At 35.7% G+C, this 72089-nt stretch overlaps 1 protein-coding gene and 2 non-coding genes across 3 annotated transcripts; 2 read left to right on the plus strand and 1 right to left on the minus strand.

Moving 5' to 3' along the window:
• Window positions 1-8808: 8808 nt before the first annotated feature.
• LOC128295846 (small nucleolar RNA R71) lies at window positions 8809-8915 on the plus strand. Its single transcript, XR_008286395.1, has one exon. It is a non-coding gene; the product is annotated as a small nucleolar RNA R71 (small nucleolar RNA).
• A 14027-nt stretch (window positions 8916-22942) lies between these two features.
• On the minus strand, window positions 22943-24487 carry LOC108483273 (protein CURVATURE THYLAKOID 1A, chloroplastic-like). Its single transcript, XM_017786563.2, has 5 exons — window positions 24215-24487; window positions 23844-23932; window positions 23650-23757; window positions 23454-23525; window positions 22943-23238 (listed from the first exon to the last, which is right to left on the minus strand). Exons 1-5 carry the CDS (start codon window positions 24366-24368, stop codon window positions 23173-23175), a joined length of 489 nt encoding a protein of 162 aa, XP_017642052.1. The 5' UTR covers window positions 24369-24487; the 3' UTR covers window positions 22943-23172.
• A 27490-nt stretch (window positions 24488-51977) lies between these two features.
• Window positions 51978-52083, plus strand: LOC128296125 (small nucleolar RNA R71). The gene has a single exon (XR_008286674.1). It is a non-coding gene; the product is annotated as a small nucleolar RNA R71 (small nucleolar RNA).
• The last annotated feature ends 20006 nt before the right edge of the window (window positions 52084-72089 follow it).

A 72089-nucleotide genomic window follows, 5' to 3' on the forward strand; every position in this document is an offset into this window, starting at 1 on the left:
TTTAAACCTAGACAAACATGACACGTAACAAAATAATTAAACCTACTATACATGCCATAATTCAAAACGTTTAATTCAAATACCCTAAAGTATGATAGTGCGGGTAGATCTTCACGATCCTTAACTCCTGAGCAAGCCGAAGGACACTTGGTACAAAATGTGGAAATTTTGCAATTTAGTCCAAAACTTTTTCCTTCCCCCGTTCGAGATCAATTCCGCGTCTTTCTTGATTATGGAGCTTGAAAATTGAAGAAACCCTAGCTATGGAGAGAGGGAGAATTCGGCAGCAACTAAGGAGGATGATGATCAATTTTGTGTTATTTTTCCCATTTTATTTCATTTAATATCCAAATGACCAAAATGCCCTCCTTACTAAACTTTCAAAATTCCTTCCATGTCCTAATTTTGTCTATGAACTTAAAATTGGTCAAATTGCTATTTAAGACCTCTAATTAATATTCCAAAACAATTTCATACTAAAACTTAGGGATGCAAATTTTGTAACTTATTCGATTTAGTCCTTACTTTCAATTTAAGCACTTTAGGCATAGAATTTCATCACGAAATTTTCACACAATCATGCAATCATATCATAAACCCCAAAATAATTATAAAACAATTATTTCTATCTCGGATTTGTGGTCACGAAACCACTATTCCGATTAGGCCCTAATTCGGGTTGTCACATGGAGTCTTTTTCTTAATGGTAAGAGATGAATATGGGTTGATCAAAAAACATGCAGTAAAGGCTGCTTCTGCCCAAAACGACTTCTGTAAGTTGCCATTTGACAACATACATCGAACCTTCTCCATGATCGTTCATTCATTCATTACATAGCGCCATTTTGTTGTAGAGTATGACGAATCAAGTGTCTCCGATCCTTCGACTTGCAGTCTATTAAACTCATCGAGCAGAACTCTAAGCCATTATGCATGCGGAGATATTTTATTTGTTTTTCTATCTGTTTTTCAATCATAATTTTCCAAGACTTAAATGCAGAAAACACATCGCTTTTCTACTTCAGGAAGAACGCCCAAACTTTTCTAGAAAAATCATCAATAAAAGTTAACATATAATTAGCTCCACCTCTCGAAGGCACTCTGGATGGCCTCCACAGATCAAAATGAATATAATCCAACGTTCCCTTCATGTTATGGATTCCTGATGGTCACTAAACTCACTAAAAATTCGACTAAGGCAAGCGCACCTATCGAACAGTAGTATAGTTATGGTGAGACCGGAAATATCATATCCATAAGGACTAAAAGTACTAGTAATTACTATCTTTTTATTATCTAGCCTAAGAATTAAATGGGTGGTTTTAAACTAGAATTAAATATTCAATTAACTAAGATACGACAGAGAAAAAAGTTGGAAAATACTTTTGGAGAATTGATGGAGAAGACAATACCCAAGAAAGAATCCACTTAGACTTCACTTATTACTTCTGAATTAGATGATTTATTTACTTGACTTAATCCGTAGAAATCCCTAGCTTATGTTAATATCTCTCTTGAGACTAAAAACAACTGACTCTAGGTTGATTAATTGAAATCTTTTTCTGATTAAAACCCCTATTGTCGCATTAACTCGATCTATGGATTCCATTATTAGATTTGACTCTAATCCGTCAAATTTATGTCATCCTATCTCTAGGATTGCATGCAACTCCGCTTAATTTTGAAAGATCTATTCTTAAATAGGGACTTTTTCTCCACTGAATAAGCACATCAAAACCTAAATTAATATCCTGGAATATTAAAGCAAGGATGAAAACTCATAATTAAGAATAAGAACAAGTATTTATCATATAATTCAAATGATAATACGATTCGTCTTAAGTTTCATCTTCCCTAGGTATTTAGGGAATTTAGTTCATAATAATGGTGGAAAACATCTCAAAATTGGGAAAACAACAAAATATAAAGAAACCCAAAAAACTTTGGTAGAAATTGAATGGAGATCTTCAGTCTTAAAGTAAATCCTGCTTCCGAGTTAATTCCAATGGCTCTCTTTGAGTATTTTCTTCCTTCTATATGCTTCAGTGTCCCCTTTGATCCTCTTTTAGGGTGTTTATATAGACTTTGGAATGCCCAAAATATCTCAAAATTAGCCTTTTCCGAATAGAATTAGACTTGGGCTCGACAGGGACACGGCCGTGTGCCACGCTCGTATGAAGGTACTGGGCCGTGTACAATTTCGACATGTTTTAATGTCGACATGGCCATGACGCACGGGAGTTTGGCCAGCATGGGTGTGTGGATTACCCGTGTGAGAGTGCCTAGGCCGTGTGAAACACTGAATTTGGCCTATTTTGTCCGTTTTTTCTTGCTCTTTTCGCTTTCCTAAGCTCTCCTGAGTATAAAACATGAAATTAAAGGATTAGGAGCGTCAAATTCATTAAATCTTATGAAAAATCATCCAAAAATATGACAAGCATGGGGTAAAAATATGTATATATTATGGTTTATCAAATATCCCCACACTTAAGCATTTGCTTGTCCTCAAGCAAAATCCTCACTCACAACTAAAATTCATTCTTCTTAACTTATAATTCTTATAAAAAATGTTTCAAAATAATCCAAAGATAATCATACATTGAGAATTCAACTAAAAGAACATTAAAGTTTCTAACAATCCAAGTTGAGCATTTTAATCATAAAATCATAGGTATCCCCATTTATCTAAGTAATTACCTTTAACTCCAAATCGGCTAGGGTTGACATCCTCACTAAAGATTCACTCAACTCACTTAAAGTGTTTATGGTTCAATAATTAAGTACCCAATAATGAAACATGAAAAATTATTACCATAGGCTTGCATGAAAATCAAATCTCAACCACTATAAATGAGATGATACACAAATCAAAAGGTCTTTAACAGGGTTGTAATAGGGCTTGGGTTAAAGGTGTGGATAAAGGCTGAAAAAAAGGGTTAGAATCGTGATTAATTTAATAAATTACCAAACTTAGAAAAATAAAGATAATTACTGAATTACAAATAAGTGCCAGAATTAAAACTATCCAAAACTAATGAAGTGAGCTTTTTCTCAATATAATAACTTTAACTTATCCAAGCTCTTTATAACAATATGTAATTATATGAATATAAATATCTGATTTTTTTAAGAATAAGAACAAGTACAATAATGGAAAGTACATAATAAGAAATAATTCAGCAACTGAAATGAACAAACATAGTTAGGTAACTAATCAAATCAAATCGAGATAAAAATAGAGTTAATAAAAAGAGAGAAATTCTTAGCGAATCAAAAAGGGTTAAGTTGTAGGCTAATATTAAGGGGAAAATCAAGAAACAATAGTTAAGGCTTAAAGGGGTTCACTAAGGGTCAATTATGTGGGTAGGCTTTTTATGGGGTAAATGGGTTAAAACCTAAGTGTCTTTATCATTTCAGTATAACAAATCAAAGATGTGGCCTTGACATGCATAATCGAAGCAAGTTCTAGAATAACAAATCAATGTTGACACACTTATAACCAATAAAATAAGTGAGCAAGAAAGATATATGCTATTAAAGGCTCAAAATCTCACGAAAATTATGGGTATTTGATGTCAATCCTGTAAATTCAAAACTTCATGATAATACCTCAATTCAGGGAAACAACCTAGCAATTTTAATTCTCAAAAATCAACTTATCATGCTTGATTCTCTAATGTCGTAAAGTTTAAACAATCAATGCACAATTATCTATGATTTAATTCAAAACATATCAATAAGAATTATAAATCAATCAGATTTCACTCTAATAATAATATGAGAAAATTATTTGAGAACGAGATAAAAATTCAGGGATTTTCGATATTCATATAAATAACCTCCCCACATTTAAAATGTACATTATCCTCAATGTACGAACAAATATAAATCATAATAAAAACAAGATATCATAAGATAGGGAGATAATTGAAACTGTCCTGAATGGTGGATGAATTTACCCGAATAGTGAAAAGCGGAATTGTAAAGAAATGTAGGTGTAGTGCAAAATTCTGAGCAACTGACAAGAAAATAAACATAATGCTGAAGAAGATTAAAAGGTTACTCGTTAAGAAACAACCATAATAATTAATAAAAAGCTCAAAATAGGAAAACGAAATAGACATAACAAGAAGAATAAAAATAAAAATAAAAATAAAAGATAAAAATAAATAAAAATATAAACATAAAAATAATTGGACTCAATGGTCCTCATCATCAGACTGATCAGTGTCACGAGTCGGTGGTGCTGGAGGAGTGATGTGAAGGTACTGGCAGACCTGCTGTAAAATTACATCAATACTGTCGGACCTCTGTGTACAGTACTGTCGAAAACTAGCGAACTCCTCTGAGGATACTCCTAGGGAACTAGCAGCAGAGGGAGCATGTTGATGACTCGATGGTGGAAGCTGTGGTGGGTCCTTGTGATAGGGAGGAACATCATCAGTGAAGTCCTCTAGGTCATGCTGAATGTCAGACTGGACTAGTCTATAATTAAGGGGTCCACTCCACGTCACCGTTCGATCATCCTCAAATGGATCATGCTCAAGATGCCTTGAGGGGACATCTGACCTACTGAGGTAAGGGTCGAGAACTACTCCGGTGTGTCGAGTAACCCGAAATGTCGAGCGAGGCGAGTCACATAAGGGCCTAGACAAATGGAGCCCTTCCTGTAGTGATCTGTCTGATAGCGAAAGGCGAGAGCAATGAAATAAGCTAAGTCGAATATATGGCCGGTCGCCTTACTCTAAAGATAGTATGCTCCAGTAGTACTTACAACTCTTGTGCTCTCTCTCCTGCCAGTCAAAGTGTGAGCTCATAAGCATGGATGTATCGTAGAGCCGGAGAAAGAGATGTTGCCTTCAAGCTACTCCCGTCATAATGGATCTGACTGGCTGTGAGATCAGTCCAACAGCACGAAGGTGGGTAATGGATGTGACGGTAGATGTGAAGAAAGTTACCGGCACCCATAAACTTATCGGTGTAGATGCCCAAAGCTGCGCCAAACTCAGGGACGCTCATATATCGCACCAAGCCATCAAGTGGGAATATAATTGTACTGTGCTCGTCATGCGATGACATCACTCGTTGAAGGTAAAACGTTGAGCAAAACTCCAAAGTAAGCTCCATATATGTGAGCTCGACGATATCAAAGAAACGGTCTCGTGGTGCCGTGGTAATGAAAGCATGGACCTCATCAGCTAGTTTGACCTGCTCCAATGCAGCCCAGTCAATGCATCGACCCAAACCTAGTGGTCACACGCGTAGAAGCTGGAATAAGTCCTCAAGTGGGTCTGCAGAGAACCGGAGGTAAGGATAACGAACCTCGGCAGAGGCACTCGAGGAGGTCGCCCCAGGACCCTTCCGCTTTTTTAAAGCGGGGACGACTACTTTAGTTTTGCCTCGAGTGTTCGCCAAAATGTACCTGACGGAGAGCGATCAAAAATAAATAAAATAAACAAACCAAAAGAATAAGTAGATAATAACAATAATAATAATAATAATAATAATAATAATAATAATAATAATAATAATAATAATAATAATAATAATAATAATAATAATAATAATAATAATAATAATGGAATGAGGACAATAAGAAAACTAAGAAACAGTATGCTAAAACCTAAGAAATACTAATAATGAGTGAAAAAATTTAAAAGGAGCATAGTAAAAAGAAAAGTTAATATAAAACTAGCATCAATAATCCACTAGACCCAATAAAATAAAATCAATAACGAAATAAGGATGAAAACAATAGCTCTAACAAATAGAATATAATTTCATCAAATAAAAACAAGAATACTAAAATGGAAACTAATTAATATAAACTAGAAATATCATGAAAAGAAAGTAAATAACAAGTAAATAATTAAATAATAATAATAAAGAAATAAATAAGGATTATATAAAATAAAATAACAATGGGAAAAGATGAGACCAACAAATGGTAGGGTTGGGTGGTCTTGGGCGGTTCGGACCTGCGATCGTGGGTGGGGATCGTACGACGAGGGAAGCTACTGCTGGGGCAAGGGAGACGGGCTGGTGGCCGTACGGGTAGGAGGAAAGTGAGGGAGGAAAAAGGGAAAGAAAAAGAAATTAAGGGTGAGGGAAGGAAGAAAAAAAAGGAAAGAGAAAGGGGAAGGAAAAAGGAAAAGGGGAGAGGGAGCTAGGTGGTATCCGGACGGTGGGAGTGGGGGTGGTTAGGGCGGCTAGGGATAGGGAAGAAGAAAAAAGTGAGAGAGAAATAAGGATTGGGGGGTTTAAAAGGGGACACGGTCATATAATAGTTCGTGTAAGGCCACACAACCGTGTCACATACCCGTGTGGCTCGAATTACAGCCCATGTTCGTCGAGGAACGTTATAGCCCATTTGTCACACGGTCGTATCGCACGACCGTGTGCTATGTTGTTCACTTCTCTCACACCCGTGTTGTCTCCCACACCCCCGTATGTACGTACACACGGCCGTGTGCTTCACCCGTAGAGCCCTTTGACTTGTTTAAAATTTAAAAATTTAGCTTTAGTTTTTACACGGCCTTTGACACGCCCGTGTGGTCTCTGTTAGGCCGTGTCTCTGTTGATATTTGGGAAAATTGAGTTTCAGGATCAACACGGCCAAGGACACACCCGTGTGTCCAGGCCGTGTAGTACCCTGTTCATTCCCTGTTAGAGCACACGGCCTGGGACACTCCCGTGTGTCCAGGCCGTGTGAGTCAAAAACCTACATTTAAACATGAAAAATAGACAAAAATAAACTAGTTAGTGGTGTTAGTGCTCGGGTTGCCTCCCAAGAAGCGCTTATTTAGAGTCTAAGCTTGACTTACCTCATATTCACATGGTCGCGGTGGATTACGGATTCAAAATTCCTCTTTCCTGCTATCAATTTTATCAAAATAAGGTTTGAGTCAAGTACTGTTTACCTTGAAAGTGTCGAAATCGGTATGTGTTACCTCGACTGTACCGTATGGGAAGACATTTAGTATCTTGAAGGGAATTGTTCTATTAAGCTTAGAATTGGTAATATGAGGGTCTGCATCATCCAACAGTACCTTGTCCCCAACCTTAAATTGATTCGTTTCATCTGTAGGCTTGTCATGGATTAGCTTTGGCTCCCTTTGTACTCTCGATTTCTTCTTAACTTGTGTCAGCCATTTATCTAGTTCCTCAATCTGTAATCTTCGTTCTTCAAGAGATGTCCTATTGGTATTGAATGAGTTTGACTATGGCTCCATCACGTATTTGCGAGGAATTTCCTACACAAAGAGTTGAGTTGTAATGTTACTCACATCAAAATGACTTGTAATATCATATCTATCACTAGACATTTTAATAGAATCACGAGTTTGGAGAATAATTGTGTCATCTCCTACACGAAGTGTGAGTTTCACCTTTTCCAACATCAATGATAGATCTAGCAGTTGCTAAATTTGTCATTGTCCTCATCTATGTCTAAGACAACGAAATCGACTAGGAATATAAATTTGTCAATTTTAACAAGCACATCTTCAACGATACCCTTAGGAAATCTAATAGTTTTATTAGCTAATTGTATGCTTATCCTAGTTTGTTTGGGTTTCCCTAGTCCTAGCTGCTTAAAATCTTGTAGGACGTGACGTTAATACTTTCCCCTAAATCAGCTAAAGCATTATTAACATTCAAACTACCAATTAAACAAGGAATTGTAAAACTCCCTAGATCTTTCAGTTTGTTGGGTAGCTTGTTTTGCAAAATATCTGAGCAAACTACATTTAACTCCACATGCGATGACTCATCTAACTTCTGTTTGTTTGTTAAAAGCTCATTTAAAAATTTAACTGCGTTTGGCATCTGCGAAAGAGATCCAATAAATGATAAGTTAATATGTAATTTTTTAAGTAGTTTAAGAAATTTACTGAACTGTTCGTCTGTATGGTCTTTCCTTGTCGCATTGGGGTATGGAACACGAGGTCTATATTCTTTGCTTACCGATTTTTATGTACCATGACTCACCTCAACCTTACCATTGCTTACCACAGCTTCTTACCTCGTTTCAGATTTAGGTTCAGTTAACCTTTCTTTGTCACGTACAATGATGGCATAGAGTTGCTCCCTTGGGTTAGTTTCTGTATTACTGGGCAAGCTTCCTTGCGGTCGTTCAAAGATCAACTTCGAAAGCTGACCTATTTGAGTTTCGAGCCCTTGAATCGACGCTTGCTAATTTTTAAGTGCTGTCTCGGTATTCTAAAAACGAGTTTCTGACACCGAGATAAATTTTGTAAGCATCTCCTCAGGGTTCGGCCTTTTCTCCTGTTGGTAAGGTAGTTGTTGAAAACCTTGAGGGTGTTGTGGTCTTTGATTCCCTTGACCGCTCCACGAGAATTTGGGATGGTTCTTCCAGCCTGCATTGTAAGTTTACTATAAGGGTTATTCTGAGGTCTAGAATTGTTACCTATATAGTGGACTTGTTCTCCCTCAGTGCTGGGGTTGAAGGATGGATAATCTGTGTTATGCATCCCTCCTCTATTTGAATCACACCTCATCACTGGATGTACCTGAGTAGAATTATACAAACCATCAATCTTTTTATTCAATAGTTCTACTGGGTTAGATAGCAGAGTGACCGTGTCGAGGTTGAAAATACTGACTACTTTTGTCAGCTTCGTTCTCATGATTCACCACTGATAGTTTTTTAGTGACATCTTTTCAATAAATTCATAAGCCTCATCAGGTGTTTTGTTGTTCAAAGTTCCATCGGCAGCTGTATCAATCAGTTGCCTTGTTGAGGGGTTCACACCATTATAAAAGGTCTGAACCTGTAACCATAAAGGTAACCCATGGTGAGGGCACCTTCTCAATAAATCCTTGTATCTCTGCCATGCATCATAAAGTGTTTTTAAATCCATCTGCACAAAAGAAGAGATATCATTCCTTAATTTAGCCGTTTTAGCTGGAAAAAATATTTAAGCAAAAACTTTTCGGTCATTTGTTCCCAAGTAGTGATTAACCCCTGTGGTAACGAGTTTAACCACTGTTTAGCCTTATTCCATAATGAAAAGGGAAATAACCGAAGACGAATGGCATCATCAGAAACGCCATTTATTTTGAAGGTATCACAGAACTCTAAGAAGTTGGCCAAATGAGTATTTGGATCTTTATCTTGCAAACCATCAAACTGAACAAACTGTTGAATCATTTGTATAGCGTTAGGTTTTAGTTCAAAATTATTTGCAGCAATTGCAGGTCTAACAATACTCAACTCAGCCCTTGCTAAATTAGGCTTAGCATAGTCATACATAGTACGAGGAGCAAGATTTTGATTCACTGGATTTGCGGCAACTACAGAAGGTAGCGGGTTATTATGATTTTCAGCCATCTCCTCGGTAATGTTGGTGTCGTCCTCGTGCTCTTCCTCTATATACTGTAAACTTTACCTTATTTCTCTATGATTTCTACAAGCTATGCTTTCAATTTCGCTGTCAAAAAGTAAGGGTCCTGACTGGTTTCTTCTAGTCATAAACTATAAGAACCTGCCAGAAGCAAATAAAAGAAAAATTAGTAAATTAAAATAAAAACAAAAAAAATTGCAATAAAAATAAAAATGGCTAAAGTAATAAAAATCAAGCGTTCCTAATATCTTAGTCCCTAACAACGGCGCCAAAAATTTGATGGTCACTAAACTGACTAAAAATTCGATTAAGGCAAGCGCACCTATCGAACAGTAGTATAGTTATGGTGAGACCGGAAATATCGTATCCACAAGGACTAAAAGTACCAGTAATTACTATCTTTTTATTATCTAGCCTAAGAATTAAAGGGGTGTTTTTAAGCTAGAATTAACTATTTAATTAACTAAAAATACGATAGAGATAAAAGTTGGAAAATACTTTTGGAGAACTGATGGAGAAGACAATACCCAAGGAAGAATCCACCTAAACTTCACTTATTACTTCTAAATTAGATGATTTATTTACTTGACTTAATCTATAGAAATCCCTAGCTTATGTTAATATCTCTCTCGAGATTAAAAACAACTGACTCTAGGTTGGTTAATTGAAATCTCTTTCTAATTAAAACCCCTATTGTCGTATTAACTCGATCTATGGATTCTCTTATTAGATTTGACTCTAATCCGGTAGATTTATGTCATCCTATCTCTAGGATTGCATGCAACTCCGCTTAATTATGGAAGATCTACTCTTAAACAGAGACTTTTGCTCCACTGGATAAGCACATCAAAACCTAAATTAATATCCTGGAATATTAAAGCAAGGATGAAAACTCATAATTAAGAATAAGAACAAATATATATCATATAATTCAAAAGATAATAGATTCGTCTTAAGTTTCATCTTCCCTAGGTATTTAGGGAATTTAGTTCATAATGATGGTGGAAAACATCTCAAAATTGGGAAAACAGCAAAACATAAAGAAACCCAAAAAACTTCGGTAGAAATTGAATGGAGATCTTCAGCCTTGAAGTAAATCCTGCTTCCGAGCTGATTCCAATGGCTATCTTCGAGTATTTTCTGCCTTCTATATGCCCCAGTGTCCCCTTTGATCCTCTTCTAGGGTGTTTATATAGACTTTTGAATGCCCAAAATTGTCCAAAATTAACCTTTTTCGAATAGAATTAGACTTGGGCTCGACAGAGACACAACCGTGTGCCACGCCCATGTAAAGGTACTCTGGCCGTGTGCAATTCTGGCGTGTTTTAATGTGCACACGGCATGTGGCCAGCCCGTGTGTCACACATGAACATGTGGATTACTTGTGTGGGAGTGCCTAGGTTGTGTGAAACACTGAATTAGGCCAATTTTTTCTGTTGTTTCTTGCTCTTTTCGCTTTCCTAAGCTCTCCTGAGTATAAAACATGAAATTAAATATTTAGGAGCGTCAAATTCATTAAATCTTATGATAAATCATCCAAAAATATGCCAAGCGTGGGGTAAAAATATGTATATATTATGGTTTATCAAATATCCCCACACTTAATCATTTGCTTGTCCTCAAGCAAAATCCTCACTCACAACTAAAATTCATTCTTCTCAACTTATAATTCTTATCAAAAATGTTTTGAAATAATCCACAGATAATCATACATTGAGAATTATTAACAATACAATTAAAAAAATTATTAACACACTCAACTTATGTACATATATTCAAAGCAATACAGAGGTATCAAATTGAACAAAAAAATTAGATACCAAGTGAGAAAATATGTTTATTAACCCGATAAATACTATTAATCTAAAATTTTAAATCGAAACTAAATTACTTTCGAATTCCTTAATACAATTAAAATATCTAAAAATTCAACTATTTAAAAAGAAAAATATTTTAATATTGTCATTTAATATTTTTGTACAATGTCTTTAATATTTTTGTATCATGTCTTTTAAAATACTTGAAACAATATATTTTAATAGATTTATTGTTCGGGATTGACCAATATAAACAATGAGAAAGAAGGAATAAAAAAATTTAAGCACATAAATTTACATAGAAAAAGTCCTCCAATCAATAAGATAAAAAACCACGGGCAAATGAGACTTCAGTAATGAGCAAACAATCAAAGAGTACAAGATGGAGAAATACAAAACAAACCCTAACTCTGGAGACAAAGCTTTCTCTGGCTAAAAACAAAAAATTCCCTTAAAGCTCTTTAAAACTCTCTCTTGATTTTCTCTCTAATGTCGTCTTATGTCCTCTATTAGAATTATAATGGCTCTATTTATAGGCTAAAAATAAACTTCTTTCGAGTAATCAGAGTTTGAGTGAAAGAAAGAGTCCTACTTGGCTGTAAAAACACGACTGCATTGCTTGAAAAATACGTTGCGTCATAGTGACGTCCTATGCTTCCTCGTCAGGACATCACCGTTGTGTCGTAGTGACGTCCCATGCTTCTTCATCGGGATGTCGCCTCTGCCTCGATTCTAGTTGCGTCAAGCTCCTGTAAAATGTCCTGAAATGTAAGGCACACTCAAAAAATCTCCACCTTAACTTGTATTTAACATGGCTTCTTTGTCAGGCCCCATTACAGCCGTAACTTGACCTTTGCAGGATACTAACCATGTCCAAATGTTGATTGGACCTAGAAAGTGAAAGACCCTTTTTCAAAACAGTCATACCTTTCTCGCTCATATGACCAAGTCATATACGCCACAACCAAGTTTACTCCAACTCCGTAATAGACGAGGAAATTATTGTTGCACTAGTTACTATTGAACTCTACAGAATATATAGATTGTTGATTTTCTGGCTTTTCAACAAAATGAGAGCTCCACGAGATACCTTAATGTCGTTTGACTCAATGGTGATTTTACAATCATTCGAGTCTAACATACCTAAGGAGATGAGGTTTTTCTTTATATCAAGCACATGTCTGGCACCTGACAGTGTTATGATGATCCTGTCGTGCATCCTATTCTAAATGGTACCAATACCGATTATCTTACAAGGTGAATTATTCCCTATTAGCACAACTCCACCTTCAACTAGAGTATATGTGGAGAACTAGTCCTTGTTGGGACACATATGGTAAGAACACCCTGAATCCAAGATCCACTTGGACGTAAGCGTAGCCCTTTTAGTTGTAGACACCAACAACCAACCATCACCCATGTCCTCGGCTACACTAGCATCAACTACCTCGGCTTTCTGTTTTCTTTCTCGTTACTCTTAGCAACCTTTCTGTTCTTATTTTGCAGCTTATAACATTTTGCCTTAATATGACCTAACTTCTTATAGTAGTCACATGTCTTGTCTTGATTCCTCAACTTCGATCTGTTCTCGCAACCAAAATCGAGACTTGCCTATTTGACTTACTATTCGAACCTAACTCATTGTCAATTTTGTCTTTGATAAACAAGTTTTCCTTCACATCCTGGAACGAAAGTTTATTTCTACCATAAATCAGGGTCTCCTTGATAGTCTTATATGAATGGGGTACATAGCACAATAATATTATAGTCTGATCTTCATTATCTATATTAGCCTTGACAGTCTTCAGGTCATTCAAGATAGTAACAAATTCACTGATGTGAGCCCTAATGGACACACCTTCGACCATATGAAACATGTATAGGTGTTGTTTCAACTCCAACCGATTTGTTAGAGACTTTTTCATGTAAATGGCTTCTAACTTCTTCAATTAGGTGGATGTTGTTTTCTCCATAAGCAGCTCCTGCAACATATTGTTTGTGATGCACAATTGAATACAGAAAAAGCCTTCTCATCAAGCTTATCCTATTTCGACTGATCAGTATCTGCAAGTTTTTGCCCTGTAATGACCTTTTTTTAAGCCATTATGAACCAGTATTGCAGTCATCCGTAGTTTCCATAAAATGAAATTGGTGATCCTGTCGAACTTCTCGATATCGAGTCTCATTTTTGTCATCTCTGGATGGGTTGATTACAGAATCCTTACCAAGCTCTAATCCCAGTTTGTTGGGAATCAACCCGTATAAACAACGAGAAAAAAAGGAATAGAGAAAATTGGGTACAAAAATTTACGTGGAAAAACTCCTCCAATCAAGAGGATAAAAAACCACAAGCAAAAAATACTTCACTAATGAGCAAATAATTAAAGAGTACAATATGGAGATATTTAAAACAAGCCCTAACTCCGAAGACAAGGCTTTCTCTGGCTACAAATATAAAATTCCCTTAAAACTTTCTAAAACTCTCTCTTGATTTTCTCTCTAATGTTATGTTCTATTCCCCTCTATTAGAATTATAATAGCTCTATTTATAGGTTAAAAATATATGATTAATTTGACTAAAACTTATCAGGAGTAATCAAAGTTCGAGTTGAAGAAAAAGTCTTGCTTGGTTGTAAAAATGCAGTTGCGTTGGTTGGAAAATACGTCATGTCGTCGTGACTTCCTATGCTTCCTCATCAGGACATCCTTGTCGCATTGTAGTGATGTCTCATGCTTCCTTGTCAGGACATCGCCTGTGCTTCAATTCTAGTTACGGCAAGTTCCTACAAAATGTCCAGATATGCGAGACACACTCTACATTTATAGATACAATAAAAAAAAACCAATTTGGATATAAAAGCGTTATACAACTAAAAATATATCATATGTAATTGGTACAAACAATCAAATTGACGACATAGTTTAATTAGCACACTATTAAAATATTACACAATTAAATATAAAAATTTAAAATATATACAATTAAATACACTATAATTTTATAAATATCAAAACTTGTGTACCTTACAGGTAAAAAAACTAGTTATTTTATACATAAAATAATTAATTAATATTTTTTAAATAAAAGTATTAGTATTTATTTATAAGTCCTCAATTTTTTTTATTAAATGATGATGTCTCATGTTGTCATTCACTGACGATGCATGAGGCTTATAAATCAATGGTGCACCAAATATTCTTAAATAAATGGGATAAAGTAACATTTTGTCCATTGACTTGCCAACTTTACCCAAATTGGTAATTGAACCTTTGTTTTTGTCCATGTTATTCTTGAAACTCAACAATTTTTTTAAATTTGGTCCATGAATATGGATTTTGTTTGAGGTATGATGATGTCATGTTTTGATATTGTGTCATGTAACGACTTGAATTTAAAAAAATATTTTTTTTAAACTCCTTTAATTTTTTTAAATTTTTTTTCACTTTTTTAGATGATATATATTTGAATTTGCATGGAATCCAAGTTTAGGGATGAAATTAAGAAAAATTATCAAGTTCTAGGACCAATGTGGACAAAAAAAGTTTAGAGACGAAGTTGGAAAAAATACAAAATTTATGGACTAAAAATGGTTTTATACCAAAATAAATCTATAATATTGATGATGACCCATACGTGGAATGCGAAATTTATAATTATAGTTTCTTTCCAAAAAAAGGAAAATGTGCAACGTTTCGAAATAACTTGCAACGTTTCAACAACACTGATAAAAGTGACCTCTAAAAAGTCTTACCCTTGTCACCGAATCCTCTTCTTAAGAATCTAGGGTTCAACAATATGCAAACGAACCCAGATATGCATAAACTTATTCAAATAACCAGGTGCCCTAATGCATCATAATCCGGAAACATCTCCATAGTATTCCTTAAACTCTTAGCCAGACCTTTAAAAGCTAATCCAAGGGGTAAATCGTGCACTTACACCCAAAAATCGACAAAAGAAAAATTAATCTCCTCAGGATCCTTACCTTTTTTAAGTTGATGAACAACCAGAATACAATTATTAAATGTCCAGGGCCCCAAAAAAATCATCTTATTCAAATAAATGGTATGATAAAATTGAATCAAATACAAGCCACTCTCCCCATTAGTTTAATAGTGGCCCCTTTCAACGAGCCCCATAGCTCAAGGAGATTATGTTCCATGGCATTTAATTTAACCACCCTTTCTCCCAGAAACTTACCCACAAAGTAAAGATCATAGTTGATTTTTTTTTTTTTTGCTCAGTCAATTGATTACAAGAAAAAGGCGTTGGGAACACCCAACCCATACCAAATCAACAAAAAACCTACATCATCCAAATAATGCCAAAATAAAGCATAACAACAAACATCAAATTAAGATACCTATATACTCAAAAAAAAGTATACCTCGACAAAACTTGCTAAAACCAAGACACCTGCTATTCCATTCATACCACGACATGTGACTTCAAATCGAACTTCAGCCATTTGTTATAAACATCCTTTCAAAATCACGAACAATTGCCTAAACAACCACGACCGAAGACGCCAATATTCAATCAATCCAAAAATAGTAGTTGAATTGCATACCCAAAAATAAAAAGACCAGCTCCTTCCAAAACACCACAAAAACCAACACAGCAACCTCTTAACTACCAAAAGAACAACCCTTTCCAACTCCTCCATAGTAAATCAGCCAGAAAATAAAGCCGAAAATCAACCCATTATTGTCCCAAAGCACTCCACCATAAACCATAATCACATTCAAATCAACCCCTACAACATTAAATTGGATCCAACCCATAGGATAAGGCTCCCAAACTAAAACAAAGCCCTCCTCCACCCACACAACAATTCATCGACCAACTCCACCATTCAATCCAACTCAAACCACGAATGCAAACCCTCACACAAACATAAAACAGACATGAGTAGAAGGCTAACAAAAGAGAAGCCTAAAAAAAATCTCCTGTTCAAACAAATTCAACAAAAAAATCTCCAACTAGTAAAACAACATCATAACAAACATTTTACTTATAAATAATCCTACTTTACTTAACAACAACCCCCAATTCTTGTATACAAAACATACTTCCAATTCAATTATTGCCAATAAAAAAAACCATGTGGAACCAAGTACAAAATAACGATAACCATACCTTGAAAATTCCAAACCAATCTCAAAAGCTCTAAATCATTCAAAAAAGCTGATCAATCATCCATAACATTTTCCAATAATTTTTCTCCAAACATCGACATTTCTTAGAAGTTAACAGTTTTGAATCTCCTTTGTTGCACAAATTTCCAAACATCTCCTGAATCGCCTTCCTTCACCTACACCAAATACTGGTTAAAATATTCATCTCCCTAAATTTATCTCTGAAACCTAATCACTTCTCTCACTAAGACTTCGACATTTAGTTATTGCATCTCTGCTCTCATAATTTCTTTGATTACATCTTCTTCATTACCATGAACACTGAACCCCAATTTCTTTTCGATTGCCTGAGTGTTATTTGCTTCCCTAAGAATCACCCTCATTCTGTTGCTGATATCTGAATCAGAAAGGGATACGTTTACAATCCTCTCATCTTCCTTACGAGACTCCTTTGCTTTTTCCTTATGCAAAGCTCTGTCCCTCTTCTTTCTCTCCTTTGACGTTTGGATTTCATACATAGACTGAATTTTCTTGTTTAGTCCTTTTTTTTCTTGCAAAAAAAACCCGTTTCAATTCTTCGTCAACTTCCAGAGTTGATTCCCAACAGTCACCTCTAACTAAATCAGATTCCTGACTTCTAATATTGCCTTCCACTAGACAAATCATTTCTTTTGAGTTAGATATACCTGTACTCCTACAACCTACGTCCATGCCCGAACCAATATCAACTACCCCAACTTTTGGATCATCTAAAAGGACCTCAACAACATCCAAGCCCATATCCCTAACATCCTTCATTGCCCTTTCCTTACCTTTGTTTGTATCATCTGCAACTCCAAAAGTTGATTTCATCCTCCACTTTGAATATCCTCATCAAGCACCAGTTCAACATCCTCTTTCTCGTGCAAAGACAAACCTTGCAATGTGTCATCCATCCCCAATAAAACTGAGAACGATAGAACCAATCAGACAAAACAATACCTTTTGCTAGCAACTTTATAAAGCAATACAAAACCTTACACATCAGCAAGACGAGCTTCCACTGTAACGCCCCATACTCGAGACCGTCACTGGAGTCGAACACGAGGTGTTAACAGGCTTAATTCATTACTTAAATAGCTCAAACAATTTATTTTTAAAATTTCCAGTCAAGCTGGCAATCTACGTCATAGTCTCTTAAAAATTCATATCTCGAGTTCCAAAACTTGAAATTAAGATCCGTAAATTTTTCCTGAAACTAGACTCATATATCTATTTACTAATTTTTTTTATATAATTTTTGGTCAAGCCAATTAGTACAATTTATTAGTTAAAATCTCCCCTATTTCAGGGTTCGACTACTCTGACTTCTGTGTATTACGAATCAGATATCTCCCTGTACAGAGTTTCAATGACTATGCTGTTTGTTCCTCATAAAACTAGACTCAATAAGGATTTCATACATGTAAGGCACAACTCCTAATTGTTTTTTTACAATTGATGGTGAATTTTTAAAATAAGAATAGGGGATTCAAAGATCGCTCTGAACCTATTCCACCAAAACTTAAATATCTCATAAAATATAACTCATTCAGCTGTTTCGATTCTTCCATATGAAAATATACTCATCAAGCTTCGATTCCATAACTTATTCATTATTTAATTCCATTTCTACTATTTTTAGTGATTTTTCAAGTTCACGTCACTACTGCTATCTGAATCTATTTTATGGTAAATTTTATCTATTTCATGGTTTCCATGGATTAGCTAGCAATTTGACATACATAACACCAAATATGATCATGATTAGCCATTCCAATGGCTAGTCATTACCAAGCATTTCCATACCACTCAATAACCATATCATAAGACCATATATACAAAATGACTATAATGCTATACATGCCATACTCAAAATATACAAGCCATTATGCCAAGATGGTATACGGATAGTGTGAGCAAGCCTCCGACCGCTCCCGATTTTCGAGCTGGCTTGTCAAAACTACAAGGAATGAAAAGGAGGGAGCAAGCATAAATTCTTAGTAAATTCACATGCAAATAGCAGGTAACATAACCATATAAGCAAACATAAAACATCATTTGCATAATCATCACCAAGGCATTCATATCATATTTTCATTTATCATCTTACCATATTGTTGTTATATTGAGTTTTCAACCCGAGGGTTAAGGACATACCTGTTCAAAGTATCCATTTCACAACACTTACCAATACGTCCCTTTCATCTCGAGTATTCCTCCATTTGAGTAGAACTTTACCCGTTGAACACATCGGAATATAATTCGGATACATGGAAAGTTTGCACATAAGTGCCACATATGTAGCCAAGCTACCATGTAACCTGCCCATAAGCGAACTCGGACTCAACTCAACGAGCTCAGGTGTTCGCATCCATAAGTGAACTTGGACTCAACTCAACGAGTTCGGATGCCTAGTTACATCTCACGAACTCGGACTCAACTCAATGAGTTCAGACCTTCGCATCCATAAGTGAACTCGGACTCAACTCAACGAGTTCGGATGCCCAAATATCCCAGTGACATGTCACTTGTATCCTAATCCATTCCTAAGGTTCAACGGACCTTTTCCCAATCATGTGTCTCAACCATCTTCTACGGAATGCCGATATCTGATACTCGGTAGTATTTCACATTTTCCAAGTATATCACATAATTTGACATATTATCAAACAATTATCACAAGTATAATATTTCATAATAATTATCATATCATTTAAATAACATTAAAACATTTAAAATAATAACTATGTTACCAACATTTACATATGAACATACCTCGTATGCGAAAATGGCTACTTTTACCATTTCGTCCACAACTTGGTATTTTCCCCATTTTAGCCCGAATTTTAGTTTTCCTTGCTCTATCATTTAAAATATAGTCTAATTAGGACTTACATTATTCAAATTGACCCAAAATCATATTTTATAAAAATTACAATTTTACCCCTAAACTTTTGCATATTTACACTTTTTCCCCAAAGCTCGTAAATTAAACTTCAGCCTATTTTCTTATGTTTTATGACATGCTGACCATTTTTCCCTTCTATAGCAACATCAAATTCTCACTCTAACATGTACTTATGGACATTAGGTATTTTTACCGATTATGTCGTTTTACTCGTTTTTACATAAAATCACTTAGCAAAAATTGTTTAATACAATTTCAAGCTTTATATTCTACCATAAAACATTAAAATAAACACATTTAACCTATGGGTATTTTTCCAAATATGAACCCTAGCATGAATTATTGCTAGAATAAGCTAAATCAAGTTACCGGGACTCCAAAAACGTAAAGAACATTAAAAACGAGGCTAGAAAGGACTTACAATCGAGATTGGAAGCTTGAAAAACCCTAGCCATGGTTTCTCCTTGCTATATTCGGCGATGGGGTTGAAGATGGACACATTTGGGTTTTAAAATTTGTCTTTTAATTCATTTTACCGCTAAATGACCAAAATGCCCTTTTTACTATTCTTTAAATTTTTACCCTTCCTAGCCCATTTTTGTCCAAATTTTTTTAGAAATTGGTCAAATTACTCTTTAAGGACCTCTAATTAATAATCTAATTCAATTTTGTGCAAAATGCTTCTAGAACACAAGTTTTGCAATTTATTCAATTTAGTCCCTAATTTCAAATTAAGCACTTTATGCATAGAATTTCTTTACGAAATTTTCACACAATCATGCAATCATATCATAGACCTCAAAATAATTATAAAATAATTATTTCTATCTCGAATTTGTGGTCTCGAAACCACCATTCCGACAAGGCCCAAAATCAAGATATTACATCCACTCACAACCCTAGCCGTAAACCACAAGAGGTAAGACTTTAAAGATAAATTACTTCACAGTTAGTGATTGAAATTTTAATTGTATCTTAAAATTAGGAAATATTTTCTATTTCTTTCATAAATTTTTCAATAAAATAAAACCATTTTTTCTAAAAAGATATATATTACATTCTTTGGTAATATTAAAATCTTAATGTACATTTCTTTTTCATCGATACATTGACAATGTTCAGTAATATAATAAAATGATAATCATACTTAAAATTTAATTTATAAACTCATTATAATATATTGAAAATAATAATTTTTATAATAATTTTTGATATAACAATCCTTGCATATGTTGAAGAGGAAGAACAAAAATAAGTTTGTTATTCGTTGTAACACCTTATTAATTAAATATCTAATTTTGCAATTGTTTTAATTTTTACTTAAATTTATATGCTTAATATACTATGTACTACAAAATATCACATCAACTAATTTTCGGAAAAAATCACAATAATCTTCTTATTACAATTATTTAATTAGTATATAACCAAATTTTAAATAAATTTAAATATGTGGATTTCACCGTAAAAAAAATCACTGGTTAATTTATATGGTTTTTCAAACTTAAATCATATTGATCTTATTAACAACACAATTAAAAAACAATTTTTATTAACAGTCACTCAATCTATCAAAATATTTATCTTATTAACAATACAATCAAAATCGTATTTATCTTGGCAAAATATATTTTTAAATTCCTTTAGTTCTTTTTAATAATATTTTGTACCTTTTAGATGATATATATATTTAAATTTGCATGTAATCTAAATTTAGGGATTAAATTTAGAACAACAATCAAGTTCTAATGTGGACAAAAATGTGTTGAGACAAAGTTTGAAAAAATACAAAGTTTATGGAATAAATATGATTTTAACCCAAAATAAATCTAAAATATTGATGATGTTCCATAGGCGGAATGCAGAATTTGTAATTTCAGTTTCTTTCCAAAAAAAGAAAAAAAGAAAAAAGTGTAATGTTTGGAATAAGTTGCAACGTTTCAGCAACTCTGATAAAGAAAATCTCACCTGGAGATCCTCATGATCTTTAAAATTTATTAGTCCTGATTATACTTTATCAGATACATAAACACTAGAGCTGGATCAAAGTACCTATAAAAGGGCTGGGGTTGAGGAACCTAATGTGTATGGATAATTAAATTGGGTTGATGTAGCGTCCAAAGGAGCTCCCAACACTTCAACACTGAAAGGAGGTGATGGCACAATTCCTACGGCTGCTAGCTCATGGATATCCCTAGCTGCGCCACCCTGCGTCAATTACTGCGTGGGCTAGGGTTTGCATGACCTGGGAGACGTGATTTGCCTTCTTTTTCGGTATTGAGGTGAAGGGAGCTCCTTTTGCTCCTTCTAAGTTTATCACCTTTTTTCTATTAATTTTCTCTCCGTCATTAAGTATTACTGGAACTTGGTTAATATAAGACTGGTTCATGTGAATCATGTGAAACAGGAAGGAAAGTTTAAATTTGTTCCTCAAGAGGCTTCAAATGCAAGGATGTGCATTGACAACTCTTCCTTCTCACTTTTGTCCTCAAAAGCTTGCTGTCCTTGATCATTATATATGTATATATATATATACACACATTGCCTGCTTTCTTCTTTAATTCATTTAAGCCGGTTTCTTCTGCTTGTAACTAGCTAGTTTTTGGCAATTTATAAGCTGGGTACTTTTTTATATGCAATATTTGTTTGTTTCAGGTTGCTGAAAACTTGATGGTCATGAATCTGCGTGGTTGTCCTTATTTGGCTTAACGGTTGGGACTTTAATTTGCTTACACCACTTGGATATACAGGCTGTTCAAACCTTGTTGAATTTTTCAGTGATGTCTCGCGATGAAAAATCTGGACAATGAACAGACTCCGAATGCTATTATTCGAGCTATTTGGAACTGGGAAACCAGGTAGCCCACAGCTTGGCTAACTTTGGGACAAATCTTCGTGCCGCTCCACCTGATTCTATTTGAAGGGTCTTAAAAGATGATTGTAATGGCTTAACATATTCTAGATTGATGATTGTAACTTCTTTTTTCTTCTCTCTCTTCGATTAAAAAGAAATCAATTTTTTTTCTACTAAAGATTAAGGAGAAATTTTGATACACTACTAAACTATCCATACTTGTTAAAAAACTATCCCACAACGGCTAGATTCATCTCTGTTCCACCTCCCCGGCCGGAGACAAAATCTAGCCTTGTGGAATTCCTTCACTATATATATCCCCATTAATGTTTCTATTTTTCTATTATCCAACAAAAGTTTAATCACCATTTGCATGCTTGACTTTGATAATTCACAAATGGGATCTACACAGGTATTATATTATCGAGTAAGGTTTGCTTTTTATGATGATAATTTTTAGATTTTTTCATTCATGTATTCTTATCATGTTGAAAGACCTCGTTTTACTGCTTTGGTGGGGGATGAAGGAAAAGGGTTGTGTTAGTTTTGCAGTTGACTTTTGCGAAAAGCTCAAAGCTAACAAAGGAGTTCGTTAGCAAATGTAAAGGCAAACTACACATTCAGTGGGGACAAGGGATTAAGCATTTAATTACATGAATTCTTTTGCAAAACCTTTGAGTCTTTCATGGTCGAAGACTGTCTTTAATGGGGATAAGAACCAAAAGTTTTATACAGTTTGTGATATTAGATTTGAACGCATTTTGCTGAATGATTAGGCTGCCCTCCATTGGGAAAGGAAATGAATCAGAGTCATTTCAATGGAAGAAACAAGCTATACTTCATACAGATTAAAGATGCATTTATAGATAGAGGGATGGAAATTATACCCCCATGAACATACACATAAAAATGGACTAGTATCACTCTAAGAACAGGGCAAACAAAAAGTTCGGCATGGATTACATATACAAGGCAATCCTACAATTACATGATATGATACACATGTCTGTTTTACAGGGTACAAAGGGACCAAAAATAAAATGAAGGCATGCCAATCTTTGTGTGCATCTATTCAGTTTCAGCAATCTTCTTCTTCAGTGACTCAATATCCGTAGCTAGTTCCTTCCTGCTTGACTGAGGAAATAAGCTTTGTTGTTAACACATGGTTCTTGATTAGCGCGGAATGCGTACATATGATTTATTTACCCTAACTAGTCTTAGAAACATTAATAATCTGTAAGTGAAGCCATTGTTTTTAAGTTAAATACCATCTATAACATAAGCACTGAAAGAGGACAACATTAGGCAGTACTAAGATTGATGGGGCTACACAGTTTAATAAACCCTACCTTGAAAAGAAGGTATCTGTAGACAAACCATCCTGTATATCCAAGTCCAACCAACTCCATTATCTTTGGAAGCTGGTAAAACACAGAAAATCATTTCGTTTTGGATCAGTGATTTAATCGAAAGGGAAGATGTGTTGTTAGCCAATCTAATTACGAATACAGATAGCAGAAAGTGTAGTGTTGAGAGTTGAATTACCAAGGGGACGGAGTTGATAGCACCAACAAAAATAGATGATAACCAAACAGCAACGATTGCCCCACCACCATAAAGAATAACTGTGGACTTGCTCTCAACTTTATCCCACTAGTAAAAACAAGGGAAGGAAACCATGTCAGTTGCAGACAACTCCATCATCTACAAGACATAATAGTATAAGACAATGTCCTCACCTTTTCCTTCAAGTCAGTGAAAAACTCCCCAGCATCGACAGCGGTCTCCTCTGAGGCTTTTGTCAGCAGCTGAGAAAACCTCCGGGATTCTGTTTTAGATGCCAAAAAATGGACATAGATTAAATCATCCTAACCCATAATTAAGAACCTGCATATGCAGTGGCGAATCCGGGTGGCAGGGCCGAACCCATGATAATATAAATTATTTAATCCATAAAATTATATTTTTACTATCATAAAAAATGCAATTTAATTTCAATACATTCAAAATTTAAGTTAATAAATAAGAAAAGAAATCTTGGAACTAGTGATTACATTTCGCAGGTGATGTTGGAAGTGAGTGTTAAAAAGGCCATGTATAAGAGCTGTACCTGGACTTAGCTTAACGGAAGAGGAAAAAGAAGAGCTGGAAACGCGAGGAGGGAGAGACGGTAAGGCGGAGCAGTAGGTGATCCTAACGGCAGTGTGGACACGTGGAACCAAAATGGCGGTGGCCGCCATGGAGGATGCTGCGGCGGTCACCATATATCAAATAAAATCAAGCTACTTTGGGTGGGTCGGAGCCGGATTTATGGCCGCTCGAATGCTACAACAAAATCCTATCCTTACAGTGGGTGCATGGCTCTCTTTGTAATTGGTTTTGATGCTGGGCTTGGATGCGTGATTTGGGGACACGTGGATAAGGTTGGGATTCTGATTGGTCTATTCCCTATCTGCAATCCACATGTTTCGCTATCTCACATGGCGTTTTGGATACCATGGGCAGTTCCACATGGCATGTTGTCTTGTCTTGTAATGTTTTGGTTCGTGTTCTTTTTTATTTTTTTGGTAAACTACTTGGATGGTAACCAAACCTTTGCATAGGTTATATGTTTATCACCTAACTTCAAAAACTTTCAACTTCATTACTAACGTTTTTAAAATTTAAAATTTTAGTCACCTACAATTAAATACTTAACAGAAAACTGAAATGATTTTTTTTATTGACCCAATAACAAGTTTAGCTTTTCAACGTTTACATTTTATCAATTTGATCTTAAATTTAAAAATTTAACAAATTTATCCTTCAATGTATACAAAATTTATCATTTAGATCTAATTCTAAAAATTCAATAGATTTAACCTTGATCATTTATAAAATTTTTCAGTTTAGTTCTAATTCTAAAAGTTGAAAAGAAAGAAAAAAATTAAAAACTCTTTTTGGATAAAATAATTTAAAAATTTTAAAAAGCATAAATAAATTATAAATAAAAAAACCAAAACATCTTTATTAAAACTAAAAATACAAAAAAAGGAAAAAGTATATCAAATGATTTAGAAAGAAATGAACACAAAATATATTGATAAGTATTAGAGAGAGAAAAAGTTAAACATCTCCATGGAATATGAAATCGATAAAGTTATTTTATATAGTTTAGTGTAGCTCGTGCTTTCAATTTCTGGACTAGATTTTCAAAACTTTTGTCGTTTGGCTAATGTTTAAAAGTTATTGATGACATGTTCAAGTTAAAAAAATAATAATAAACCTTTCAAAAGGTTTTATATTTTGTTAAGTTGTACCAAGTGAGAAAAGTTTAATTTTCTTATAAATTAATTAAAAGGCAAAAGAGATGTGGATAAATCAAAGAAATTCTTAAAGTTGCTTCAAGATATGGGTATTATCTCTCCATTTCTTTGAAAAAAGTTATCGAATTTCGTAAATGACGAAAACAGAGAATCAAAATTGGATGGACGTTTTATTTTGGTTGGTGGTGGTGTTTAATATGGAAAGTGAGAAACATGTTGAGTTTTAGAGTTTGATGGGGATAATGTTGATTGCAAACAGAGTAAGCATCTTGGAAGTCGTCAAAGAGCTTTTGAGCTAACTTGAACATATTTGATCTCTACCAAAGTTGTAAGTAGTAGTAAGTTCATTTGGTGGATTTGAATTCGTAAAAGTAATTATATGAAACAATTATTTTTTTTTGAAATTTTTTTATACTCTATCTAATTAAGGTTTTTAAAACTAGACCGAAAATTATTCAATTCGTACTTAAGTCTTAGTCTGCCTTGTAGCACGAATTAGGGTTTTCTTTGGTCTACTTTCTAGCACGAATAGTATTCTTTAGGGTTTGGATCTTGTTGTTTCCTTGAGGTACGACATGGCTAATATTGATCTGGTGGATACAAATCTTGCTAATCTCAATATTATAGATGAAGAGGAAGATCCCTATTTGGTTTTGGGAGAAGATCTCGCTGTGGAGCAGTTGTATAAAGCGTGCTGGTAGGAGAGTTCTTCTTGATAGTATTGTGAATTTTCCTGCATTAAAAAATACTTTGGCCGATTTATGGCACCCATTGAGAGGGGTGACCATTACTGAGATGGAGGATAAGAGGATTTTATTCAAATTTTATAGTGAAATTGATTTGAATCGAGTCTTGCATGGTCTACCATGGTTTTTTAATCGTCATCTTATTATCTTTCACAAATTGGTAGAGGGTGAAGACCCTAATTCAGTTCCCCTTTGGCATACAGTCTTTTGGGTTCAGGTACATAATTTACCTATTGGTTACACATCAGAGGAAACAGCAAGTCAAATTGGAGATTTTGTTGGTAAATTTGTGGAATACGATTCATCATTGGTGACAAGAGGGGTTAGTAAATTCATGAGAGTTAGGGTTATAATTGATGTTCGTTTACCACTTAAAAGGAAGAAACGAATAGGCATTGGGCAGAACAGATTCATTTATGTTTTATTCCAGTATGAAAGGTTGTCACTTTTTTGTTTTATTTGTGGGCGACTTGGTCATGGTGAAAATTATTGCGAGGTCAGATTAAGAATGGGGAATCAGCATATAGAATTTGGATGGGATTTGACATTACGTGCTGTGCCAAGACGAGGAGGACAAGTAGTAAGCAAGTGGATTAGAGAGGAGTCAGATACAGATAAATGGCAGGACATGGAAATAGATAGGGAAAGAAGCGTAAAAAAAGCTGGAGGGGAGGCTACAAATAATAATGAGGAGAAAGAAGAAGTGGGCCCCTGGGAACGTTCCACACGACAGCTTAGGAAAAATCTGAACACAAGGAGCCAAGTTATTTCGAACCAGTTGGAGGTAAGGGGGGTAGAAGAGGATTCGGAAGACATGTTAATGGAAATCATGGATGGTAAAAAACGACAAAGGATTAATGCAGAAAGGGGAATATCGGGGGATTCTAGGGAACTATCAATGGAGGGTTTGGAGAACGATATATCGGCGGCCACTCATAAGGTGGCTGATCGGGCACAATGAAAATCCTTAGCTGGAATGTTCGTGGATTGGGGCAACCACGGACAGTTCGACGTCTCAAAAACAAATTGAGACATATTCGACCCTAAATTTTGTTTCTTATGGAAACAAAGGTTTCGAGCAAATGAATGGAGGCAATAAGAAGGCAATGTGGCTTTTTGAATGGAATTGACATAGATGCAGTTGGCACGAGAGAAGGATTGTCACTAGGATGGAAAGAGGGTTTGAATTTAACTTTAAAATGTTTTTCAAAATCTCACATTGATGTGAAGGTGGCGAATGAAGATGAGTTAAATACATGGAGGTTTACAGGATTTTATGGAGCGCCAGTGGAGCAGGAAAGAAGAGAATCATGGGACTTACTAAGATTGTTGAAACGCGGAAATAACAAGCCCTGGCTGGTTACCGGAGATTTTAACGAAATTCTTTTTTCTTTTGAAAAGAAAGGGGGAAGAATTCGAGAGGAAAGACAGATGGCTGCATTCAGGGAGGCAATTGAATACTGCGAGCTATACAATTTGGGGTTTTCAGGACAGTGGTACACTTGGGAAAGAGGTCGTCTGGTTGACAACAATATTAGGGAGAGACTTGATAGGGGGGTAGCTAACTCAAAATGGTGGGATCTTTTCCCAGGGTATAAAGTCTGCCATTTGCAACACAATTTTTCAGATCATTGTCCAATCATGGTGGAAACTGATAGGGAGGAGGGGTTGCGAGGAAAGAGACAACAAGGTCATTTTCGATTTAATGCAGACTGGATTTTGGAGGCAGGATTTGAGGAGCGATTAAAATGGGAGTGGAATTCAAATAATCTGGATGTGTTGGAGAAACTTAAGAACTTGGGGTTATCTTTGAGTAATTGGGAAAAACAGGAGAAAAAGCAGACCGAACGACGAACGAAAGAACTAAATGACAGGTTGAGAAAATTAGGAGCAGGTCAAATCAGTGATGAAGTGTTGGAGGAAATTACAAACATTAAATTAGAGTTGAATTTGGAAGCGGATAAGGAAGAACTATTCTGGGAACAAAGAGCAAGAGTTAATTGGCTTCGTCTAGGGGATAGAAATACGACATTCTTTCATAAGAGTGCGACACAACGAAAAAGAAAAAATCTAATTACCGGGTTAGAAAATGAAGCGAGGAATTTAATTATCGATATGGATGGAGTATCTAATTTGGCTACCGAGTATTTCAAAGAGCTGTTCTCATCTACAGAGGTAAGTAATTGTGATAGATTGTTCGAGTCCTTTTTGCCATGCATTACGGAGGAACACAACAGTATGCTAGTGGCAACATTTAAAGTAGAAGAAGTTGTTGAGGCGATAAAATCTATAGCACCCCTCAAGGCATCAGGGAAGGATGGGTATCCGACAATATTCTATCAAAAGTATTGGAACATAATAGGGGAGGATGTGACTACATATTGTTTGGATGTTCTTAATGGACGAAGAAGCATAGAAGAGATAAATCAAACAAGCATTGTTCTTATTCCCAAAGAGAAATCACCAAATTCAATGAATAAGTTCCGCCCAATTAGTCTTTGCAAGGTGATCTACAAAATTATCTCAAAGGTACTTGTTTACCGCTTTTCGACAGTCTTTGGACTTATGCATTGAAGACACACAAGGGCGTTTATGCAGAAAGGCAAATCACGACAACATTTTCGTGGCATACGAAATTTTGCATTCATTCAAAAGAAAGAGAGGAACAACGAAGAAAAACTTTGCTCTAAAACTTGATATGAGTAAAGCATATGATAGAATTGAATGGGTTTTTTTAGAAAAAATGATGCGAAGTATGGGTTTTTGTGAAGGCTGGATCTCGTTTATTATGAGATGTATTACTAGCGTAACATATACAGTGGTGATAAATGGTAGGGAGGGAGAAGAATTCAGACCTCAACGAGGGCTAAGACAAGGCGATCCATTAAGTCCATATTTGTTTCTCATTTGTGCGGAAGGTTTTTCCAGATTAATTACACTAGCCAAAAGGGATGGAAGGCTGTTTAGGATAAGAGTGGGAAGAGGAAATGTATCGGTGTCACATTTATTTTTTACAGATGATAGTGTTTTGTTTGGTGAGGCTTCAAGTGAAGGGGCAATTAATATGAAAAGCGTGATTCAGGAGTATGAAAAAATCTTGGGACAGTTGGTTAACTTTGACAAATCTCTTATCTACTTCAATGGCAACGTGGATTTGGAAACACAGGTACAGGTGGGAAGGATTTTGGGAGTGAGAGTCTCTAACAATCCAGAACGGTATTTAGGGTTGCCAACTATGGTAGGACGCAGGAAGAAGCATGCTTTTGTGGCTATTAAAGAATGATGTGTCAAATTATTGAATAATTGGAGTATGCGCTTTTTATCAGCTAGGGGAAAAGAGATATTTTTAAAATCTATTTTACAAGCGATTCCAACTTATGCAATGCAATGCTTTAAGCTACCAGTTTCATTTTGTCGAGAGCTCGAGAATTTAATGTGCAAATTTTGGTGGCGGAATAGTAAAACTAATAAAGGTATCCATTGGTGTAAATGGAGTGAAATGTGCATCCCCAAAGGGAAGGGAGGTTTAGGTTTTAAAGATCTGTCAAAATTTAATTTAGCTTTGTTAGCGAAGCAGGGTTGGAAAATTATCACGAAACCAGATTGTTTGTTTGCACGCGTTATGAAAGCTAAGTATTTCCCGAAAGGAGATTTTATGAGTGCTAGGGTAGGTTCTTACCCTTCGTATACCTGGCATAGTATTTGGGGAGCCAGACAACTTCTCTAGGAGGGGATGGGGTGGCGAATCGATAATGGGGAATCAGTCAATATGTGGAACGACAGTTGGCTTCCAGGACTTGGCAGTGGTAGAATTAGATGTCAGAATATGGATTTACGAGTTACTCGAGTCTCGGACATAATTGATAAGGAAAATAATACTTGGAAGCAAGACATTATTCAATCATTATTTGGAGAGGAATAGTTGAAGCGCATTCTCACAATTCCATTGGCAAATAGTAGACCACAAGATGCATTGGTATGGCGAGGGGATAATACTGGGACATATACAACTAAGAGCGGATACAGATGGCTAATTACAGAGGGGGGTACTAGAATACATAATGAACTTCCTACTAATTTTTTTACAAAATTATGGGAGCTCCAAGTGCCATGCAAAATTCGTATTTTTATGTGGAGAATTGCTAATAACTATTTACCCACTTTACATAATCTAAAAGCTCGTTAATTGGCTGTCAATCCTTTATGCCCGGTATGCAGATCTGAGGAGGAGTCGGTGGACCATCTTTTTAGGGAGTGTTCCTTCACACAGCAGGTTTTGCGGGGTTTGGAGATGCCATTTTCAACATGCAACAAAGAAGCCAATTGAAAAACATGGTTAGTAGCGGATTTTGAAAATAAGAGTCTGGAAGCATGCAAAATCAAATCTATCGCTTACTGGGCCATCTGGTATAATCGCAACAAGCTATATCATGAAGGAGTCAGAGAGCAGGTGCATGAAGTTGTTGGATTTATCAAGGCTTACTATGCAGAAATTTCTAGTATGGGGGAGATATTACAGAATACACATGACATTAAAGACTCAGTCTAGAAACCACCGGATAATGACACCATCAAAATTAATTTCGATGCCTCATTTAATCGAATCACAAGAAGGTCTATTTCAGGAATCATTGCACGTGATAAAGAGGGTTTGCCTATGGCAGCTTGTACCTTTCCATGGGATAATATTTCAGATCCATTTATGGCCGAGGCAAGGGCGTGTTTACAAGCTATTGTCATGGCAGAAGAGCTGAGTTTTCAGGATGTTTGTGTTGAAGGAGATGCGCTAACTATTATAGGAAAACTGAACTCTGCAGAAGAAGATCGATCGTGTATTAGCAGTTTGATTAAAGAAATCAAGGGGAGAGTTCTCAAGTTTAGGAGATTGTGTTTCAAGCACGTACCTAGGGAAGCCAACAAAGCTGCTCATGAGATTGCAAAGGAAGGAATCCGATTTCAGCACCCTCGATACTGGATAGAGGAGGTACCGCCTGCAGTGGAGAACCTGGTAAATCAAGAGCGACGAAACGGTGGTTATGGAGGATAGATGAAGAGGTAGAGTCCGGGCTCAGTGATTTTGATTGCCCGATGAACTCGAAATTTTGACAGAGACTGTGGTTCTAGAAAGATTTGATTCTGGGAGGGAATAGGTCTCTTCAATAGCTGATACAAAGGGGTTTTGGTTTCAAATGAGGGAGAAGAAGGGTTACCAGAGATAAGGTTTCATTTCTGCCGCTTCATTTTACTTTACAAGCTTCTGGAATAGTTTTTAATTGTGTTTATTTTTGCTTTCTCAAGGCACCGTTTTGGTGCCCAATCATATTTTGACAGTTTTTATTTCCTTTTTTTAGACTAGTAACCACATTTATTACTTCTTTAAATCAATAATAGTATCAGTTGGTTTAAAAAAAAAAAAAAGCTAGATCGAAAATTAAATTGATCAAGTCACTGATTCATTGGTTCAATTAAATAAATTATTAAAAATTATAAAAATATTTTAAAAATAGCTCAACTAATTTTTTAATTGAAATTGATCCATACTAATTACAAGTAAATCAATTTTATGTCTTTCTCCGAATCAGTATGTAAATTTATTCTCGATCCATCCAACATAACTAATCGATTTTGTTGAATCAACTATGCATCTAACAGTTACTTGTGAGTCTATAGTTTAATGGTTCTTTATTTCAATACTTCGATTACCCTTAAGCCGCAACCTTCATTCAATAATTATTTTAAAAAAAAACATTATTAAATAACAATTCGAGTAAAATTATCTAAAAACTCAAATAAGTCTAAAGTTAAGCCTAACGCTGTTTTCCATTGCTTAATGAAAAGCTAAGCATTCATCAATGGCTTCAGTTTTTTTATTCAAAAACAAAAATAAAGAAATTAATAGTTAGTAGCCGACCACATATTTGGTTTGATATTCACAGGACTCCTTAGACTGTTTCACCATCTCCGCTCGTTCTGCGATGGCCCTTTCTTTCCAATAATCTTTGTGCTTGTAAACACCACCAAAAGCATATAATATAAATAAATAAAACTTTTCAAGGTTTTAAAATTTTTTAGAATTAAATTGATAAAATATGTAAATATTAGAGGATCAGATTTATTATTAGACTAATAAAAAAGGCTAATGTTAGCTTTTAGTTAAGTATTTAACACTGGGTGACTAAAATTTAAAAATTAAAATATATTGGTGATGAAATTGAAAATCTTTTAAGTTGGGTGACCAAAATAGAACCTATCCAAAAGTTGGATAACCATCCAGGTAGTTTACCCTATCTTTTAGTTTGGTTTGGTGGATCCTCATTATTTCCTTTTAGGGTCTTGCCAAATATTTGCTAAAATGGCCTCATTCTCTGGTTCTTTTAAACCAACAAAAAGGTAACTTAATATCAAACGGTCGGCCCTTAGAATGTTGGTAGTTTGGGCTAATATTGGGCTTCACCAGCAGTCGAGATGGTTGGCCCTTGGAATGTTGGTGACTTAATATCACATGCTTCCCCCTTGGATTTTCTTTTTCTTGGAAGTTAAAGAGTTGGGTGGTTCAAACAGTCTCATCTTATCTCTTACTTTTAATATTGTGTCAAATTATTTTTAGTGTACCTATATTATATTTACTTACAATATATTACCCACCAATTAAGTCCCAATTCAACGTGGAATCAGGTAGTCATTTCTTTTACAAAATAACAGGTAGTATTTTGTGGATATTTATATTTTGTATATTTTGATAAATCTAAAAATACATATAAATGATGAAAACTATAAAATTTGAACCCAAAACATTATGAATTTTACTATATACATAATTTTATCATTCTAACTAAAGTTACATTTAGTTTTTAAATCATGTTTTATAAATTTATTATATAAAAATTTTCACCTACATCATGGTATATAATCTACTATCTATATTCTAAGTTAATTGAAAAAGAAAATACTCATTTTAGTGCTCAATCCACGTTCTCCTAGTTATTATAATAATTACGATATTAACTAAGTTAAAACTAAATCACAATTTGATTAATTTTATTAATTGTTACTATATATCACAACATATAAATTTAGGGATGACAATGGTGTGGGACAGGGGTGAATATTGTTAAATCCACCACGGCACAAGTTTTGTTAGCTTTTTTTAGAATAAGACAAAAAAATAGATTATTTACTAGAATAGTATGAGTTTTTTTTACCAAAATAATATGGGAGATGCATGAAAACCCCAAATTAACAAGGCAACTGACATTTTGGGGTTGAAATTAATCCATTTGATATGTTTGGAACGAACAGGAAACCTCAAAACCTCAAATCGATAGCCAAATACTGATTTGAGTAAATTATGGCACGTTATTTTTAGCAAATTGTCAAGGTGACTGATGATACGGGGAGGTGACTGATGATATGGGGATAGGTACATTATTAACGCTAACCACCACCCATCTCCATAAATGTTGATCCCCCTAACCCTATAAATACCTTCAATACCCCACTCCTAACCCCACATCACACCTTCATTATTTTCTAACCCCATCAAATTTCTCCCGAAACCTTTCCTCTCCTTCCCCAAACTCCTAAATCAATAGTCACCAAAATATTAAAAAAAGTCAAAACCATTTCCCCACGAAATATCTTAAACTTAAACTACTCTTTCAAACCCTAAAACCATTCAAAAAAAATTCATTCTTAATTTTACAATCCAAAAAGTTAATTTTGAAAAAATACTTTTTAATTATAATTTATAATTAATTAGTTTGTTTTTTAATTGTATTTGTAATTTTTTAAGGTTTGGAATAATTGAATCATAAGATAAGTGTTTATACAATTGATATAATTTAAATTTAAATTAAAACCTATTGTTTTTATTAAATTATATGTTTATTTTTATTAAAAATGTGAAGAAATTGTATGTTGTTTATAAATGTAATGATTATAGATATATATTAGTGAATAATGTAAAATTTATGTCATTATATGTTTAAATGAAAAATATTGTTATAATTTTATTGGTTTAGTCATTAGTGAAAAATGAGAGTAAATAAATGAAATAAATATTATTATAAATTTATTATAGGTATATTGTAATTAGTGAAAAATGTAAGTACATATTAAAATAAATTTATTTGTATATAAATTTTCATATTTAATTTTTAAAGTTATATAAATTTTTGGTTTAGGGTTAAGGTTATAAATAATTATGATACAAAAATATTTATTGTTAAATTAAAATTGATTCTTAAATATTGAAGTAAATATTGTATGCAGCATGTTATTGAATTTGGTATTATGATATATATGTTTAGGGTTTATTGTTTGAAAAAGTTATTGCTAAAGTTTTTGGTTTGTGCAAAATAGATTTTGGATATGACAGTATTAATAGTGTCTCACATGTCTGGTGATCTAAAGAATGTGGTAAATTTAATTTAACAGTTATTTATAAGATTTTAAAAATAAATTTAAAATTTTTATTTAAATGTTAAGTAAATAAATAGATAGGACGTTGACCACATTCCCGTAATTGGGGCTAGGCTCAAATTGATTTAGGTCTGATAGATGATCAAATCTATGAAGATTGCAATATTGTTGGATTCAGATATGTCTTAAACTTAAGTCCATGCACAATTTAACTGAAGTTAATTGCTGTATTGTTGGAACAGTGGTGACTGGAGATGCATACTTTTCATCTACTGTTAGGGGTGTGCTATCACTTTCCAAGATGTCGTAGTTATACTCGGCTTACCCATTGATGGGTTGGCTATAACAGGGGATACTAAATTCGCCTTGACCAGTGTTTGTGATACTTACCTTGGAGCAAATCCTCCGGATGATAAAATCATTGGGTCGTTTATTATGCATACATGGTTGGATGAGTTCCCTAAAGTGTTGTTGGAGGTTATGGTAGATATAGACATGCAGTATGCCGCTTAAGCATTAATACCAAAGCTTATTGGAGCCGTTTTCATCTACACAAATCTGGCAATCGGGTTAGTTGTCATTACCTGCTTTTACTACATGACCTATCTATTTTAAGAGGATATAGTTAGGGATTTGTTGTACTGGCATGATTATATAGGGAAATGTGCTTAGCCACGCATTCGTGTTATAAAGGATTGGGCTTCTGTGTTATACTATTGCAGAGTTGGGCATATATTAGAATTCCTTTCATAATCCCATTGAATCGTATTGTCTACCAAGTCCCACTTGCGATATGGTTAGCATTGAATTATTTATATATATTTAAAATTTAAAATTTTGTATTTATGAATAAGTTGTGTTTAACATAGTTACAATGACGATGCAGTGATTGGATTTTTCCTAGGCGCAATAATCGAGGCAAAGAGTCGGCCGTATATAGAATGGAATTGGAATGTAATGCAATAGCTTCTACCCATTTGGACACATAGTCCACTGCTAGGAGAATATATTGATTCCCAAAAGAATTGGGAAATGGTCCCATAAAGTCAATGCCCTAAACATTAAAGATTTCCACTTCTAAGATCCTTGCTTATGGCATTTCATTCCATTTAGAGATACTCTCTTTTCGTTGACATCTATTTCATCTTTGTGCAAACTCGTAAGCATTTCTGTGCAAACACATAAGCATCACTGATCATAGCCGGTAAATAAAATCCAGACTGTAATACCTTCCGTGCAGTTCTTATTCCCTTAAAGTGGCCACCACATGAGGACGTGTAACATCTTATCAAAATGTCATCTATTTCTTCTTCAGCCACACATGGTCTGGTTAATTGATCAGCGTATTGTCAAGAGGCTTACAGTTGCTCCTATATATATTTCCTGGAGTCCTGCATAATTCTCTTTTTCTATTGCCATGATGCATTTGAAGAAAAAACTCCTCTGCCAAATAATTTAAAATATCAACATACCAAGGCACTTAATGGGTTATTTGCATTACCTAATACTGCTTTACTTGGAAAAACTGCTCATCGATGAACCTCTCATTTATCGCCAAGTCTATCTCTTCCTCTACTTCTATTTCTAGCCTCGAGAAATGATTTGTAACTTGGTTTTCCATCCCTTTTTTGTCTAAAATCCAAGGTCAAATTCTTTAAATAGTAATGATTAGTGTAGATGTACACTCGATTCACCATTAGATAAGGTCAGAATTTTTTGCAAGCAAACACTACAGCTAACATCTCTTTCTCAATTGATGTGTAATTGAATTGGGCTAGGTTTAGTGTTTTGCTAACATAATGAATAGCATATAAGATGTTGTCTCTTTTGTGCCCTAGCAGTGCTCCAACAACATAGTTACTAGCATCATACATGATCACAAATGGTTCTGTCCAGTCTGGGTTTATTATAATGGGAGCTGAAATTAACTTTTGTTTTAGTACCTCAAAAGCCTGTGCACACTCTTCTTCAAATACGAAGGGTGTGTCCTTCTATAAGTGTTGAGTCAATGGCTTCGCAATCTGAGAGAAGTCTTTAATGAACCAACAATAAAAAGCCTACATGACCTAGGAAATTCTAAGACTCCACAAACTGTTGCTAAATGTGGCAGTTTCTCAATGACCTCCATCTTGGCCTTGTCCACTTCCAACCCATTTTTAGATATTTAATGCATCAAGATAATCCTCTCATTCACCATAAGGTGACATTTTTCCTAATTAAGGACCAAATTTGTGTCTTCACACCTTTCCAAAACCCTTTCTAAGTTGTTCAAACATTCTATAAATTAGTTCCCCAAATACTGAAAAATCGTCCACAAAAACATCCAACCCATCTTCACTCATGTCAGTGAAAATCACTGTCATACAGCAAATGAAAGTGGCTAAGGCGTTACACAACCTGAATGGCATTCGTCTGAAAAGCATAAGTCCCAAATGGGCATGTAACATTTGTTTCTTCCTAATCATTTAGATGTACCAAAAATTGGTATATCCAGCGTACCTATCAAGGAAACATTAATATTCTTTTCCAATTAACATGTTTAACATCTAATCAATGAAATGAAGCAGGAAATGATCTTTTCTAGTTTCATCTTTCAGTTTTCGGTACTCAATACATACCCACCATCCTATCACCATCTGCATTGGAATTAACTCATTCTTCTCATTTTCCACAATTGTTAAACCACCCTTCTTTGGAGCACACAATATTGGACTAACTCATTCACTATTAGAGATGTCATAAAATATACCTATACCAAGCCATTTCAAAATCTCTTTTTTCACCACCTCTTTGATTGTTGGATTGAGTCTCTCTTATGCATCGACCGTTGGTTTCTTTCCTTCCTCTAACCGTATCGTATTTTAACATAATGTAGGACTTATCCCTTTTATATTAGCAATAGTCCATACAATAGCTTTTCTATATATATATTTAAAACCTTCAACAAAGCCCTTTCTCACTCTGCAGATAGATGTACGACGATGATCACGTGTAAAGTGTTGTCTTCGCCCAAATATCCATATTTCAAGTGTATAAGTAGCAATTTTAGTTTCAAAGTGGGTGGTTTAATGATCAATGGGACCATCTTTTCTGGTGAACTATTCAATGGGTCCAACGGTTTTTTACAATGCCTCCACCAATCTAATCGATAGATATGCTCGAAATCATTCTTGACGAGTTCCTAAATCAACTTGTTTCGAATCTTATCTTCCTCACTTGATGTGTAATCCTACCATCATCGACCTATTCTTCCTCTCTATCAGGAGTGTCTTTAATCAATTCTTGCACCATTTATTCATTAATACCTATAACTTTTTCATCTACTTCCTCGTCGACTACCACTACTTCATTTACCAATTTCGATTGCTTGATTTTCTCCCAATTATGACCATTCTTACTCACGTTTTCTAGAAGAACGACATAAAATGGGCTATTTTGATCTAGATACTACCCCCTACAATAATGTCAAGCTTCTCTCTATTGTACTAATCCGAGCCCCTATAAAGGTGTTGCAAGTGGATGGCTAGATCAATACCACCCCAAGTACTTTTGAAATAATTGTTTTAAATTTGTCTCAGGATTGACCCAACATTTGTATTGCACCTTGCTTAAATTCAAATAATTCCTCATAGGTGCCGAGAATTGTAGTCATAGGTATGGTTCTACACAGGAACAATTGTACAAATTCTTTCCAAGATGTGGTAGCATCAAGTGGTAATGCCTCTAACCATGCATTAGCTTGACGTTCAAGTGAAGAGGGGATTAACAATAATTTAATCACTTCATTTGAAACCTCGATATAAGCAATCGTGCTGCATAGATGTTCAAACCGTCTAAAAAATATCACAAGATCCAATCCTTCATTGTTGTCAAACTAAAAATTTGTTGAAACCCATGTTAATAAAGTCGAGTTAATCTCAAACTAGGGGTTGTTAATGACAAGTCTTACATTGTTAGGTTGAAACATCTCGTATTGAGGGATATCTTTTCAAGGATTATTGTCATCTTATATTCAATTTTTCTATATAGCCTACTTGTATGTAATATTTAACAATATAACCTAATGCTGAAACCTCCCCGGAAAGACACCAATAACTTGATCGTGCTTCGACATGTGTGCTCCAGGGATTTGTAAATCTTCAATTAAATATGATAGTAAGGTGCGTCATCTGCAAGTATAAAGGTCAAATTGTAATATAGTTCTGTTTTATAATGAAACACTTTAGAAGTATTCTGAGAATCATACCCAAAGGAGGTTTGATTAAATTAAATTATAATTAACAAATTAATGGGGCTAAATAGTACTACCTTACTAATTATATTACAATGATCAATTAAATAAGATGAGATGAAAATCATAAAATAGAACAAAATAACAATTGAATTACAAACAAATAATAGAAACAGAAGATTAACCCACTTTAGTGTTTGTGACTAACTTTGGATCCAGGTTTTAATGATTTAATTAATAATTAACCTAATTAATAGCTTTCAGCCTATAACTAGATTAACTAATCATCTTGATCTATTTGCCTTTCGACCTTATAGATTAAATCGGGCTAGATTAAGAGATGCTTAATAGACTATCCTTTTGGCCTCACCTACCTAAGTTACTTCCTAGGGTGGTCAATCCTAGGGTTTAAATTCACTTAACCTAGACCAACTAAATTGGGATAAACCCTAAACCCTTGGCCAATCACTTCCACTTTCACTCATTAATCTCCCTAAAGGTTTCAGTTCATGGCCATTCTAAATGCAATTTTCCCTAATTGGATTTTATACATTCAAAAAAAAGTAAGAGCAAGAAAGAGGGAAAAGAGAGATAGAAACATTGATGATTGGTTAAAGAACAATCTGTAACATCCTGAATTAGGATCTAGTCAGAATAGTAGTTTCGGGACAACAAGCCTGACGTTAAAATAATTATTTCATGATTATTATGAGGTCTAGGATATTAAAATAAGCATGTGTTAAAGTTTCATGAAGAAATTCTATGTGTAAGGTGTCCAATTGGAAATTAGGGACCAAATTCAATAAATTGCAAAACTTGGATTCTAGAAGCAATTTGTATGAAGTTGCTTTGAATATTTATTAGAGGTCCTTAAAGAGTAATTTGCCCAATTTCTAAGTTTTTGGACAAAAATGGACATGCATGGAAAATTTGGAAAGATTAGTAAGGAAGGGCATTTTGGTCATTTGGTTAATTAATGTAATAAAAAGGGAAAATCAAGCAAAAATTCACTCATTCTCTTCTCCATGTTGCCGAATTTGAAGGGGTCTCCATAGCTAGGGTTTTCCAACATTTCAAGCTTGATAGTAAGTGTTCCCTACCCCCGTTTTTAATGTTCTTCGTATTTTTAAAACCCTCGTAACATGCTCTATCCATTTCTACCCATATTTCAAGCTAGGATTCATGTTAGAAATTTGAAACATGCATGAGATGATTGTTATTTGATGATTTCTAGAGGATTATGGAAGTGGGATGTTGGATAAACATCTTTTTCTAGGTGATTTTTCACCAAAACACCAAAAAGGGACCTAATTGAAAAAGGCATAAAATGTGGGGTAGAAATGTGAAATGGAGAAAAATGTGGGCTAGTATAAGCTTATAATACATTTGAATTGGCTTGGGTATCCAGGGAATTTCATGCATTTCATCATACAAGCCTAAGGATTAATTTGTAAAAAAAATGTGAAAGGTTAGGGGCAAAATGATCATTTTTCCCTAGGGCGAGTTTCAGCCGAAATTGAATAATGTATGGTATTAATGATTTATTTTTACTGATATAGACCCCTAGGAACCAATTCCGGAGGTCGACCGTGGAAAACGAAAGGTTTCGAAATAACCGAGACACGAATCTGAAACGACTACCAGGGAAGTTTGTATAACCCGAAGTAAACTCTTAATATACTTGAATATGCATGTTCTTGAATGTATGAAAATTTAGATATTCATGGTATGATAATCCATGAAATGTGCTAGTGCAATGAAAGGATGATAAATGCCCCGGGTGAAATAAAAAGGGAAATCCAATAGATAAATTATGGCTTACATGACACGAGATCCTACATGTGTTGCAGAAATGGTTTTAGGCCGGACGGGTAATCTGATGATCTCAAAATAGAAAGGATCTAGCCTGGACGGGTGTTCCTTGAGTGATTGAGCCTCTCGAAGAATATGGGTGCATTAAGGATTTAGCCCGGACGGGTAATCTGATTTAGAACTGAATTTAGCCTGGACTGGCAATTTAGATTCGAGCTTATGAGAGAAATTATCATTAGAAGGGATTTAGTCTGGACTGGTAATCCTGATATTACTTTATGAGTCATTAATACGGGAGATTTAGCCTGGACTGGTAATCCCGCCGTAAGATGTAAGGTTAGTGAGAGTGCGTGCTTGTGATGATCGCTTGTATGACTAGACGGTAATTAGGCCATCCATTGAGATTTTTGAGAAATTCAACGGGATTAATATGAGAAATAGAGATGGAAATATTGAATTGATGAGCTCATCTAAGACTAATGATATGATGTATTGTTATGAGACTAACTTGATGATTGAGTGCATGTGATAGGGAACTATTTCATGCTTGTTGGAATCATTGCCTAATATGGTTGTATGTTAAATAACCGGTAAGTTTACTTTCCAGTTATCCGGACTTACTAAGTATAAAAATGCTTAACCCCTACTCTTTTCCCTATCTTACAAAGCTCGTGGGCTCGTGAAGATTGGAAGACGGTTAGAGAATCAACACACTATCGACTTGTTCCGCTTTGGTATATAGATACTTTTATTTTGTTTAATGACATGTATAAGATTTTTGATTATTTTGTTGTATGTGTCGTCTGGCTAGCCAATGTAAAGGCTTAAATGGTATACTTATTCGTTTGTATATGGCCATGAGATATGGCTCATATTGATGTAGGTATAACCTACTAATGATGCATGTTTATGTTTAAATGTTTCATGAGATATAATGATGAGGTTTATCATGGATGGGTGCTTGAAATGAGACTTAATAATTTGAGAATAGACATAGCATATAATGGTATATTGATGCGTGATATTCGTAACAGGTTTTAAATATTTATAAATGAATTGTTCTTGAGACTAACTTATTATCACGATTAAGGCAAGTGTACCTATCGAACAGTAGTATAGTTCAGCAAGACCGGATTGTCGAACCCAAAGGAACTACGAGTACTAGTATTTACTTCCTTTTATTATCTAGCCTAAAAATTAAGAGGTTTGGTTATCTAAACTAATTACTAACTAAGAATGTACAGAAAGAAAACTTAGGAAAAATACTTTTGGGAAAAATTCGATTGATTGAGACAATACCTAAGCAAAAATCCACCTAGACTTCACTTGTTATTTGACTCTGGATCAGACAATTTATTCATTTGACTTGATCCATTGAAATCCCTAGTTATATTATTATCTCTCTCGAGACTAATAATGTCTAACCCTAGGTTGAATAATTGAAATCTCTTTCTAATTAAAACCCTAGAATTGCATTAACTCGATCTATGGATTCTCTTATTAGGTTTTACCCTAATCCGGCAAAATATTGTCACCCTATCTCTAGGCGCGCAATTAACTCTGTTTAATTATGACAAATTTACTCTTAGACAGGGTCTATTCCTCCTCTGAATAAGAGCTTAACTTGAATCAATATCCTGGAATATCAAAACAAGAATTAAGAACATATAATTAAGAACAAGTCAAATATTTATCATACAATTCAGATAATAAGAACAAGATTCGTCTTAGGTTTCATTCCTCTTAGGTATCTAGGGGGTTTAGTTCATACTTATGAAAGAAAACATCTCAAAAGCATAAAGATAAAAAAACATAAGAAAACCCAAAACTCCTGAAGGAACTTAAAGGGAGATCCTCAGTCTTAATGATGAATCCGACTCTTGAGATGTATCAATCAGCTTTCCTTGAGTAATTCCTTGCTTCCTTCTCCGCGTCCTCCTTCTAAGTGCCTCCTCAGGTGTTTATTTGGCTTTAGAATGCCTAAGTGCCTTCAAAATTAGTCTTTTCCGAATTGGACTAAACTTGGGCTCGGTAGGGACACGCCTATGTGCGATTACTTAAGGCCGTGGTCAAGGCTGTTAAATGGGCACGGGTGTGTAGTCTACTCGTATAAGTCGACATGGACGTGTGACACTCTTGTGTGAGGAAGTCTAGGCCGTGTTGATTTCCTACATGGGTCTATTTTCTCTGTTTTCGGCCCGTTTCTCTCTCTTTTTATTCTCCTATGCTCATCTAAGTATAAAACATGAAATTAAAGGATTAGGAGCATCGAATTCACCAAATCTAAGGAGAAACCATTCATAAATGGGTTTAAGCATGGGATAAAAATATGTATAAATTACGGTTTATCAAATACCCCCACACTTAAGAGCATTTGCTTGTCCTCAAGCAAAATCCTCAACTTATAATTAAAATAAATTCTTCTCAATTTATAATCCCTATCAATAATATCTCAAAATAATCCATAAGTATTCATACATTGAGAATTCAACTAAAAGTACATAAAAGTTTCAAACATTCCAAGTTGAGCATTTTATCACGAAAACATAGGTTTCTCCTCTTATCTAAGTGATTACCTTTAATCAAAATATCACAGAGTTTAACATCCTCACTAAAGATTCACTCAAATCATTCAAGGTGTTTAAGGACATCAATAAAAGCACTCATTAGTCAATATGAAAAGTTATTACCATAGGCTTGCTTGAAAATCAAATCTCCACCAATATATATTGAGCTGATACATCAATCAAAAAAGTCTTTTTAGGGGGTTGTAACGTGGCTTTGGTTAGGGGGTGTGGTCACAAGCTGAAAGAAAAGGTTAAATCGAGATTGAATTGAAAAATTACCTAGCTAGAAAAACAACTAGTCATCAGTTGAATACAAGTGAGCTTCTTCTCAGAATATTGAGGGTAAATCAATTAATGGCTTGTTAGGCTCAAAAGGGGTTCACTAAGGGTTAATTATAGAGGTAGGCTTTTGTGGAGTGAGTGGGTTAAACCTAAGTGCCTTAATCATTTTGACATATCAAATCAAATGGTGTGGTCTTGACATGCATAATCAAGCAAGTTCTAGAATAACAATTCAATACTGACGTACTCAAAGCAACAATAAAAGTGAGCATGAAAGAAATAATAGATGCTCTAAAGGCTCAAGATCTCACAAAAATCAAGGCTTTTTGATGTTCAAACTTGTGAATTTCAACTTAAGATAATACTTAAACTTAGGGAAACAACCTAAAAGTTTTTAATTCTTCAAAAATTAACTTATCATGCTTGATTCCCTAATGTCTTAAAGTTTAAACAATCAATGCATAAATGCCTATGTTTTAATTCAAGACATATCAATAAAAATCATAAGTTAATTAAAATTCATTCTAATAGTGAGATGAGTGATTCACGTGAGAAGAAGACAGAATTCAGGGATTTCTAATGATGATATAAAAGACTTCCCACACTTAAGAAGTATATTGCCCTTAATGTACAAAGATAGATATATGAAAAAGATAGATTTATAATCATAAGATAGGGAGAGAAGTGAAACTTCCTGAATGATGAATGAACTCCTTGAATTGGAGTTATGGAGAGTCATCGGCCAAATCAAAGATGAGAGTGGAGAAGGATACTCTGGTGGTGGTCGAGGTTCATTAATCCATAAATCCTGCACCAAAAGAATATTATATCTGGTGGTAGCTATGGTCGTGGTCGAGCAGGACATGGCAGTCATGGAGAACCTTTCCCGGTGGAGTTTTTAGTTCCTATGTGATGATGAGCTTTGGAGCTCTTTATAACTTTGATAGAATCAGGAGCTTTTTAGGGAATATAAAGAAGCATAATTACTCGTAATGAAATAGCCGAAATTAAAAATTGTAAAATAATAATAATAAAACCTAATAAAAATAAGCTTAAAGAGAAATAAAAAGTAGTATTAAAATATAATAAAAGTAAAAACATAAAATAATAAATAAAATTTTTTAAACATCTTCATCGCTAGATGGTTCGCGAGGTGGGGGTGGCGATGAGATGTGGAAGTGCTGACAAATCTGCTGTAGAGTAGCATCAATGTTATCGAAGTGCTGAAAACACTGTTGCTCGAATTGAGTAAGGCGCTTAAAGATGTCAGCGTATGAAGCCGCCACATGAACTGGACGAAAGGGGGTGGTGGCTGAGTCGGTGGATCCTCGTGACGTGGAGGGACATCATCAGTAATGTCCTCTAGGTCCTCCTCCTCGGTGGATTGGGCGAGGTGGTACTGAGGAGGGTATGTGCCACATCGTTTCTCGATCATCCTCATACTTAGTATGCTCGAGATGCCCTATGGGGACATCTAGCCAATGAGAGTGAGGGAGGATGATTGTATTGCTGTGTTGAAGAGCCCAAAGTTCCGAGCCAATCGAGTCACATAGGGCCCAATAGAGCTGACCCCTCTTCTGTGCCGCTCCGTCTGGTGGCGAATGGCGAAGGCAATAAAGTAGGAGAGGTTAATGACGTGCCCATTTGCCATACTCCAAAAGAAATAGGCGTCGTGGATGGTGACGACGCCAGTGCTCTCTCGTCTCCCTGTCAGAGTGTGAGCCAAGATGGTGTGTAGATACCTCAAGGAAGGAGGAAGAGTCGATACCTTGGAGTGGCTAGGATCCTAGGTGGTCGAGGTAGGGACGAGGTCCCTCCAACATTTCAAGGGGGAGTAGTGGATGTGGCGGTGGAGGGTGTCGAGGTCATTGTCATCCATGAACTCCTCCGTGTCGTCTAGGATCGTCAAATTTGGTCATGACGGTCTGAAGATGGAACGTCGAGTAGACTTCCAATCTGAACTCGAGATACATCGGCTCAACGATCTCATAGAAAAGCTCCCACAGGTCAGTCGTTAGGAGGGCTCAGACCGCGTCATCCAATTGAATCTGTTCAAGTGTGTCCCAATCAATGCAGCTGCCCAAACCTAGGGTTGGGCCCTTAATATCTGATATAATTCCTCCTAGGGTCCTAAAGGAACCTGGAGGAATAGGTGCCTAATCTCCGTGGTAGGACCTGAGGATGACATTGCTCTTTTCCTCTTCTTCGAGGCGGGAACAGCGGTCTTCTTACCACCTGAGGATGACATTGTACTTGCGTTGAAAAATCGAGGGTCAACCAATACGTCCCAAAAATAGCACGAAAGCACAAAACTAAATAGGAATATTTCATGTGACTTATGTAATGGGTGAAGTAAACAAAACTACTAAATATATCAAATTATAGGATTATGGGAATAATGTAATGGGAATATGAATGGATGCATGTGGGTAAGCATAAATTTCATGAAACAAGGAAAAAAAATGAAAGAGTATATCATAATGTAGTAACTAAAATGACAAAATTTTTATAAAATGAGCATGAGTATTTTGATATTCTAACTATGACTACTCATTCAAAATAGTTCAATAGAGCAGATAAATCATGAAATAAGCAACATATTTAAAGAAAATAGAGTGAAAAGAGTAAACAAACGTAAAAGGAAGGAGCTTGGGGCGTCGGAATCTGTGTTGTAGGTGGCGCACAGGCGTGGGTGGTAGGGCGTATGGAGTTGCAGTGGCTAGGGTTAGGGATTTTTGGGGAGGGAGATGATGAATAGTGAGAGGTTTATATAGATTTTGTGGCACATGGCCGTGTGACACATCCGTGTGGATTGGGCGTGTGGGCGCACACAGCCGTGTCGCACGGCCGTGTCTTGCTTCGTTCGGTTCTCCCATGCGCGTGTACATAGGTCCACACCCGTGTTGGTTTTGAAAGTGTCGACCAGGGGTGGATAGCACTGGCGTGTCGCACACCCATGTTACTTCCTCAGTTTCAACCACGGTTTCAAGGCACAGGCATGTATCACGCCCGTGTTGTTCTAGCAGTTTTGCCCACGGCTATATCGCACGGCTGTGGCAACTTATCGCACTCCGTGTTGGGAAAAATCTCGCCCTGTTTTCACATGGCCTAATGCATGCCAATGTGCCTGGCCGTATGGTATTTAGAAAGCCTTCATTCCATGATTCGGTTAGTATTTTAGATATTAAAAACTAAGATTTAAAGAAATTAACACTGTTAGTGCTCGGGTTGCCTCCCGAGAAGCGCTTATTTATAGTCTAAGCTCGACTTACCTATTTTCTGCATGGTCAAGGTGGTGCGAGGAGTTTACACTCCTCATCCCTACTATAAACTTTATCAACATAAGGTTTAAGACGAGTATTATTTACCTTAAATGTGCCGAATTTGGGATGATTTACCTCGACTGTACCATATGGGAAAATACTGAATATCGTAAGAGGAATTTCTTCATTAGGTTCAGAAGTGGTAATGTAAGGATCTGCTGTATCTAGTAGTACTTTGTCACCAACTTTAAGTTGATTTGGTGAGGTATTGAGCTCGGCCTGGCTCGATTTTGGTTTATTGGGTGTTTTCGATTTCTGTATTCGCCATTCATCTAGCTCCTCGATTTGTAGCCTTTGTTCTTCATAGATAGGTTTTTTGTTGTTGTTTGAACACGGCTCATATGTGTTCTTCGCAACTGTTTCTTGCACAGAAGGTTTCACCACATGATCAGTACTAGTAGAATGATTTATACAACCACCTTCAATTTTTGATGTGTTACTCGAATTACGAGCTTGAAGGGTGATTGTTTCGTCTCCCACATGAAGTGTGAGTTCACCTATGCCAACATCAATAATGGTTCTAGCAGTCGCTAAAAAAGGTCGTCCTAAAATTAAAGGTGCGTAACTATCCTCTTCCATGTCTAGAACAACAAAGTCTACTGGGTATATAAATTTATCGATCTTAACAAGAACATCTTCAATGATACCCCTAGGAAATCTAATGGTTTTATCAGCCAATTGAATGCTCATCCTAGTTTGTTTGGGTTTCCCAAGACCTAGCGGTTTAAACATTTTATAAGGCATAACATTAATGCTTGTCCCTAAGTTAGCCAATGCATTATGAACATCTAAATTACCAATTAAACAAGGAATCGTAAAACTCCCTGGATCTTTCAATTTGTTGGGTAGCTTATTCTGTAATATGGCTGAGCAAACTGCATTCAATTCCACATGCGGCGCCTCATCCAACTTTCGTTTATTTGTTAAAAAATCCTTTAAGAATTTGACTGCGTTTGGCAGCTGCGAAAGGACTTCAATAAATGGTAAGTTAATATGTAGTTTCTTTAAAAGTTTAAGGAATTTACCAAATTGTTCGTCTGATCGGTCTTTCCTTGTCGCATTGGGGTATGGCACACAAGGTTTATATTCTGTACTTACCGATTTCTGGTCATTGTGGTCCACCTCACCCTTACCTTTACTTACCACAGTTTCTTGCTTCAGTTCTGGTTCAGGTGCAACTAACCCTTCCGCATCTTGAATGGTAATTGCATTGATTTGCTCCTTTGGGTTAGATTCAGTGTTACTCGGTAAACTACCTTGTGGTCATTCAGAAATTAGTTTGGCGAGTTGGCCTATCTGAGTTTCAAGCCCATGGATTGACGCTTGTTGATTCTTAAGGGCTGTCTCAGTATTTTAGAAACGAGTTTCTGACACCGAGATAAATTTTGTTAACATCTCCTTAAGGTTTAGCTTCTTTTCTTGCTGGTAAGGTGGTTGTTGAAAACCCAAAGGATGTTGTGGCCTTTGATTTCCTTGACCGCCTCACGAGAAATTAGGATGGTTCCTCCAACCTGCATTATAAGTGTTACTATATGGGTTATTTTAGGGTCTAGAGTTAGTTTTACCCATATATTGGACTTGTTCCTCCTCGTTACTAGGGTTGAAGGGTTGATATTCTGTGCATGCTCCTTCTCCATTCGAATCTCACCTCATCACTGGATGTACCTGAATAGAACCACACAAACCATCAATCTTTTTATTTAAGAGTTCTACTTGGTTAGATAGCATAGTAACCGCATCGAGGTTGAAAACACCGGCTGCCTTCGTCGACTTTGTCCTCATAACTTGCCACTGATAGTTATTCAGTGACATCTCTTCAATAAATTCATAATCCCCTCAGGTGTCTTATTATTGATAGTTCCACCAGTGGCTGCGTCTGTAACACCCCGAACCCGAGCCCGTTGCCGGTGTCGGACACGAGGGGTTAACAAGCCAAACCCACTTATAGCACCGACCAATTTGACATTTCCGGCAAGCTGGAAAACTGCGTCACTGTCGCCTTAAAAGGCATATCTCGAGTTACAAAACTCAGAAACTGATTTTGTAAATTTTCCCTGAATTTAGACTCATATATACATCCCTGGATTTATTTCTAGAATTTTTGGTCGGGCCAATTGGTACAGTTTATTAGTTAAAGTCACCCATGTTACAGGGGTCGACTACACTGACCTTCACGTGTTACAACTGGAATATCTCCCTGTACAAGGCTTCAATGCTGATGCCGTTTGTTTCTAATGAAACTAGACTCAAAAAGAAATCTGTACATTAAGGAATGACTTCTAATTCCTTCTGGATAATTTGTGGTAAATTTTCAAAGTCAAGACAGGATATCCAGAAACCGTTCTGGCCCTGTCTCACGAGAACTTTAATATCTCTTAGTAAACTGATCATATGATCGTTTCGTTACTTTCATATGAAAATAGATCCATCAAGGTTCGTTTACATAATTTATTCACTATTTAATACCATTCCTACTATTTTTAGTGATTTTTCACATTCACGTCACTGCAGCTGGCAGCATCTGTTTTTAAGGTAGGCCTTACCTAAATTGTAGTCTCTATGGACCAACTATAGTCTTGTCATACATAGGTCCACTTATGATCATATTTAGCCATTCCAATGGCTGATCATGTGACTAACACCCCCATTCCAATCCATAATCACATCATGAAACCATATATAATTACAAACCACAAATTCGAATGGTCTAATGCCATACTCCACCTTCTGAGCCATTTTCGCATGGCCGTACATATACATCACAAAGATACTTGAAAACAACCAAGGGTAGTCCTATCGTTCCATATCCAAAATTCAACTAAAGGAGTACCAAAAGGGCTTTGATAGTGTGGTTGACTTCAACTTCGATGATCCCGAATCCGATCGCTAACGAGCAAAATCTATAAAACAGAGAGCCAAAGCAGCGGGTAAGCATTTTTATGCTTAGTAAGTCTCAAGTAATGAAATCGGCTTTGACTAAAGCATTACATTCACATAGCCAAATGAATCACTTTATTAATACACATTCACATAATCGTACCTACTTCACACTTCATCAATATATACATTCACAAGATATCAACCCATTTCAAGAGCTGAAAATTAGTTAGTCGATTGAGCGAATATTATTTCAAACGTATCGACTTTTCCATTGCACATGTAAACATACCTTATCCTTTGGGCTTTTCGAGCGTACTAATTGGATTTATTACAGCAACCAACGCTCACCTTTAACCCAAGCTTCTTGAATACAACCGGATATAACCACACGCATACGAATGCCCTCGGGTCTTAGCCGGATATAACGACTTGCACAAATGCCTTGGTATTAGCCGGATATAACAACTTGCACAAATGCCTTGGTATTAGCCGGATATAACAACTTGCACAAATGCCTTGGTATTAGCCGGATATAGTCACTAGCACAATTGCCTTGGTCTTAACCGGATATAATTACTAGCATAAATGTCTTTGGGACTTAGCCGGGTATCATTCAATTGCTCATGCACACATAAATCAATAATCATTACACATCCATATTTCATTTTCGTTACTAAGGCTCGAACACAAACATATCACTAGCATAATTGCCTTGGGACTTAGCCCGTACCATTCAAATACTCATACACACATATATCAATAATCATTACACATCCATATTTCATTTTCATTACTAAGGCTCAAACACAAACATATCACTAGCATAATTGCCTTGGGACTTAGCCCGGGTACCATTCAAATACTCATACACACATATGTCAATAATCATTACACATCCATATTTCATTTCACATAATTCAAGTAGGGTCATTACTCGAAGACTTACCTCGGATGTTGTTGAACGGCTTCAACGGCTATTCGATCACTTTTTCCTTTCCTTTATCCAATTGTGGCCCTCTAAGCTCTTGAGCTAATTCAAACAATTTCAACTTATTAAAGTCTCACTTGCTAGCCTTGGCGAATACACATATCATTGACCCAACATCACATAACTAAGCACTTTAGTCAATTTTCTTTAATTTCGCACACATTCGGCCTTAGCTCACATCAAGGTAGCCGATTACCTAATTCAAGAATATGCATCATTATGCTTGCCTCTAACCGAATGCATGCACAACAATTCCCCTATTGTGGCGAATATGCATGTCCATGTTGGGGCCAATTTTATACTTCAAAAGCTGAAACATCATCACATATAAACATATATCAAAACACAAATTTTACCTATCATGCAACAAGCAAAAATCGCACTTATGAGCATACCATGGCCGAATACATCACACACCATCCCTTTCAATTTTCGGTCATGGTTAAACATAGAACTCCATGTCTTACTCAAGAATGCTAAGAGAAAATTCAAGAGTAGTCAATCCATCATTACATGCATCATCAACAAGCTTCATTTTAGCATGCAATGGCTTTAACACAATATCAACCTTGGCCAAATACCATTTCCATGGCATAACAAGGATTTGAACCATGGCTAACATGAACATCAAGTTAGCAACTAAAACATGCATGAATCTCATGACACAACCTCATACATACCTTAATCTTGATGCAAGTATAGCCAAATCTCCTTCTAGATCTCTTCTAAACCAAAAATGGAGCAAAAATCCTCCCTTTTTCCCTTAGTATTTTCAGCCAAAGAATTGAGAATGGATGAACAAATTTTCTCCTTTCTTTTCCTCTACTCACGGCAACAAGGGGCATCCATCCATTTTTTTGTCAACCTTTTCTTTAATGCTAACACATTATTTAATTGCTCCCAACATGCCTCACTAACCCAACATGTTGGAAACATGTTTCCCTTTGCCCATCACATCCATCTTGGCTGGCCACTATAGAATAATTTGGGCAATTTTGACATGCAAGTCCACCTTTGTGTCAACATGCACAAATAAGCCATTACAAATTAGCCTATCATTTTTTTACCATGTTTCACCTTGATCCCTATTTAATAATTTCTCATACATTTGGTAAAATTAGAGAATGAAACTTCCACATATTCATGCACACACATAGTAAGCATAAAATATAACAATTAATTATTTTTATGCCTCGGTTTTGTGGTCTCGAAACCACATTCCGACTAGGGTCGTTTTAGGGCTGTCACAGCGTCAATTATCTGCCGAGTCGAAGGATTCAGGCCATTGTGAAATGTTTGAACCTGTAGCCAGAGTGGTAACCTATGGTGAGGGCATCTTCGAAAAAGGTCCTTGTATCTCTCCCATGCATCGTAGAGTTTTCTAAGTCTATCTACACAAAAGAAGAGATATCATTACGTAATTTAGCTATTTTAGCCGGCGAAAAATATTTTAATAAAATTTTTCGGTCATTTGTTCCCAAGTAGTGATTGACCCTCGTGGTAACGAGTTCAACCATTGTTTAGCCTTATTCCTTAATGAAAAGGGAAACAACCGAAGGTGAATGGCGTCATCAGAAACGCCATTAATTTTAAATGTGTCGCAAAATTCTAGAAATTTTGCCAAGTGAGCGTTGGGATCTTCATCCTGCAAACCATCAAACTAAACAAACTGTTGTATCATTTGAATTATGTTAGGTTTCAGTTCAAAATTATTTGCAGCAATAGCAGGTCTAACTATACTTGACTCAGTTCCTGTTAAATTAGGTTTAGCATAATCATACATAGTGCGTAGAGCAGGATTCTAATTTACTGGATCAGCAACAATCGTAGGAGGTAGCGAATTTTCTTGGTTTTCAGCCATGTCCTCGATTGTGGTTGAAGTATCGTCCTCTTGCTCGTCCTCTATGTATCTTAGGCTTCGCCTTATTTCTCGTCTATTTTTGTGAACTGTGAGGTCGATCTCACCATCAAAAAGTAGTGGTCCTGATGGGTTTCTTCTGGCCATAACCTAGAAAAGCCTGTCAGAAGAAAACAAATGAAGAATTAGAAAAGAAAATAAAAATTGAAATTGCAATAAAAGTAAAATGGCTATAGTAATAAGAATCGAGTGTTCCTAATATCCTAGTTCCCTGGCAATGGCGTCAAAAACTTGATGCGTGATATTCGTAACAGGTTTTAAAGATTTATAAATGAATCGTTCTTGAGACTAACTTATGCGATTAAGGCAATTGTACCTATCGAACAGTAGTATAGTTCAGCAAGACCAGATTTTCGAACCCAAAGGAACTACGACTACTAGTATTTACTTCCTTTTTATTATCTAGCCTAAAAATTAATAGGTTTGGTTATCTAAACTAATTACTAACTAAGAATACACAGAAAGAAAACTTGGGAAAAATACTTTTGGGAAAAATTCGATTGATTGAGACAATACCTAAGCAAAAATCCACCTAGACTTCACTTGTTATTTGACTCTGAATCAGGCGATTTATTCATTTGACTTGATCCGTAGAAATCCCTAAGTTATATTATTATCTCTCTCGAGACTAATAACGTCTAACCCTAGGTTGAATAATTGAAATCTCTTTCTAATTAAAACCCTAGAATTGCATTAACTCAATCTATGAATTCTCTTATTTGGTTTTACCCTAATACGGCAAAATCTTGTCACCCTATCTCTAGGCGCGCAATCAACTCTGCTTAATTATGAAAAATTTACTCTTAGACAGGGTCTATTCCTCCTCTGAATAAGAGCTTAACTTGAATCAATATCCTGGAATATCAAAACAAGAATTAAGAACACATAATTAAGAACAAGTCAAATATTTATCATACAATTCAGATAATAAGAACAAGATTCGTCTTAGGTTTCATTCCTCTTAGGTATCTAGGGGGTTTAGTTCATACTTATGAAAGAAAACATCTCAAAAGCATAATGATAAAAAAACATAAGAAAACCCAAAACTCTTGAAGGAACTTAAAGGGAGATCCTCAGTCTTAATGATGAATCCGGCTCTTGAGATGTATCAATCGGCTTTCCTTGAGTAATTCCTTGCTTCCTTCTCCGTGTCCTCCTTCTAAGTGCCTCATCAGGTGTTTATTTGGCTTTAGAATGCCTAAGTGCCTGCAAAATTGGTCTTTTCTGAATTGGACTAAACTTGGGCTCGACAGGGACACGTTCGTGTACGATTACTTAAGGCCGTGGTCAAGGCTATTAAATAGGCACGAGCGTGTAGTCTACCCGTGTAAGTCATGCTTCAATCCTGCCAAATGGACACGGCTATGTGACACGCCCGTGTGAGGAAGTCTAGGCTGTGTTGATTTCCCATGGGGGTCCATTTTCTCCGTTTTCGACTCGTTTCTCTCTCTTTTTACTCTCCTATGCTCACCTAAGTATAAAACATGAAGTTAAAGGATCAGGAGCATCGAATTCACCAAATCTAAGGAGAAACCATTCATAAATGGGTTTAAGTATGGGATAAAAATATGTATAAATTACGGTTTATCATATATGGTTATAATATGGCCTAAATGTAAAATGTGCTATGTTAATCCTTCATACGAAAAGGATAATTTAGCATGTACTAAGTCGATGAGATGAGACTAATATGCAATGAGTTATGCCAAGGTTGTTTAAGAGTATAATTAGGTCATGTTAAATACCATTGATGTCTATAAGTGTGTATGGATGTCAGAGGGTGACCAAAGGCTTGGAAAATAGCCCTAAAAAGGTCCACACAGGCAGACACATGGGCATGTGTCTAGGCCGTGTGTGATACACGGTCAGCCCCCATGGGCATGTTGCCTAGTCGTGTGTCCCCTGCACCTAAAGTTTTAGGTCAATTTGCATGGTAGTAAACACACGAGCAGAGACATGGCCGTGTGTCTCAACCTGTGGAGGACACGACCTAGCACACGGGCATGTGCCTCAAAATGAATGATGATGTCATAAACAGAATGTCTGAGTTTTTGGATGCAGATGATGACATAGGCGTATTTAGGCCGTATAAAGGAACGGGCCAGAAACACGGGCATGTGCTTGGCTGTGTGAAAACCCCTGTAGGTTCAAAATGAAAAATAAATCCAAATAATTCAACACGGGTGAGGGACACACGTGTGTGAGGCATAACCCTAGGAACTTTACTAAAATTTTCTATAGTTTTTGATTTAGTCCTGGATCGATTTAATGTATGTTTTGGACCTTGTAGGTCCATAATAGGGACACTATTATGTTGTTTGATTGGTTTTAAATTAGAATGAATCTTTATAACCCATATTTTCTGAAATGTCGGAGTATGTGTCCGGTAACGCCTCGTACTTGTTCTCGGTCTTTGTTATGGGTAAGGGTTGTTACATTTAGTGGTATTGGAGCTACGGTTTATCCAATTCTTAGACTAACGTAGCATATAATGAGTTTAGCTATACATTCCATTATACAAAATTTGATAGTGTGACATCTCTTAACTTTTAATTAAATTTGAATATAGTAAATATCTTCCAATTAAGCCTAAGATGAGTCTGAGGAAGCCGAGAGCCATGCTCCAGTTTCTGTATAGCGAGCTGTTTCTGGTAAAGTAGAAGGCTTATGTCTGGAGGCTGGGAAGAGGTAGAGCAACCTTTTTCGATATGATGGATGAGTGGTTTGGGAAATACCTGGGAAACTGCCCTAAAATACCACGTTCACCTCCACTTGCTAACCGACCTGATGAAGTACCAAGGGTTGTTTAACCAGTAAGAATTGGTAAGGCCTCAATGGATAAACTTAGGAAACATGGGGCTGAAGAGTTTAGGGCTAAGGTTAAGTATGATGCTGAACGAGCTGAGTTCTGGCTCAAGAATACTGTGTGAGTTTTGGATGAATTATTATGTACACTCGAGGAGTGCTTGAAGTGTGTTGTATCTCTTCTGAAAGATACTGCATACCACTGGTGGAAGATGGTGTCCTCAGTGGTACTAAAGGAAGACGTTACATGGGAGTTCTTCCAAGCTGAGTTTAAAAAGAAATACATCAGTCAAAGGTTTTTAGACTCGAAGCGAAAGGATTTCTTGGAACTCAAACAAGGAAATAAGACTATATCAGAATATGAAAGAGAATTTGTAAAGCTGAATCAGTATTCAACAGAATGGATCCACTTAGAGGTAGAAATGTGTAAGCGCTTTGAGGAAGGATTGAATGAGGAAATTAAATTACTGATCGGGATTCTTGAGATACGAGAATTTGCCACATTAGTTGATCATGCCAAGAAGGCCGAAGAGCTAAATAATGAAAGAAAGCAAGCTAAGAGAGATGCTCGAGTTTCGAGTAAACGGTCTAGCGGCAGAGTACACTCATTCCCTACAAAGAAATTGAGAAGTCATCAAGAATGCTCCACTTCATCGGTAGGATATTTGGGTAAAGCAAGAAGCTCCAAGCGACATAACCCTAAGTCTTATTCCCATGGTAACTAGTTTGGGAAGCGCAGATGATCAAAAGTCGAAGAGTAAAAGCTACAAAAATTTTCACTTCAGAGAGTGTCGAATGAAGAGTGGTGCGTGTTTTAGATGTGAGTCTCTTGACCATGTTCTCAGAGACCGCCAGGAGTGAACTAATAAAGAGGTTGAGTTAGCCCCATAGCTGAATGCTCCTATTTCTTGAGGTAGACCTCCGAGACATCTCGAAAGTGCAAGTGATAGTCAAATTGTTGCTAAGGATGCTACTGGAAAATCAGATGCTCGAGCCCCAGTAAGAACTTATGTAATACGCACTCGAGAGGATGCCTATGCTCTCAATGTCATCACTGGTACACTTTCTATCTATAATACTCGTGTCATTGCCTTAACTGATCCAGGATCAACCCATTTGTACATTTGCATAAAATTGGTATCTAGCATGGATATGTCTGTAGAGCCTACGAAATTTGTGATTAAGGTGTCCAACCCTCTACGTAAGTCAGTCCTAGTTGATAAAGTCTGTAAGAATTGTCCCTTGACGATTCAAGGTCATTGTTTTTCTGTTAACCTTATGTTATTGCCATTCGATGAGTTTGATGTAATACTTGGCATGGATTGGTTAACTGTGCATGACATAATTGTAAATTGTGGTAGCAAGTATATCGAATTGAAATGCTTAGATGGTAAGATTCTCTAGATTGATTCAAGTGAGTTGGATACTCTGTCGATTGTGATTACTTCAATGATGACTCAAAGGTATATGAGAAAATGATATGAAGCCTACCTTGCTTTCTTGTTAAATACTAAAGAATCTAAGGTGAAGTTGGAATCGATACCGATAATATGTGAGTATCTGGATGTGTTTCTAAAAGAGATACCTGGATTACCTCCTGTTATAGAAGTAGAGTTTGGTATTGAGCTGTTGCTTGCTCCTATCTCTACTCCGTAGAAGATGGTGCCAATCGAACTGAAAGAGTTAAAAGCACAGCTACAAGAACTAACGGATAAAAGTTTTACAAAACTGAGCTTTTTGCCTTTGGGTGCTTCAGTATTATTTGTAAAGAAGAAAGATGGTTCGATGAGGCTATGCATAGACTACCGACAACTTAACAAGGCAACTATCATGAACAAGTATCTGTTGCTGAGGATTGATGATCTGTTTGATCAATTGAGAGGAGCCACTGTATTTTCAAAAATAGATCTGAGATTCGGTTACTACCAGTTGCGAGTTAAAGAGTCGGACGTGCCTAGGATCACTTTCAGGACGAGGTATGGTCATTTTAAGTTCCTGGTCATTCCTTTTGGTCTAACGATTGCCCTAACCGCGTTTATGGACTTAATGAATCGTGTTTTCCGACCATACTTGGACAAGTTTATTGTGGTATTCATTGATGAATTTTGATCTATTCTCGTAATGAGTCCGAGCATGCTGAACATTTGATGATTGTTTTACAGACCTTGTGAGACAAGAAATTGTATGATAAGTTTCACAAATACGAGTTCTGGCTTCGAGAGGCAGGATTTTTGGGTCACATTGTGTTGGGTGATGGCATCCGAGTGGATCCAAACAAAATATCTGTTATTGTCGAGTGGAAGCCACCGAAGAATGTAACTGAGGTTAATAGCTTTTTGGGCTTGGCCGGCTATTACTGACGCTTTGTAAAAGGATTTTTAATGATTGCAACTCCTTTGATGAGGCTGCTGCAAAATGACGTTAAGTTTGAATGGTCAGAGAAGTGTCAACAGAGTTTCGAAAGATTGAAGACATTGCTGACCGAAGCTCCAGTACTGGTACAACCTGGAAAGAAATTTGTGGTTTATAGTTATACGTCCTTGAATGGACTGGGTTGCGTACTGATGCAAGAAGGTAAAGTGATAGCCTATGCTTCAAGGAAATTGAAACCACACGAGAGAAATTATCCAACACATGACTTGGAGCTAGCAGCCAATGTATTTGCCTTGAAAATTTGGAGACACCATTTGTATGGTGAGACATGCAGTGTATTCACTGATCACAAGAGTTTGAAGTACTTGATGACTCAAAAGGAATTGAATTTGAGACAGCGAAGATGGTTAGAGTTGATTAAAGATTATGAATTGATCATTGACTACCACCCGAGAAAGACGAATGTGGTCGCAGATGCACTAAGCAGAAAATCCTTGTTTGCTTTGAGAGCCTTGAACAAGCAGTTGGCCTTGTTAGATGGTGGTTCGATTTTGGCAGAGTTAAGAGCCAGACCAACGTTTCTACAAGAAATATGTACAGCTGAGATCAATGGTAGTGATTTACAAGCTAAGAGAACTTAATACGAGTCAGGCACCGAATCAAATTTTCGAATCGGTCTCGATGGTTGCTTGATGTTAAGAGATAGGATCTGTGTACCGAGAGATGGCAAGCTTATTCAAAAATTTTTACAAGAGGCACATGATAACCGTTTGTCTATTCATCTGGGAAGTACGAAGATGTACAATGATTTAAAGAAAATGTACTAGTGGAATGGCATGAAAAGAGACATCTCTGAATTTGTATCGAAATGCTTGATATGTCAGCAAGACAAGGCTGAACACCAAGTACTTTCAGGTTTGTTATAGCCTGTGATGGTCGCCGAGTGGAAGTGGGATAGGATTACTATGGATTTCGTGACGGGATTACCGTTAACCCCAAAAAAGAAATATATTGTTTCAGTTGTGGTTGATAGGCTAACAAAGTCAGCTCACTTTATTCCAGTACGAACTAACTACTCACTTGACAAGTTGGATGACTTGTATGTATCTGAGATTGTGAGATTATTCAGGATACCGTTATCGATTATTTTAGATAGGGACCCAAGATTCACTTCGAGATTTTGGAAGAAGCTACAAGAAGCCTTGGGTACAAAGTTGAGTTTTAGCACAGCCTTCCAAAAACAGATTGATGGTTAGTCCGAATAGACGATTCAAATTCTTGAGGACATGTTATGGTGTTGCGTCCTTGAATTTCAGGTAGTTGGGAAAAATACTTACCATTGGTGGAATTATTCGATAACAATAGTTTCCAGACGAGTTTGAAAATGGCACCCTATGAGGCCTTGTATGGCAAGAAGTGCGGAACTCCACTGTATTGGACAGAACTCAAAGAAAACCAGATTCACAGAGTTAACCTAGTTAAGGAAACTGAGGAAAAGGTTAAAGTGATAAGGGATTGCTTGAGGGCAGCATCGAATAGGCAGAAGTCTTTTGCTGATTTGAAAAGAAAAGAGATCTAGTTTCAAGTCAGAGATAAAGTGCTCTTGAAAGTGTCTCCATGGAAAAAGGTATTGAGATTTGGCGAAAAAGGCAAACTGAGTCCGCAATTTATCAGACCATATGAGGTCACTGAAAGACTTGGACCATTAGCCTACCGTTTAGCATTACCACCCGAATTGGAAACGATTCATGATGTATTCCATGTATCCATGTTGCGATGATATCGATCAGACCCTTTCCATGTGATTTCACCTACGGAAGATGAAATTAGACTGGACATGACTTATGGTAAAGAACCAGTCAAGATTTTAGCTCGAGAAGGCAAACAGTTGAGGAATAAGAATATAGCCTTGGTGAAAATTTTATGACATCGACACGGAATGGAAGAGGCTACATGGGAACCCGAAGAAACATGAGAAGTCAATATCCAAACCTGTTTACTGGTAAGACTTTTGAGGATGAAAGTCCTTAAGGGGGGAGAAATGTAACATCTTGAATTAGGGCCTAGTCGGAATAGTAGTTTCAGGACCACAAGTTCAACATTAAAATAATTATTTCATGATCATTATGAGGTCTAGGATATGAAAATAAGCATGTGTTAAAGTTTCATGAAGAAATTCTATGTGTAAGGTGTCCAATTGGAAATTAGGGACCAAATTGAATAAATTGTAAAACTTGGATTCTAGAAGCAATTTGTATGAAATTCCTTTGGAATATTAATTAGAGGTCCTTAAAGAGTAATTTGCCCAATTTTTAAGTTTTTGGACAAAAATGGGCATGCATGGAAAATTTGGAAAGGTTAGTAAGGAAGGGCATTTTAGTCATTTGGTTAATTAATGTAAGAAAAAGGGAAAATCAAGCAAAAATTCACTCATTTTCTTCTCCATGCTGCCGAATTTGAAGGGGTCTCCATAGATAGGGTTTTCCAACATTTCAAGCTTGATAGTAAGTGTTCCCTAGTCCCGTTTTTAATGTTTTTCATATTTTTGAAACCCTCGTAACATGCTCTATCTATTTCTACCCATATTTCAAGCTAGGGTTCATGTGAGAAATTTGAACCATGCATGAGATGATTGTTCTTTGATGATTTATAAAGGATTATGGAAGTGGGATGTTGGATAAACATCTATTTCTAGGTGATTTTTCATGAAAACACCAAAAAGGGGCCTATTTGAAAAAGATATAAATTGTGTGGTAGAAATGTGAAATGGAAGAAAATGTGGGCTATTATGAGCTTATAATACATTCGGCTAGGCTTTAGTATCCAAGGAATTTCATGCATTTCATCATATGGGCTTAAGAATTAATTTGTAAAAAAAATGTGAAAGGTTAAGGGAAAAATGGTCATTTTTCCCTGGGGTGAGTTTTAGCCGAAATTGAATAATTTAAGGTATTAATGATTTATTTTTACTAATATAGACCCCAAAGAACCAATTCTGGAGGTCGACTGTGGAAAATGAAAGGTTTTAGAATAACCGAGACACGAATCTGAAACGACTACCAGGTAAGTTTGTATAACCCGAAGTAAACTCCTAATATACTTAAATATGCATGTTCTTGAATGTATGAAAATTTATATATTCATGGTATGATAATCCATGAAATGTGCTAGTGCAATGAAAAGATGAGAAATGCCCCGGGTGAAATAAAAAAGGGAAATTCGATAGATAAATTATGGCTTACATGACACGAGATCCTACATGTGTTGCAGAAATGGATTTAGCTCGAATGGGTAATTCGACGATTTCAAAATAGAAAGGATCTAGCCTGGACGGTTGTTCCTTGAGTGATCGAGCCTCTTAAAGAATATGAGTGCGTTAAGGATTTAGCCCCTACGGGTAATGCGATTTAGGACTGAATTTAGCCTAGACTGGCAATTCAGATCTGAGCTTATGAGAGCAACTGTCGTTAGAAGGGATTTAGCTTGGACTAGTAATCCCGACATTGGTTTATGAGTCATTAGTACAGGGGATTTAGCCTGGACTGGTAATCCCGTTGTAAGATGTAAGGTTTGCGGGAGTGCGTACTTGTGATGATCACTTGTATGAATTAATGATAATTGGGCCATCCATCGAGATTTTTGAGAAATTCAACGGGATTAACATGAGAAATAGAGATGGAAATATTGAATTGATAAGCTCATCTAAGACTAATGATATGATGCATTGTTATGAGACTAACTTGATGATTGAGTGCATGTGATAGGGAACTATTTCATGCTTGTTGGAATCATTGCCTAATATGGTTGTATGTTAAATAACCGGTAAGTTTACTTTCCAGTTATTCGGACTTACTAAGTATATAAATGCTTACCCCCTTCTCTTTTCCCTGTCTTGCAGAGCTCGTGGACTCGTGAAGATTGGAAGACTATTGGAGAATCAACGCACTATCGACTTGTTCCGCTTTGGTATATAGATACTTTTATTTTGTTTAATGGCATATATAGGGCTTTTGGTTATTTTGTTGTATGTGTCATTTGGCTAGCCAATGTAAGGGCTTAAATGGTATTCTTATTCGTTTGTATATGGCCATGAGATATGCTCATATTGATGTAGGTTGTAAACCTACTAATGATGCATGTTTATGTTTAAATGTTTCATGAGATATGATGATGAGGTTTATCATGGATGGATGCTTGAAATGGGACCTAATAATTTGCGAGTGGAGATAGCATATAAGTTATTTGGTTATAATATGGCATAAATGTAAAATGTGCTATGTTAATCCTTCATACGAAAAGGATAATTTAGCATGTACAAAGCCGATAGATGCAACTAACATGCAATGAGTTATGCCATGGTTGTTTAAGAGTATAATTATGCCATGTTAAATACCATTGAAGTCAATAAATGTGTATGGATATCAGAGGATGACGAAAGGCTTAGAAAATAGCCTTAAAAAGGTCCACACGAGTAGACATACGGGCATGTGTCTAGGCTGTGTGTGACACACGGTCAGCCCTCATGGGTTTGTTGCCTAGCCGTGTGTCCCCTGCACCTAAAATTTTAGGTTAGTTTGCATGGTAGTAAACACACAGGTAGAGGCATGGCTGTGTGTCTCAACCGTGTGGAGGACACGGCCTAGCACATGGGCGTGTGCCTTGGCCATGTGCCTTAAAATGAATGATGACGTCATAAATAGAATGTCTGAGTTTTTGGACACGGGCAATGACACGGGCGTGTCTAGGCCGTGTGAGGGACACGGGCTATTGACACGGGTGTGTGCTTGGCCGTGTAAAAACCCCTGTAGGTTCGAAATGAAAAATAAATCCAAATAATTCAACACGGGTGAGGGACACGGGCGTGTCCCCAAGCACACGGACGTGTGCTTTGCCTCCACACAGGCGTGTGAGGCATAACCTTAGGAACTTTACTAAAATTTTCTATAGTTTTCTATTTAGTCCCGGATCGATTTAATGTATGTTTTGGACCTTGTAGGTCCATAATAGGGACACTATGATGTTATTTGATTGGTTTTAAATTAGAATGATTCTTTATAACCCGTATTTTCCGAAATGTCTAAGTATGTGTCTAGTAATGCCTCGTACTTTGTCCTGGTCTTGGGTACGGGTAAGGGATGTTACCCAATCTGCAAAATCTGTATGAATGTCGTTGATTGTAAAATGATTGAAGCATGAAACAAGATAATGAACTCAATTTCTGAATAAAATAAAACTATATTTAAATTGAAAGAAAAATCAACCTAATAGAAAAATCACTAAAACAAGCCCTAATCTAAGAACAAGAAATTAAACTAATAGAAAATGCTCCTTAATTAGGTCTTGAGCACTAATATTTATGGTCTTCCTGTTAAAATACTAACTTTTTTCAATTAAAAGCAACTAATTATGTTAATTTTATTGTACGGACAAAAAACAAATTTGGCTAATAATCAGGTGAGCGATTCTCCCTCGATAGATAAGAGAGATATGGAACACTGAAGTATTCCAAATATCAAACCCAAATGAGTCAATGGTTTAGCGGTTTCTATTCAAAGGTGAGGAGTCTAGCTAGTTACTCTCTAATTGCTATAGTATGGAAAACCATTAATTTGAGAGAAATTAAACTAATTAATAACATAAAATAGAAAAGGACTATGACCGCCTTTAGACATACTAACATCCGGAGTGTGAATACTACAATAGAATGAAGAATTACAAGGTGGTATCTGTAAGTATATGGGTCAAGTTGTAATATAAATTTTACAACGAAGTAGGTAAGTACTCCAAGGATTGTACCCAAGGGAGGCGAGTATTGAATCAATCTTAACCTGAATAATTAAAGATCTAATTATTACTTTAAGTTAGTTATATTACAAAAGTAAAATAAGAGATAATTTTAGGGTTTCTTAAACTAAGAAAATAAAATAACATAAAAAAGACTAAAATTGCAAGAGATAGAAAGAAATAAAGTGAATCAAATCAGAAGACGAGTGTTTAGCTTGCTTCAGCAATCTCAATCAACTGTCGTCTTGGGTTCTTCGTCAACCAACTAGTTGCTACCCTAGCATGTTTTTCCGATCTTCTACTAACATAGTGAGTAAGCAAGAACTACTTATCTTTCGACCTCATAGTCCAGATTAGTTTGGGGTCAAAGTGTTCACGGATAGGCAATACCAATTTTGGGTTAATTCCTCCTTGATGACTTCCTAGGGTTGTCAGGCCTAGGGTTTGTTTCACGTTGTTCCTAATTGATCCGTTGAATAACCTTACAAAATAGTTAAGAGATCATGCTTCCACTTGTTAATCCTTCATAGAAGGATTAGTTTCTCATGGCTTTCATAAATAACATGGAATAAATGGAAGAATTAATCATAAGAAATGGACTGAAATCGAGAGTTTAAGAAAAGCCTGATTGATATTGATAATAAGAAGGAATCCACAGAATTTGATCTCCTTTACAATCAGATTTCTTGAATAAAGAAAATAACTAGAACTAGGAAAACCAAAGAATGAAAGAAAACAAGGCTAAATTTAATGGAAGAAAACTAGGTTAAAACTTAGATGTCTTTTACATGTGCTAAAGGGACCTATTTATAACATTCAAGTGTCGTAGTCTTTAACCCTAGGTTAGCTGATGGTCTCAAGCTTAAAGTTCAATTGTGTAGACCAAAACGCCCTTGCTTCATGTTTTGTTCCCATCACGCAGTCGATGTAGCTACACACTAGGATTTGTGTCATGATGTAGCAACCAACATGTTCCTCTGTAGTCATCTTTATAGGACATTAAAGGCAATTTCTCACTTTCCCTATTCTGCTTTCTATGTTGTGACATTGGATCCCCCATGTTGTGACGTAGCGTCCAGTATTGACCTCAAATGCTCTTTAATGGTCTCCTACACACTCATAAAGTACGTTAGGCTTCATTCAACGCTTAATGTTAATAAAGACTCGATGTGCACATTTTATTGAATGTAAACAAAACTAAAGAAATTGAATTAAAAACATAGCGAAAATGCTTGTATTCAAGCTCTTTAAATATGAAAACTAGTTTAATCTGCTACATCAAATTATGGCAGATCAAAGTCCCCCACACTTAAGTCATTGCTTGTCCTCAAGTAACAGAAACGAATATTACAAAATGAAAAATGATGAACCTTATGCAAGCATGGTACAAGTATTGATTTCAAGGCATATGACTTACGCATTTCACATTTACTGACAATTTCAGCATGATGAGTGGTTGTCTTACCACTTTTGATCACAAACATCTAAGTTCAGTACGTTACAAAATATATAAGTATTAAGGTTTTCATTTATAGCAATCCATCAAAAACTCATACAAGTGCTTTGATTATCTGACCAGAATACAAATAGTTATCTATATGAATGTTTAGTATGATGTCCATTCATGTATAAGGATATTTAGGTCACATAGGGCTTTTCGGCTTGTAACGTTATGAGGCTTAGGACATGAATGAAATTCAAAAACAATAAGTATCAAAAGGTTACAAACATGGCAATAGTTTGGCATATCGTATTGATCTCTATTCTTCCTTTCTTAGTGACCTTTACCCACTCACCGCCTTATTTCTCCTTCTCTCACCTTCCTTGCCTCTCCATATATAGGAAATCATATCATGACATAGTAACTATGGCTAGCCTTACGAGTTTTTGTGCACTAATGAACGAGTTCTTCATTCTTTTGTGACTTTTCCACTTTTCTCTTTTTCAATACATCTCATTCATGAATGCTTTTTCGCTGGTTTAAGACTTTTTCTACTCGTTCTAATTCTCTTTTTAGAATTTTCTTTTTCTTTCACACATTAGGCTAACTTATAATTCCTATATCACGCTAATATTTCCTATTTCACTCTAGTTTTACAAAATCTACTGTAATTTATCTACTTAACCCTCAATACTTATGGCTAGACATCTATAATTGTGCGGTATAGGACCAAAGAAAAAGGGCATGTAATAACTTAATTTACAGTGGTGACAGAACAGTGTTTTAGGACCACAAATTTTCGTCATGTCAACTCATAAATATTATTTACAGAATATATATGGATTCATTAAATTCGTATTAAAATTTGGTTAAAAAATTTTAACGTTTAAATAGCTAATTAAGGAAAAATGACTAAATTATAATATGTGCAAAACTTGTTAATTAATGCATTTAGTGACCAAATGGCTTAATTATTAATTGAGTGAGGATATATGTGGTAATTAGGCCTTAATTAATATGGTGGGATGGCTATTAGAATTAAAAAATGATGGAATATTATATGTTAGTGGCATAATAGTAAATAAATTAAAATTAAACAAAACAAATTGAAAGTTAAACATTTCCTATTCATTTTTCTTCAACCCTTTCTGAACTTACCATTAGAGAGAGAGTTTCAAGCTTCTGTTTCTTTATCCTTGTGCATGTGAGCTCAATTCTCACCGATTTCTTGTAATATTTATGTTTTTGAGATCGTTGCAACTAGGTCAAACTAGCCTGTGCCTTCGTTTTTTAATCTGTTAGTTACCAATGATGAATCTTAAATGTTTTTGATGATAGCTATGTATTTAAATCTTTGATTTTGATATTTAGTGATCTTGTGAAGTGATTTTTGTTAGATTTTGATTTAAGGATTAAATTGTGAAAATGTTAAAATTTCAAGGTTGATAGTGGAATTGATGTTTAGTAGGGACTGTAAGGGCCTAGTATATTTAGCTAAAATGTTGACTTGAGAAAAATGGTTAAATTGGTCATTTTTGGGTTAAGGTACTAAATTGCAAAAGTTGTAAAAGTTAAAGGGTAATTGTGTAAATTCAAAAAATAAAAGGGTATAAAATGTAAAGTGAAATTGAAGGTGAAATGTATGTTGATAATTGAGAAATTTTATATTTTAGATCAAGACTTAGTTGATACATGTGGAAAAGGAAAAACCACGGATTAGTCCCTGAACTTATGCAAGTACTATAATTCAGTCCAGGTAAGTTCGTACGGTTTGAAAATTTAGCTTCTATAAGAAATGTTAGATGATATAAAATGGTATAGTAGATATATTTGTTTATAGATAATGTAAATTTATTTGAAAAATTTTATTTAATTTCAATATTTGGATAAGATTAAACGCGGGATAGAGTACAATTGAGGTATGGTGTGTTATAGGGGATTGGAGTGGAGATTGGAGTGGAGATTGTTGTGGAGTGATATGCATATGTTTCCCAAATAGACAAAAATTTAGCACTGATGCGAATTCTTGTGTTGTAATCCCTATTTTGGTGTGTTTAGGATGGATTAGCTCTTATGAGCATCTGGTGTGTTTCAGTTGGAATATGGACGTACTCATATCCGTAAGTCATTCATTAGATTGTAAATCCTGGTAAGGTAACTTGTTTAGTGATTTTGATGGTTTTGTCATGTATTTGAGTTTTGAAATCAAATTTTACAATTCACTAGTTGAGATTGTGGATGACAGGGAACACATGGAGTTGTATTATTATTATTTAACTTATTGTACTTACTTTAGTAAGTTTTATCAATTAAGTACATTGCATTTACTAAGCTTGTAACATCTCAAAATAGGGCCTAGTCGGAATAGTAGTTTCGGGACCACAAATCTGACATCAAAATATTTATTTTATGATTATTATGAGGCCTAGAATATGAGTATATGCTTATGTTAAAGTTTCATGAAGAAATTCTAAGTATAAGCTGTCCAATTGAAAATTAGGGACTAAATTGAATAAATTGCAAAACTTGGATTCTAGAAGCAATTTGTATGAATTGCTTTAGATTATGAATTAGAAAGTCTTGGAGAGCAATTTGCCCAAATTCTAAATTTTTGGACAAAAATGGGCTTGCATGGATGAAATTTTAAAGAAAAGGGCATTTTGGTCATTTTAATGAAATAAAATGGGAAAAAATGAACCAAAATCAGCTCATTTTCTCCTTCATCCAGTTGAAACTTCAAGGGTCACCATAGCTAGGGTTTTTAAGCTTTCCAAGCTAAATAGTAAGTGCTCCCAAGCCCCGTTTTTCATGCTCTTCGTATTTTTGAAATCCCGGTAGCTTGCTCTCTCTATTTCTACCCATATTTCATGCTAGGGTTCATGTTTAAAAATTTACCCATGCATGAGTTGCTTATATTTTGATGGATGATGGAAGAATATGAAAGATGAATGTGTATTAAACATTTTTTCCTAATTGATTTTCATGAAAAACCCTTAAAGGGACTTTTGCAAAAGATGTAAATGTGTGGTAGAAATGAGAAAATAATGGAAAATTTGGGCTACCATAAGAAAGAAAAATGTTTGGCTAGGCTTGGTTGAGATAGAAATTGCATGTGTTTCGTTATACGAGCCTAGGGACTAAATCGTAAAAATGTGAAAGGTCAGGGGCAAAATGGTCAATTGGCCCGGGGGTAGATATTAAACTTGAAATGTATAATGTGGGGTATTAATGAGTTAATTTTGCTGTTATAGACCCTGAGAAACAAATTTCGGAGGTCGATCGTGGTAAACGCAAGGTTTCGGAATAACCAAAACATATCTCTGAAAGGAATACCAATGTAAGTTCGGATAACTTAAAGTAAACCCCTAATATGTATAATTGTATGATTTATGAATGCAATGATGATTGTATTTATTATTGGCATGAATATCGTAGAAATGCATATTTGATGATAACATGTAAAAATGTCTTGGTTGAGGTTGAAAAATGGAATTCGATGGACAAACCCTCTTTGGCATGTGAACTGAGATCCTGCATGTGTTGCAGTAGGATTTAGCCCGGACGGGTAATCTGTGATGTCAAGTATGAAAAGGAATCTAGCCCAGACGGGTGTTCCTTGAATGATCAAGCCTCTCGAAGAATATGTGTGCATTACGAATTTAGCCCGGACGGGTAATCCGATTAGGGTCTAAATTTAGCCTGGACTGGTAATTCAGATCCGAGCTTATTAAGGGTGTTTGTCGCTATAAGGGATTTAGCCTGGACTGGTAATCCTGCCATGAGATGTGAGATTTGCGGGAGTGCATATATATGAAATGATCATTCATAAGAATTGACGGATAATGGGTATTCCATCGAGATTTCCTAGAAACTCAATGGGATTAATATGATGTATGTCAATAAGATGATGAATGATGAGCTCACCTACATAAATTACATGATATTTTGTTATGTAACTAACTCATTGATTGAGTGCGCGTGATAGGGAATCATTTCATAATTGATGATTTCATGATTTAAATATGGATGTATGCTAATTACTCGGTAAGTTTACCATCCGATTATTCGAACTTACTAAGCATGTAAATGCTTACCCCTCTCTTTTCCCTGTCTCGCAGAGCTCGAGGACTCATAAGGACTGGAAGACAATTGGAGAGTCAACACACTATCAACTAAACAAGCTTTGGTATAAAGACTCTGTTTATTTTGTTTAATGGCATGTATAGTATTTGTGAGTATTTTGTTATATGTGTCATTTGATTTTCCAAGTAATGGCATGTAAAAATATGTTTATCTCTTTGTATGTGGCCATGAAAATTGGCTTAATTTAAGTAGGCTATGACCTACGATTTTATGCAATGGTTTTAATTACAAATGATGGGTTGCTATCAATTGGCAATGAGTCACATGAATGAGCCAATTTCAGATGGATTAATGTAACATGGGAACCCATTACTCTAAAGAGGAAATAACCATTTATGTATGAAATCAATGATATGAGGTTTCTGTACAACTATTTCCATTAAGATTATTTACAAGAGTAAAATTATGTTTTCTCTGAAACTTGGTAACCACTAGGCACAAGTAATAGAAAGGGGTGACTAAAATCTTGGAAAATAGCCTAATAAAGTCCACATGGTTGGACACACGGGCTTGTGTCTAGGCTGTGTGTGACACACGGTTCCCTCCCATGGGCGTGTGCTATGGCCGTGTGTCCCCTGCACTTAAAATTTTAGCTTAAAGTTGTACACGGGTAGGTAGCACGGGCATCCGCCATGGCAGTGTTAAAATGACAGTTTCATCCACGGGTTGGAAGCACTGGCATGTGCCATGGCCGTGTTGATAAGTCAGTTTTGGCCACGGTTTAAGGGCATAGGCGTGCCCCAAGATACACGGGCGTGTGAGTCCACACGGCCCACCTACACGGGCATGTGTCCCTTTATATTAAGGAAAATTTTCTGAAGAGCCGAAGGTTAATTGAACGTGCCCGTATTTGTCCCGCATTGCCATCCGATATGATATAGGTCTCGAAGGCCTATATAAGGGATAAGATGTTCATCATTGAAAAGTTTTAAATTCAAATGAAATTTTGTGACTCGAGTTAGTATACTGAAAGTGTAAAGTTTCGGTAGTGCCTCGAGTCCTGTCCTGGTGTTGGATATGGGTGAGGGGTGTTACAAAGCTTCAATAATTTTATTTGTGTTATTTTCTATTCTTGTAGATACTTCGAAGGTTAGACTGTCAGATCGGCACTCAAGTCACACTATCCACTCATTTTCGGTAGTGTTTGGAATGTTCATTTAAGATTATATGGCATGTAATAGGCTTGTTTTTCACTGCTATTGTTTTTGGTATGTAAAATTTTAAACTATGATCTTAAATGTTAGTACTTAACTTATTATGATATATGTGAATGATGGAAGAGGTTTTGGTATAAGTTTACTATTTGTGTTATGTTGAGTTGGTATGATTTGAGGTGCCTATGATAGGCATATTGGTTGCGTGAATCAATATGTTTTGGTTGATAATTCATTCTGTGTATAATTGTGTATACTTATGGTACTGTAACGTTGGGGTTTGTGTAAGTGTACATAGTCATTATTAAGTAATAAGTAAGTATCGAGTTATCATCTCCACAGGGACCGTATTTGTGCTAAGTCACTTAATTTGTAAAATTATATTAACAATTTGGTAAATAAAAACACTATTTAGTTAAGAAGTGATGATTAAAATATATTAGACTAAATGCAATGATCCCTAATGCAAATTAACCTAAGTATGAAAACTATATGAATGAAATAGATTTTAGCAAAATTAAACACATTTTGCAACAATTATAACATAAATAAACTAGGACAATTACTTTAATTAAACTTAACTTATTATCAACATGCTTAATAATATTCGAAAAAACATTCCATGGGAATTCGATCTTTCATGAGTTTGGAAACCACGTTAGGTCCTTTCGGAATCCTTTACTTAGTAAATATGCATTTTACTGATCCTTATTTACTAAGGGTTTCTTAGTATTCGTGCGATGTAACATGGACGTGTTAGGTTTGAAACAGTTTAATCACACAAATTTAAAAACTATGCAGATAACAGAGCCTGGTTAGGGTTGTTATGCAACTTGCAATTTAATCGGGTTAGGATCTAAATTGAGCATACACATTTCAATTATGCGTCCACTAGCAGTCGTCTGGTTAGGATCACTCAGCTAATTCAAGTGCATTTCAATCACATATGAACGAAACATAGACCTGATTTTAATTGAAAACATGATTGATTGAGGCATAAATATTATTAGCATGAATCTAATAAATATTATTTAATCAAAGCAATCATCCTAGCTTAAATAAAATTAAGCTAACATTGTTGTAAACAAGAACAAAAAACACATAGCAAACATCTTTAAATTAAATTAAAGAAAAGAAAGATTAAACCCAATTTAGAGTGGCTGTCACCCAAGACTTTGACTAACTAGACTCCTTCGTTCCGTTGCTTCGCTCCTTTGCCGATGGCTCTCCAAGGTGGCTGACTAAGGGTTCTTTAAGAGGCACAAATCCTAAAATATTTATGAAAAGATGATGATAGGCGTGAGGAGAAAAGAAGAATGCTAAGAGAATTTAGAGAGGAGAGAATGATGAATGATGAGGGATGAGTGATGAGTAGAAATGTGAGAATGAGGTCTTATTTATAGGTGAGGAGAGGGGGATAGTTTACTAAAAATAGGAGTTTTCATGTTTTGAAGCATCTTCCATGGGTGGCCGACCATAAATTGAGGAAGTTGAGCTGATTTTTGCTTGATTTTTGGTTAATTTGAGTGCCACAACAACTCAGGACTGAGATCGGTTAAGTGCAAATCTTCAGGTAAATCTCTAATTTCTTCAACTCTTCAAGGACCTTGTGTAATTAAACCAAAAAGTGGTTTATATACAGCCATGTACAGATAAATTTTGGGTTGACTTGGTCCCTATGTAACACCCCTAACCCGTATCCATCACCAGAATAAGTTTACGAGACATTACCAGACTTATACACTAGCATTTGTACAAAACCGAGTCATAAATTTGCATTCCAAATCCAAACTTTTCAAATTTCATCAAAAA

This window comes from Gossypium arboreum, chromosome 7, assembly GCF_025698485.1.
Source record: "Gossypium arboreum isolate Shixiya-1 chromosome 7, ASM2569848v2, whole genome shotgun sequence".
Lineage (NCBI taxonomy): Eukaryota > Viridiplantae > Streptophyta > Magnoliopsida > Malvales > Malvaceae > Gossypium > Gossypium arboreum.

Excerpts from the sequence above, each read along its gene's own strand:
- LOC108483273 (XM_017786563.2), bottom strand. The coding sequence starts at position 24,368 with ATGGTGACCGCCGCAGCATCCTCCATGGCGGCCACCGCCATTTTGGTT. Across the intron at positions 23,933-24,214 it reads TTCCGTTAAGCTAAGTCCAG|AATCCCGGAGGTTTTCTCAG; the intron begins GTACAGCTCTTA and ends CATCTAAAACAG. Across the intron at positions 23,526-23,649 it reads CTATCAACTCCGTCCCCTTG|CTTCCAAAGATAATGGAGTT; the intron begins GTAATTCAACTC and ends GTGTTTTACCAG.